Source organism: Helianthus annuus, chromosome 7 (assembly GCF_002127325.2).
Source record: "Helianthus annuus cultivar XRQ/B chromosome 7, HanXRQr2.0-SUNRISE, whole genome shotgun sequence".
Classification (NCBI taxonomy): Eukaryota; Viridiplantae; Streptophyta; class Magnoliopsida; order Asterales; family Asteraceae; genus Helianthus; species Helianthus annuus.
This window is the reverse complement of record NC_035439.2, coordinates 26,355,101-26,427,189: the sequence shown is the minus strand read 5'-3', so window position 1 is coordinate 26,427,189 and position 72,089 is coordinate 26,355,101.

The following is a 72,089-nucleotide window of genomic DNA, read 5'->3' as shown; positions in this document are numbered from 1 at the left end:
AAGTTCTGTTCTTTCTTTCAACAACCCCATTTTGCTCTGGTGTTCTAGGGATGCTGTACTGCCTTACAATCCCTTTCTTCACACAGAAGGCATCCAACTCCTTATTTTTAAATTCTGTGCCATTGTCACTCCTGAAGCTTTTCACTGGAAGGTCAAATTGCTTTTCAACCTGTATCACAAAGTCTTGCAAAATGCCTGCAGTTTCATCTTTAGAGTGCAAAAAGAAAGTCCATGTAAACCTAGAAAAGTCATCAACAATAACCAAACAATATCTTTTCTTTTTGAGGCTCATGACTTGAACTGGGCCAAACAAATCCATGTGTAGCATTTGCAAACACTGGGTTGTTTTGGACTCTTCAATGGACTTATAAGAACTTTTATGCTGTTTTCCTTTTAAACAGGAAATGCAATGTTCAGAACATGAAAACAATTTTTGTGGTAGGCCTCTCACCAAACCATTTTTTGAGATTTCACTCATTGTCTTAAGATTTGTATGCCCCAGCCTTCTGTGCCAAAGTTCTGTCTCTTTGTTAGAGGCAGCTGAGAACAGACAGGCATCAGCTCTGGGACACTCTTTTGACATATCAACAACATAAACATTGCCACTTCTTTGAGCAACAAGTTTAGTGTGACCAGTTTTGATTATTGCTTCAATCTTTTTGACCATTTCTGGTCCAACAATCCTACAACAATCTTTTGTGAAGAATGACCCAAACCCTTTGTCACTCATTTGTGATACACTCAGAAGGTTGAATTTCAGATTGTCTATTAGATTGACATTTTCAAATTTTACATTTCCAGATTGCACTGTCCCAGACCCTAGAACTTTCCCTTTACTATTATTCCCAAAGGATATATCACCCCCTCCATGGATTTTAAAGTCTTTGAGGAGGGCTTTACATCCTGTCATGTGCCTGGAGCCTCCACTATCTACATACCAAAGACTATCAAAGCATGAAGAAGCTCCCTGCACATGAAGTAAAAGGATTAGTTCATTAAGGGCTCCAAAGCCAACAGGGCTTTGGATGGGGATTCAGCAGTGTCTGGTATGGATGCAGAGTGATGGACAGTGGTTAGGTCAGGGGTTTGGACAGTTTTAGTACTGTTTCTTGCTAACCAATGTTGAGGGTCTTGACCAATCACCTGCTGATAGCCAAAAGGATGCCTATTCACTTTAGGTTTAGAAGGCCTTTTGTAGGTCTCATAAACGTGTGGAATCCTTTGGTAAGACTGTTTTTCCTTGCCTTTTCTGAACTGATTGGCAGGGGGTGCATCAGTAACCTGAACATCTCTTTTGACAGATGTTTGGTTCAGCTGTTTTGTGACAGCTGTTTGAACTGGTACAAACAGTGGTTGCTTTTTGGTGAATTTGACCGATGATGGTGCTGATGGACTCAAGGATGTTTTAGCAAGGTACTCACTCTTTTTGACATCAAAGTTTTTGAGATACACACATGCTTGAGTTTTGTGGTTTGTTTTACCACAAACAATGCAGCTTTCAGCTGGAACTATGACACTTGTTTTGTTTATATCATAAGCTTTTAAGTGGAAACAATCTTTTGTTAGATGGTTCCTTTTCTCACAGAATTCACAAAACAAGTTATCAATTTTTTCTTTCTTCTTTCTCTTTTCAGACTCCTTTGTAGCAGAGGTTTTAACCACTGCTGGGATGTCCTTGAGAGGTATGACTTTAGCTTTTGGAGCTTTAACACCATCAGTTGATGTAAAGTCCATTGGCTTGAAATTTTCAAGAATATCACACTCATCAGACCATTTTGGTTTAAACTGATGATTTTCAATCTCCTCAAAAGCCGAGGGGCCCATTGGTCTGTCAAGTGTGATTTTGTTACCAAGTTTGTCAGTGATCTTCACTTCTTGGCCATTCTTGTTTGTGGGAATGAACTCAGCAGTCCCATCAGTGGTTGAGACAGATTTTCCAAAAGCAATGTTTTCATCATCATGTTTTCTATAGCCAACCCCAAATTTCACATGGCTTTTTATCTGTTTCTCAAGCATAACCTCATACCCTTTGCATGATTCCACCCATCTCTCACATGTGATCTGGGTGGATTCTAACTCCTTTTTGCAGCCTTGGTATTTTTCTACCAAGGTTTGGAGTTGGGTTTTGGTTATGCTTTGCTCTTCTTTCATGCTGCTAATCTCTTTCTCTTTTTCAGCCAATTTGTTTTTAAGTTCTTTTAGAGATCTTTCAAATTTGACTTCATCAGATAAGATTTTATCACGAAGGTTTTCATTCACCTCTTTGATGTTAGCAAAAGCAATAATGCAATTGTCAGAACACAGTTTTTCAAGAACTTGAGGTGATACCTTGGCAGCAGCCATCATTGCACAATCACATTGAGGATTTTCCTCATCTTTGGCTCTCTCTTCTTTCTCACCTGCCTTTTCTTCTTCTGACCATGGATCTGTCAGTGGTTCAATCAGGGTGCCTGAATTTTCTCCCAACAGTACTTCATTAGCCACAGCAGTAACCACTGCTTCAATCACCACATCCACTGTTTCAGAAACCAACTGTTCCTCTTCAGATTCAACACCCTCCTGTATTGACTCTAATGCCATCAAACAAAATTCATCATGAGAAGAAACACTGGAAGCATAGAGTGCAAAATTTTCATCACTAAGGTCTTCAGGCATACTGCTCCAGTCAACAAACCCTTGAGTGAAAAAGCTTTGTTGATCTGGTTGTACTGCTGCTAGAGCAGTGGTTTGAGGTGCAGGTTGCACTTGTGCCTGAGGGACAGGGGTTTGAACATATTGGATCTGTGGAGCAGCTGTTTGGACATAATGTGCTGGCACAGGGGCAACAACATAGTGAGCAGTGTTCACTTGAGCTGCTGGGGCATATTGGGCATAGTGCACAGTGTTTTGATTTTGAGGTCTAGGGTTTGAACTAGGATGTGTGATTATGGGACCAGCAGTTTGACTCCTACATTCCCTAGCAAAGTGTCCTAACCTACTACACTTGTAGCACTTGATTTTCGATTTATCCAACCCAACCCTTAGATTCCCATGCAACCCTGGGAATTTTCGCCCTGTTCTTTTATAAAATTTGCTAGTTCTAACACTTAGCAAAGCCAGTTGATGCAGGATGTCCATTTCCTCTAAATCAGTGGGGTCAAAATGCTGTAGATCATTGAGTTCAAAGCTTAGATTGTCTGACATCTGGTTTTCGTTTGCAGTGAATGCATAACTTGTAGAGTGAGGATCAGGGTTGTTAAAATTTGTACCAGCAGTTATTTCAATGAAGTGATCATAACCCTGATCCTTACCACTATTCCCAGATTCTTCTTGACCCAAAAGAGCAGTGTTACCGAATGTATAATCATCAACGGTTTTTCCTGACTCTTGTAACTTCCTTTTCTAGTTCAACTCCCTTTCGTAGGTCAGGAGTCGACCATGGAGTTGGGTCAAGGTCAGATCCTTGAACTCAGGTGAATTTCGCGTGACAAAAGCTATGGTGTCCCATTTTTCTGGCAGTGACCTGAGGAACCTGCTATTTTGAGTTGAGTTTGTAAAAGTGGTTTTAACAAGCCTCAGTTCACTGATGAGACAACTGAAATGCTCAAATTGTTGCGTCAGTGATTCACCTTTAACATGACAAAATGTTTCATACTGTTGGTTCAGGATTTCCCTATTGTTTTCTATGACTTCTTCGGTACCCCCAAACTGTTCCTTAAGCGCGTCCCACAATTCTTTGGCACTGTTACAATGTAACAGTCCAGCATATATTTCATTGGGCAGCGCTGATGCTATGATGCTAAATGCTTTAGCATCTAGTTCAATCCTTTGAAAATCGGTTTCGGTATAATTTTCAATAGGTTTTGGAACGGATTCTTTAGCATCTACAGCGCTTGGCACTGTAGGAACATGGGGACCAAAGACGACAGACCTCCAACAACCTGTGCTTTGTTGAGCGAGGATGTGACCCATCCTCCTCTGCCAGATGTTGTACTCATTTCTTTTTAGCATAGGTGGTTTAAAAATGAGCCGATGTTGTTTTTATCGTCCTGTGATTGTGACGTCATTCTTGTTGTTTTACAGATACTAAGAAATCAACTTTAATGGTGATTAATCCTTACTCTGTTTTTCAACAACGAACAAACGATCAGTATCAACTATTATGAGCTGAACTATTTACGTCAAAATGATTGTTAAATCAAATTTGACTGTCCAAGCTCTGATACCAATTGTTGGATCTGAGTTTGATTTTGATTGTATTTTGTGTTTGAAAATAAGATGAAAGTGGATGAGTGTGCAGCGGAATTAAGATGAAAACAAACTTTGCATACAATCAAACGAGAGTAATACTTTGATCAAACATCTTTACACAATGAACCGAAAGATTGAATTTATTTCAACAACGATTACAATGATTGATGAATGAATGCAAACTCCCCCTCAGCCAGAGCTCAGTTGTTTGTTCGTGCAAAGAAGACGAATGATGCAAAAGAGCTAATAGAACAGTACAAAGTACTGAACTATTTATAGGCACTTGCAAACTACTGAGCATCTTAGCTAACGTCACCATGAAAGTGACATCTAACCTCCTAACAAACTCTAACCTCTGATCTATACAGACACTGCTTGTGTTAACTACTGCTAATACATTCTATTACAAAACATACTTTAGAACAGCTGCTGCAACCTTCTACTGCTGTGAACCCAGCAGCACTTGTCCGGATCAGCAGTGCTTGACTCAAGGCAGTAGATTGAATCAGCAGGACTTTAGTCTTCCATCAGATCTTTTACTTGAGCAGCAGTTGTAGGTCAGCACTTTGCAAGATCAGCAGATAGGAGGTCATCAGTTGTTGTAATCACTTTCAAGGGGAGAGACTTGTATGTAAACATCTGCTTATTCTGGATCCACTGCTCTGATCCAGTTTTGGCTTTAATTATCTGTTCCTCTGATAGGGTTCAATCCCAACAGCCGATTTTGTTCGTTAAAAAGAAGGACGGATCAATGCGTATGTGCATTGACTACCGTGAATTGAACAAAGTAACGATAAAAAATCGGTATCCATTACCGAGGATCGATGATCTGTTTGATCAACTTCAAGGAGCTCGATTTTTCTCTAAAATCGATTTAAGATCAGGATATCATCAATTAAAGGTACAGGAAGAGGATATTCCTAGAACCGCATTCAAAACAAGGTATGGTCATTATGAATTTACTGTCATGCCATTTGGTTTAACCAATGCCCCAGCCGCATTTATGGACATGATGAACCGAATATGTAAGCCATATTTGGATTTATTCATAATTGTCTTCATAGATGATATTCTAATTTACTCTAAGAGTAAAGAGGAACATGCAAAGCACTTGCACTTACTTTTAAGTTTATTAAGAAAGGAAAAGCTTTATGCTAAATTTTCAAAGTGCGAGTTTTGGTTAGAGCAGGTACAATTTCTTGGACATTTAGTTAACCATGAAGGAATTCATGTGAATCCAACAAAGATCGAGGCGATTACCAAATGGAAAACTCCTGAGTCACCAACCGAGGTTAGAAGTTTCTTAGGATTGGCCGGTTATTATAGAAGATTTATTCGAGATTTTTCTAGAATAGCCATTCCTTTAACCAAGTAAACCTGTAAATCTGTTAAGTTTGAATGGGGACCAACACAAGAAGAAGCCTTTAGAATCCTTAAGCGGAAATTGACCCATGCACCCATATTAGTGTTACCAGAAGGAACTCAAGACTTTGTAGTCTATTGTGACGCTTCTAAGTTAGGTTATGGATGTGTGTTGATGCAACGTCAAAAGGTTATAGCTTACGCCTCTAGACAGCTTAAGAATCATGAAGAGAATTATTCAACCCATGATTTGGAACTAGGAGCTATATTTTTTGCCCTTAAGATTTGGAGACATTATCTTTATGGTAGTAAGTTTACCATATTTCCAGATCATAAAAGTTTAAGGTATGTTTTCGGGCAAATAGAGTTGAATATGAGACAAAGATGTTGGATGGAATTGCTTAGTGATTACGATTGTGATATCCAATATCATGAAGGAAAGGGAAATGTAGTGGCAGATGCTTTATGTAGAAAGTATCACGAAAAGCCAAAAAGGGTACGTTCTCTTAAATTAAATCTACAAGTAGATTTAAATGATCAGATCAGAAAAGCACAAGAATCAGTAATCAAGGAAGATACTAAAAAATTAAAAGGAATGATTAAAGAATTAGAACAAGGAACAGATGGAATTTGGAGATTCCATAAGAAAAGAATGTGGATAACTAAATTAGGAAATTTACGTCACCGTATATTAGAAGAAGCTCATAAATCTAAATATACGATGCATCCAGGAAGTGATAAAATGTACTAGGATTTAAGGAAAAATTTCTGGTGGATAGGAATGAAAAAGGATATAGCAGCTTATGTTTCTAAATGTTTAACTTGCTTACAAGTTAAAGCTGAACATCAGAAACCCTCAGGTTTGTTACAACAGTTAGAAATGCCAGTTTGGAAGTGGGAATTGATAACAATGGATTTTGTTACCAAACTACCTAAAACAAGAAAAGGTAATGATACAATCTGGGTGATTGTAGATAGGCTAACTAAGTCAGCTCATTTCCTACCAATGAAGGAAACTTTTAGCATGGAACAATTAGCCAAAGTGTATGTAAATGAAATTGTTTCAATACATGGAATACCTTTATCAATTGTTTCTGATAAGGATAGCCGTTTTACCTCTCATTTTTGGGCGAGTTTCCAAAAAGCAATGGGAACCAAGTTAAATCTAAGCACAGCTTATCATCCTCAAACGGACGGACAAAGCGAAAGGACAATTCAGACAATGGAAGACATGCTTAGAGCTTGTGGAATTTATTTCAGAGGTAATTGGGACGATCACTTACCTTTAATAGGATTTTCTTATAATAACAGTTATCACACAAGTATCAATGCTATACCATTCGAAGCACTTTATGGACGAAAGTGCAGAACCCCAGTCTGTTGGGCAGAAATTGGGGAAAAGCAACAATCTGGACCTGAGATAGTACAGGAAACAACAGATAAAATCATTCAAGTCAAGGAACGACTGAAAGCAACACGTGATCGACAGAAGAGCTACGCTGATAACAGACGTAAGCCGTTAGAATTTCAGGTAGGTGACAAGGTATTGTTAAAAGTCTCTCCTTGGAAAGGAGTGGTAAGATTCATCAAAAGAGGAAAGCTAAGTCCCAGGTATATTAGACCTTTTGAAATTATTAGAAGAATAGGACCTGTAGCCTATCAGCTACAACTGCCAGAGGAAATGGCAGGAATACATGATGTATTTCATGTATCAAATCTTAAGAAATACTTAGCCTATGAATCACTCGTAGTGCCTCTTAAGGATATAGAGGTCAATGAACAACTTAAGTTTGTAGAGAGGCCTCTACACATTGAAGATAGGAAAATCAAGAATCTTAAGCATAAAAGATTAGTTCTGGTCAAAGTGAAGTGGGACTCCAAAAGAGGACCTGAGTACACATGGGAGCTTGAATCACAAATGCAAAGGAAATATCCACACTTGTTCCAGTAGACCTCGAGGACGAGCTCTAAAACAAGGTGGGGAGGATATAACAATCCTCAAGAAAACCGACACCCTTATAATTTTTCCGACACTCTAATATATTTTATAATATCCCAATATGTCCCTAAAAACACTCCATACGCGAAACCGGGCCTCAAATACATTAAATAGTATTAAAAATAGTTAAAAATTGAAATTTTAAGTTAAGGCGGGCCGCGTAAGACCCACCCTAACCTTCGCGCGGGCCGCGTGAACTTAAAATCATGGCGCAGCCCGGAGCAGCCACGTGGTCGACGCGTGTTGACCCTACCTGATGACCCAGCTAAGCTACGTTTTGACCGAGGGTTGACGCGGGCCGCGTAAGCCTAGGCTTACCTTTACGCGGGCCGCGAGAAAGACAGATTTCAGCCCTATATAAGGAGGCATCGAGCCTTCAGTCGAAATCGTTCAGTTTTCTTTTCTCAATCTAAATTTCTAAAGTGTGGGCATTATACTCGGGTATAATACCCCCTATATAGCGAGGTTCTGCTACGATGTAAGTATCATAACCCCTGGAGACGTATTAGATACTCTGCCCGATTGATCTAGGGTTCCGTAACGGCTGTCGTGGTTCTGCCCGACGTAGTCGTTGGAATGCCGTCTCGGGGAGGGTATTAGTAATGTTAAAATGGGTTATTATACTAACACACGTGCAATTGTGTTAATTTATAGATTATTCCTAGGAAATCCTTACTGAAAACCCTAACACAGCAATGTGAGTAATCCTCTTTTTGTTAACTGTTTTTACAAAACCTTACATACTTTTCCATGCGAATAACAGTTATTGAGTATTTGTAAGAATACAATTATAGTGGGTATGTTGGGGTTTTGTATACAAAATTTGTTACCACCTGGTCAAGGAGTAACATTTCCACAAGTTGAGTATGACAGTACCACTGATGTTAATTGTTATATCTTGGAAACAAATGTAATTGCGGATGCGCCCTCAATACTGTACACTGTGACTTTTTACTTAAACTTGATTAAACTGGGATTCACTCACCAGTATTTCCCACTGACAAAATGTTTTTAAAACGCGTTTCAGGTAACAAAATGTGAAAGCCAAATAGAAGCCAGCTGGACAGCACTGAAGGCTTCGAAAAGTGGCAATAAAGTTACCTAAGAATAAAATAGATGTTTTGTTAAATAAAATAGGATTAATTCCTATAAAAGTGTATATATTGAAAACTTGGGTTTTACCCATGTGTTTAATGTTATAAAATATGGTGGTTTACTCTGATAAAATATTTCCTAACTACGGTCCTGATGAAAAATTCCGCTGCCAAATTTGACAAGAACAAGATACCACCCAAACTGGCTCACGACCGCCTGTTCCCGGGGATTAGGGATCGGGGGTTGTGACAACATCCACCTAAAAATAAAAACTTAAACAACCCACAACCATCCCATTGTTCACCACCTAACGCCGACCACCCCTTCAACCAACAACTGGCAACAACCCTTACCCCCACTTTCGGCTTCACCTCTCCACTCAACCACTGAAAACCCTTACCAAAAACCGGCAACAACCCTTTCCCAGTAGAGAGTTATAGCAGTTCTATGTTTTGTTTGTCGATTAGGTTAGAGAGTGAAGATAAGAGTTGCGACTGAAAGAAAAAATGATTTAGGGTTTGTTGGGGTACAACGGTGGTGGTGGTGATAGAGAGAGGGATGCATGTGTGTGTGTGAGAGAGAGAGAGAGAAAGAGTTTTATTTTTTTCCTTCAAAAAGGCATTTATGCATCTGGATGGGAAAAGACTAAACTACCCTCACAATGGCATAGCATATGAATGGATCAATTTGCCCTTGGTTAAATTGAGTATAATTAACTTTACAAACTAGGTTTGTATTAAGGTAACTAGGGCTGTAAACGAACCGAACGAACATGAACATGACCTTGTTCGTGTTCGTTCGTTAAGGAAATAAAAATGTTCATGAACGGTTCATGAACACTTAACGAACGAGATTTTATGTCCGTGTTCGTTCATTAAGGAAATGAGCGTGTTCACGAATGGTTCACGAACACAAACAAACATAAATAAATTTCGCGAGAACGCGATGAAGGATAATGGTGGATGGCCCAAAGAGTAGCATTGGAACTTGAATCCCTTAGTGTGGAACAGAGGTTGATCGTATTCGTCGATGTAAATAATGAGAAAGGAAATGAGAATGGTGCATAAACAAGGTGGCATAGGGTTTCCTAGTTTAATTGTTAGGATAATAAATAAATAAAAATTTAAGAATATTAAAAGTATAGATAAAATATATGAAAGTATAAAAATCTTTAATTAAAACACAAACAAACGAACATAAACAAACGCAAATGAATGAATGTTCATGAACACCTACAAAGTTTCATTGAAAAATTCGGACTAGAACACTGAGAACGCTTCCTGGCCCAACATGTGTCACGCCGCTTAGAGAAGGGCGGAGGTGTTTTTTGTCCTTTCATATTTCTTTTTTTAAATGTGTGTCACTTCATCTTACCATTTTTTTGGCATTTAATAAATACGCGGCGTTTTTATTGTTTTTAGATCAGAATCATAGTAAATATTTTGGCGTTTTAAGCATTGTTTTGGCGTTTTTAATGTTTTTTTAGATCAGGATGCAGGTCTTTAATGTAAAAAACATCAGCAATTTGTTGGTGCACTACATCTGTTGATTTCGTCTTAGATCAAGTCTTACTTTGCATTGTATAGATTAGGGCTCAATATACGAGAAAATAGGCGATTGTATGTGTGTTAGGAAAAGGTTTCGCTTAAAGGGACATTAGGAAGGTTCCGCTTGAATGTCAAGTGAAGGTTCCGCTTGAATGTCAAAGTGAAAGGTTCTGCCTATGTGTCATGTACACATAAGCGAAACCATGTAACTATAAATAGGCTGCCCTTCAAGAGAAACTTAGTTAGTGATCTTGTATTCCATACCGAAGTGCTGCCGGTGTGAAGATTGAGCTGTAAACGTTGATAATTCAATACAAACAGTAGATGAAGTGAAGAACAAGCTATTTCTATCTCTGTTTCTTGTTATTCCGCACCTGAAACCGAGAAGAACACCTCTGAACGACTCATTCGGGTCAAGTCACGATCCTACAAGTGGTATCAGAGCTTGGGAGGAGGTTTTCTACAGAGAATAGCTGGAATTGATCATCATTTCTTACTTCTACACCTTCTATTTTCAGTTCAGAAAGATTTAACGGTCAAAAGTGTCTCAAAATTGAACAATTGTGGATTACTGGTTATTAACAAAACCTGGAAAGTTTCATGCCAAAATTCAGACTAAAAATGGGTCAAACTATCTTCGAACTAGGTTCCGCTTGGTTGAACATCTGATAGTTCCGCTTGAAAAGTCCCGCTTCAATTGACAATTTGGTGTTTCACTTGATTAGTTCCGCTTGAAACTGCATCAGTGTTTCGCTTGATTGTCACTTTCGTGAGGTTCCGCTTGAAGAGTTCCGCTTGAACACTTCCGCTTGAAAGGTTCCGCTTCAAGAGATTGTGTTGAAGTTTCGCTTATTAGGTTTCGCTTCATTGGTCATCTACAGTTTTGCTTCAAGTGCATTTAGTAGTTTCGCTTCTGTGATCATTATAGTTTCGTTTATTTGTCACTGTTATTGAAAAACGTGCAAAGTCATTATGGATTCCGAGTTCTACAACGCGTTCGCTACTTCGTCTACTCCAGCTGCGATTGCTCAGGCCATGAACTTAGAGAACGAAACGGGAACCACCCAAAAGCCCCCGAAGTTGATGAGTATCGAAGAATACTACGGGTGGAAAGATAGATTCGAGAACTGGGTTCAGGCGAATCATCTTAGATCATGGGAGTGTATATTAAAGAAGTATGTGTTGCCTAGAACGGAGTTGCAGGTTATTAAACAGTTATCTGAGTTTACGGATCAGGAACGAGTGATGTACAAAGCCGAGAAGATGATGATCAGTTTATTGCAGCAAGCAATTAAAGAAGATATATTCATTCTGCTACAGCATGACAAAACTGCAAAATCGATATGGGATGCTCTTAAAGTAAAATTTGAGGGAAGTGAGAATATGTTTAAAAGCAAGAAGGCGTTGCTTAAGAAAGAGTTTGATCTGTTCAGCAGCTTACCGGGAGAGGATACAAAGAAGCTGATTGAGAGATACTGTCACTTAGTGCGATCATTGTCGATGTTGGGTGTTGAAAAAGATCGTGAAGAGTGGGTAGACAAGCTAGCTGATGCTCTACCGCAGAAAGAGTGGGCAACTTATCTGATGATTCTGAAGAACACGGGTGTGTATGATGGGTTGACGATCTCACAGTTCATTGAAAAGATCGAGAGTCAAGATCTGGAACAACAGAAGATCGCCAGGATGAACAGTCCGAGTGGTCAACAGGATGTAAAGATGTACTACAAGGGTAGTATTCCAGTTCCAGAATCTGAAAGAAGTCCGAAAATCCAAACTGCATTCAGTTCTGGTGATTCAACGGAAAAAGCAGATCAAAGTTCAAGCAAAGACAGTTGTGGATTCTCATCATATCCGAGTGTCAATCCTAAAGAATCAACCACAAGCTTTCAGTCTAAAAGCACGAAAACTGGAAACGGCTACGTGATTCAATGCAATATAGCTCTAAACCTTCCAGAAGGTCAAAGCTTTTCAGAAGACATTGCTAATGACCACATGGCACTTCTTGGTTCTGTGTTGTTATCTTATGAGGGTCTTGTTGCTGGTCGGATCGGAAATCTCATGCTCACCAAAGAGGATTACGACCAAATAGACGCCGAAGAGATGGAATTAATGGATATCAAATGGTATCTTGCAAGTGTTCTTCGACGTGCTAAAAAGTTCAAAATGATTACCGGGAGAAATGACTTTCTTGATGCTCATGTATCTACTTTAGGTTTTGATAAATCTAAAGTTACTTGTTTTCGATGCAGGGAGAAAGGCCATTTCACACGGGAGTGCAAGGGTAGAGAAGCTAGTGGTGCTCAGAATCCGTTCGGAAAAGACGACTACTACCGGAAAGCCATTTATCAGCAGGTTGGTCAATCTCAAGATTCACAGACGGCTCATGGTAGGAAGATTGAGGATTCTAAAAGAGCATGTTTGGTGGATTTCAATTGGAGCAACTACATATCTTCTGATAGCAAAGCCTGTATAGTTGATCAAGATCATGAGAGACTACCTGATGGCTTTAGCTGGGATATGTTTGTTGATGAGAAGGGAGAGTTCAAAGCTTTCATCGCCAAGATTGTCAGAGAGCCAGACATGTTTGCTACTTGGATGAAATCTATTGGTGTGAATGTGACGAGTGAGGATGAAAAGTCTGCTACGTCAGATGAAAATTCAGATAGTGTTGATGAACTTTCGGAAAGATCTGAGGAAATTTCAGAGAGTTCAGATGAAAGTGTTAAAAATGTTGTAGGACCGGTTTTGACGCCGTTCGATTGCGTAACGAACGTTCGACGTGCGGAAACCGTGAACGTGTGTGACCGAACACACAATAACGTACTAGAAACGTGAATCCATTGCTAGATATGACAAATACGGTACAAGATTCACGTGTACAATGACTTTCTCTCTCTAGACTTGGATCACCAAAACACAAATGTGAGAGCTAAAGTCTTAAACATTAAATCTAAGGCTCCTATTTATAGGCCTTGGAATTAATGAGACTTCTCATTAATTACCAAAACGCCACCTTACTAATTCTAACTAAATATTACAGTATAAGCTCCATTTCTTTTGTTTCAGCTACGTAATAGATTGACGGAGGCGATAGACATAAAATGCACCAACAATTTTTGAAACTTTTCAGTCGATTGTAGAACAGTCTTCTGAAATTTTTCTTTCAATTTCAAAAACAATTTTTGTTTTTCTAATTTTTCATTTATATCATCAGATTTCTCATCGCAATCTTCAACTTTGACATTGTCAAAGTTTGTGACATCGTCACTTATTGTTGGACATGGAATATTCACATACTTTGAAGAAGTCACAAAACCTTTCAATTTTGTTTCAAGCTCACTGATTTTCATTTGAGGTTGCCCACTTTCCTTTTCAAGTCGAATAATCTTTTCAAGATGAGAATTGATCATTTTCACTTTTAATTGAGGTTGCTCACTTTCCTTTGAGGTTACTAAACACATCTCTCCCATCTTCAAGAATTTTTATTTGACTTTGAAATTCCTTCTCCACTTTTAATTTCTAATTTTCAAAATTTTTCATTTTATCTTCAAAAACTTTCGCATTTTCTTTAAATTTTTTGTTTTCAAGCTTTATCCAGAAATCTTCATCTTCTAAAGATTTCTGTTTGCTTTCAAAATCCTTTTCTTTCTCTTTCAAACTCTTGTTTTCTAATGTCAAACTGTTCAAATTACTTAACAGTTTGTCATTTTCTGATTTCAACCTCTCACAATTTGTCTTCAACACAAAAATTTGTTTCTCATCAGCCTTCTTTTCCTTTTTCAAAACAGAAATTTCTTCCGTTTGTTCCTCTCCCACTTGAACACTCTTGCTTTTCTTTAGTATTGATTTTACACTTTGACTTTTCTTCTTCTCAGCATTTCTCTCCATCTGTTCTTCAAGTCTCTCAATGAATTGACAAATTGTCAATCTAGAGTATTCTCCAGTCCTTTTTAAGTCCAAAAGATATGTACCCCATTCTTGTTGAGGTATGGAATTGGCTAATCTTTCAACCCATTCATTTGGACTTTTCTGAATACCCTTCTCAGACATTGAGCGAACAAGATGGCTATACCTCTTAATGATAGTCTTTGTGTTTTCTCCTGGATAACCTGAAAACAAATCAAATTCTTTCTTTAATACATTTATTCTATCAAATGTTTCTTTAGTCATATTAAAGAAATTTGTATCCATGATTCGGTAATGAAAAGATTCACAAAAACGGATTTTCAAATAATTCTGAAATTCACATAATCTAAAATCCGTTCAATCTCTTTTTCAAAACAAATGAATCAGATGAATATCTGATAAACTGATGACAACAGATCGAGTGAAGATTCGCTCAGGTGAGGATCCTATTCTTGACAAATCACCTGAAACACGGACAAATGAAACTGATTAGGATCGGGTGGCAACTTGTTTGGATTGCCACTCGATTTGATGCACATTAAACTCGAACAAAAAAACACAATCCTTTGAAACAAAATTATGACCCGATCAAGTGAAAAGGTCAACCACTTGATTAATAACACTACACAACAAAAATGATTTGATCACCTGTCAACAATTTAAATCAACAATTTTTATGATTGGGCCGATAAACCTATTCAATTAAAAATCTTTGATTGGGCCATTTTTTAAACCAATTACATGTGTTGGTCGGTTGTGTTGTCACATTATTCACACAACAAATCTCATTAAGCCACAACTATTAGTGGGTCGGTTATTTTTAAACTATAGGACCGATTTAATGGGCTGACAATGTGTATGATGATTGGGCCTTTTGTTCACTAAGCCGACATACAAACCACTTTTATATTTCAACTCACATGCACTCTATTAAGATCTCGTGACCAACAAAACAATTCACATGCTTTGGCATCAATTCAGAATTCACATGTAACATTAATGAGCTGACAAACAAAACAAAATGATTGGACCAAAACTTTAATCAGTCAACACATGGGTCTGTGATATAATGAGCCGACAAGTTTGATTTATTAAAATGTGATTGGGCCTCAAAGTTTAGTGGGTCGGTGACTCAAAGCATGGACGACACATGATTGGGCCACACATTAAATGATGCAGTATTTGTTCGGTGACTTTGAACTTCGATTATTCAGTATTTAATGTTCACTCACACATGGACGACAACAATGCATCTCCTATATCTGTTAATTGTTCAAACACAATGATTACAATGACAGTTCTAAACGATGACTAATAAGCGAACCTATTGGACGTATTTATGAGCGAACCATAAAAGCGATACTACCTGACAAATGAGCGAACCATACTAACTAATAAGCGGACCAAGAAATGACCTATAAGCGGAACTATTTATCTGACTAACGAGCGGAACCACTTAAATCAACTTATGAACGGACCTCAACAACGAACCACTAATTTTTACCCAATGAGCGAACCACAACAGTCACAATAAGCGAACCTAGCTTGTTCGTAAAAGCGAACCTGCAAATTTTGACGCAAAAACCGAACAGAAAAACCTCGATTACTCCTAAACGGTTAAGAATTTTGATCTGAAACTTGGTAGGGTTGTAAATCAAAGATTTTCGCACAACATATCAAAAATTCAGCTGAATCGGACCGTAAAAACCTGTTCGATTTGACGAATTTCAGAAAAAACGTGAAAAATGGGTAGAAGATGAAGAAATGATGAAATTCGGATCTGAATCGGCTGAAATCTGGTACGAATCAATGCGTTTGATCGTGCAATCGAGCTCCTAGCTCTGATACCACTTGTAGGACCGGTTTTGACGCCGTTCGATTGCGTAACGAACGTTCGACGTGCGGAAACCGTGAACGTGCGTGACCGAACACACAATAACGTACTAGAAACGTGAATCTATTGCTAGATATGACAAATACGGTACAAGATTCACGTGTACAATGACTTTCTCTCTCTAGACTTGGATCACCAAAACACAAATGTGAGAGCTAAAGTCTTAAACATTAAATCTAAGGCTCCTATTTATTGGCCTTGGAATTAATGAGACTTCTCATTAATTACCAAAACGCCACCTTACTAATTCTAACTAAATATTACAATATAAGCTCGATTTCTTCTGTTTCAGCTACGTAATAGATTGACGGAGGCGATAGACATAAAATGCACCAACAAATGCTGCTAGTTCTAAAAAGGAAGTTGTATTTGATCAAACACCATCTGATTCTGGTTCATCAGATGCTGATTCTGAAAAATCTGTAAAGTTTGATCAGTCACCTGTTGATAGTAGCAGTGATGATGAGGAAGAGAAACATATAAATGTTGCTAAAACTCATCTTTCTCCTGAAAGTTTTCATTTCTATTTTGCAGAACGAATGGAGAAACTGAAGGAGAAACGAGCTGCTAAAGAACAACAACAACTGAAGATTGGAGAAGTTGTTCAGAATCAAAATGTTGAAAGTATTGCTGAGAAGATTACTGAAGTTGAGAAAGTAATTGAAGCTGAGAAGGTGAAAGAAGAAGAAAAGGTGATTGAAGTTGTGAAAACAATCGAAGTTGAGAAGATTGTTGAAGTTGTCAAGCCTTGCACAAAGTGTTTGGAAGCTTGCAAGGATTGTGCAGAAAAAGACGACATCATTGCTAAGTATGAGAAGAAGAAGGAGCAGTTACTGTTTAACCTCAACTATGTGAAAGAATCGTATGATGTCTTGAACAAAACAATAACTGGCCTCCAAAAGACAAACTTAGAGAGAGAACAAGCACTGACAATGATGAATGTAGTCATGATGTCAAAGCAAAAAGCCATCAACTTCTACATCGAAGAAAGTGCTAAGTGGAAGCAAGAGTTGGAGACCGAGAAGATCGAAAATGAGAGGATTAGACGTTTACTGCTTAGCTATTCTAGTTCTGATTATTTCATTGATCGTATTTACCCAACTGTTGCAGGTATGGAAGCTTTTCAAGATGAGAAGTTGAAGGAAAAGAAAGACTGTGGTAAGAAACCGACTGTTAGTTATAATAAGGGTCCGCCTCCAATTTGGGAAGGATATTCTTCTAGAAAACCAAACGAGGAGCAACTTGAGAAAGCAGTCAATATAAAGCTAAAAACCGACACAACTGATGTTTTACCAGATAACATTGATGTCACGTTTACCTCCTCCGATACTGATCATGAGTCTGAGTTAATAAAAAAGGTGGTCGATCAAGTGTTGGATACTGATGAGGAATCTGAGTCAAAGTCTGAGTCTGGAAAGTCAAAGTCGTCAGTCAACAAGAAAAATTCGTTGGTCAAACAGTCTTACAGTAAAGAATTTTTGTTATCAAAAGCAAATTTGAATGATGAAGCATTTGAAGTAGTTTATACTTTGAATGGTTCTGACAAATTATATTACAACAAAGAGTTCCCAATAATGAGCATTAAAACAGAATTGATTAACAAAACTTTCAAACTAATAGAGATTAATATTCCTGAATTAAAAGTTTTGAAAAGTTTTGAAAAATCTAAAAAATATACTTCAAGAGTTCAACAACGGTTAAACAAGAAAAAAGGTTACAATTCTGGTTCTGGTTTTCAAAAGAAACCTAACCAAAATCGTCGCTACAAAAAGAAAGGTCTTGGTTTTGTTCCACCGGAAAATGATAAAAATGATAATAATTCTAAAACTAAAACAGAATTTGTGTCAGGTGGAAGCTCAGATGAGGAACAGAAAAACCATTCTGGAAACAATCGAACCAGGAGTTTCTTGCTGAGAAGAGAAGGAATGGAACTGGAGTGTTTCATCCAAGAGAGAATCGTACCTGTTACAAGTGCAATGAAGCTGGTCACATAGCATGGAATTGTACAAAAAATGCTAAAACAAAACAGGGAATTTCTCAGAAACTAAAAGAAAAAGTTGTTGATATTGAACCACCAACTGAAAAACTTAAAGTTTTTGAAAATTCAACTTATGAGGTTGGTGAGTGTTCAAAGAAAAATAGGTATGAAAAGAAAGGAAAAGATAACCAAGTGTGGGTTGCTAAAAAAGTTGATGTGAATGCCGGTGATGAATCTGGTTTCACAAAGCCAGAAGAGCCACAAAGTGAGGAGAAAATTTCAGTAAATGATGATGATTTTCCATCACTGAAATTTGAGTAGATTAAAAAGAAAGTTGGTAAAACAGAGATTTCAAATCAGTTTTACAATGAGAAAAAAGATTTTGATGTCGAGAAAACATTCAACGGGAATGTTAAAAAGATTTTTGGAAAAATGTTGAGTGGGAAAGCAAAGGGGGTTAAAGACTTCTATGCAACTAAAAAGGCTACATACAACCCCACTGAGCAAGAACTAAAAGTCATCAAGTCTGAAAAGACTTGGATGGAAGTCTGCTTTCCATAATAGTCAAAGGACTACGCCGGAGATCCCAAGCTTATATCGTGGATCAGGAATCGGCATCATTCATGTTTTTGATGGTTTTATATGAAAGTTTTTGATAACGTTTGTATGTTTACAGGTGAAAGGACTATGCCGGAGCTTCCAGGTTGGTAAGTGAGAAGCAGGAATCGGCACTTTGATGGGTAAAATGTAGATGATTCATTCCTACAATTGGTATTGATTGGTTATATCTACAAGTGTTAATTTTTACAAGTGGTACAGGTTGCTTTATTGCAAAACAGTGAATTAAGGACATTAAGTTGTACTTGATTTACTACGTTGGATAAAACTGACAAGATGATGAACCATGTCCCCGTACTTAAACAAGTGATAAACTTACAAGTGGTATAAACAAACTCATTTTCCGGAAAAATCATTTTGATTGAAACAAACTTAAGTGTTTTGAAATCTAAATGAGAAAATGGTTTGTGATAGGGGGAGTTCTGATTGTTTATGCCGAGTGAATGTCGATTTGATGTGATTCGATGTCAGTTGTCAAGTTTCTGTACAGTTTGTGTTGCTTTTTACTTTTCATGTTTCTAGTAGGTCAAGAGTCTAGTAATTTTCAAATTTCTTTAATGTGTTTGCATTTTAGGGGGAATAGTAAATTCCAGAAAATCCAAAAACATTTGAAAATTTTGAAAAAGATAAAAACATGATAAATTTCAAAAATGAGTTTTGTTGAGAAAAGAGGAAATGATAGTACATCAGTAGGCTGTCACAACATGCTAAAGAAATGTACAGATAAAATGTGATAAACAATTTCACTGAGGATGTGCCAGTAGGTTTTTACACACTTAGTAAATTGTGACGAGATATAAACTAAATTTCAAACTTGCTTGTTCTGTGGGTTAACACAAACTTGGATATATAGGTAACCCCTGAAATCTTGTTTGAAAGGTCCCTTATTCTGAGATACTAGGTCTTTATACTCAGTGATATCTGGGGTATTATCCCGGGACTTCTGCTCTATGGAAGTACTGACCTAGTCCCCGGATAATGCTTTCCGCAAAAAGCTTGAAACATAGCTTCGCCTTCAGCATGCTGATGAAACAATAAAATTGATAGTCGCTGCTGTTGAAATCAAAAGATCCTCTAAAGGGGACACACCAAAAGTCGAAGCCGTCATCTCTCTGCGTATACGGAAGTATCGACCTGAGCTCTCACGGCCCTCGCATTTAACCCCTGAACAGATATCAGCTGTGGTATACTCACCTGTAAGACTGAATATTGGGATCTGGATACGGGAGTATATTCAAGTAGTGAGACACACGAATAAGTTAGTATCTAAGACATTAACATCGTATCTCGGATCAATTGAACTTTGTGCGAAAATGTCAGTGGACCGATATACTGACAATCTAGGTGAATTGTTTAGAACTGAAAATGTAATCAAGCTTAACGGTGTTAGTGACACGTCTTATAAACTGATATGATCCTCTAGCATGAACTCACAAAAATATTGTCTGTAAATAGTTTATTTCTGCATTTACTTTATTTCAGAAAATCCAAAAAGATTTTGTGTGTGTTTTAGCATAAACTTTTGAAAAACTCAAAAAGATTTTCGACAATTGATGTTCGAGAGCTGATTTTCAAAGTTCCAAGTGCTAAACATGATGACATTATTGAGAGGGGGAGAGTGTCAAATTGTTATAATATAGTTTTCAAATTAACAAATGGTTCATCATAGAGAAAATAATCTGAGGAAGAGGTGTAGTTAATGCACTCACATATGAGAGGGAGTTAGTGTTTGTGCACGCAAAGTGATTAAATTTAGAAATCTTATTGCTGAGTTAAGAATGTGCAGGTTTTAGCCAGGTTTCGATTCCTGAAGACCTATGATTGAGTCAGGCTGATTGCTCCTGAGAACCTGTATAGGCCAGACAATGATCCTGAAGATGTTGCTGAAGAACAAAGGAATGCCAGCAAATCGAGAGGGGAAGTCTGAAGATACCTGAGTAAAATGAGAGCCAGATTTCGATCCTAGAACTGATAAACTTAAGGAATCAAGAGATCTGATCAAGAGAATTGATGAAGTTAGAAAAAGAAAAGCCAGAGACTGATCAAGATAGAAGATGTGAAGACATAGCTTAGTGATGAACGACTCCATCAACATCTGAGGGGGAGTCTGTTGGTGCACTACATCTATTGATTTCGTCTTAGATCAAGTCTTACTTTGCATTGTATAGATTAGGGCTCAATATACGAGAAAATAGGCGATTGTATGTGTGTTAGGAAAAGGTTTCGCTTAAAGGGACATTAGGAAGGTTCCGCTTGAATGTCAAGTGAAGGTTCCGCTTGAATGTCAAAGTGAAAGGTTCCGCCTATGTGTCATGTACACATAAGCGAAACCATGTAACTATAAATAGGCTGCCCTTCAAGCGAAACTTAGTTAGTGATCTTGTATTCCATACCGAAGTGCTGCCGATGTGAAGATTGAGCTGTAAACGTTGATAATTCAATACAAACAGTAGATTAAGTGAAGAACAAGCTATTTCTATCTCTGTTTCTTGTTATTCCGCACCTGAAACCGAGAAGAACACCTCTGAACGACTCATTCGGGTCAAGTCACGATCCTACACAATTTTCTTGATTTTATTATATCAAGTGTTATGCCATGTAGGATACAGGCCTATAATGTGACAGGCAATTATGGCGTTTTGAAAAGATAAATAAATTTCAATTTTCCATGTAGTGGCCTTAATATAACTATAATGTTTGGCAATAATGATACCGTCTCTTTATTTTACTGTTTCTTTCAATTTTCATATGTCAATTAGTGTTGATTTTTCCAGTAATACTTTGTTTGCGTTTTTTGGCGTTTTATATAGCAACATCGTGCTTTGCTAGCATTCGTTCTCACAGTTTTTCACACTATCAGGCGTTTTGGTGTTTGTAGTTTTTGGCGTTTTATTCTCAATTTTTTTTAAAATAGTAGAGAATTAGATGATAAACAACAGAGAATCAGATAACAAACAATAGAAAATGAAAAAAAATAAAAATTAAATCTTATTTCTCATCCAAATCTTCACTGTCATCAGCCTCTTCTACTTTAACCTTTTTGGCGTTTTGAACCTGTTTTTGAATACCTTATGTAGATTCTTATTTTCCTACACAACGGCCGTCTTTAGAAGATGCTTATTTTTTGTGGCATCCTTTATGGTGGGTGGATATATACTTATTTGATGACATGTTGAAGACCAACGCTTGCTCTAATATATTGATCCCTTCATGCCATCAATATATCCATCAAGAACAAAGTGACATGATATCATATCAGTGTCATCAGTCTCTTTATCTTGAATATTTGTTTATCTCATTCAGCAAAAGATTATAGAGATACCCAACTCAGAGAAGAATCCATTCAAAGAAACTTCATTCAGATCAATACTCAATATAGCAGAATCGAGGTTCTGCATCCGTGGTTTTTTTAACTATTATTTTTGGCGTTTTTAAAGTGAATGGTTTCTAGGAAATATGGCGTTTTGTTTCTGGGTTTGTGATCAGTTGATTGTGCAAAGACGTCTCTCTTATAGGATGTTTTTGCCGTGTGGTTTAGGCGAGATTTTATTTATAATTTATGATATTAATAAAGTAACCGTCTTTTTAGTTACAGTGTATTTTTACTGTTTTTTTTGTTTAGCTTTTTATGAGTTTATAGGGTCATAGACTTTCCATCTCCCAAGTTTAGCTTTTTGAATGGGTTTAAGTAGTTCTTGGCGGGTTTTTTTTTTCCATTTTTAGCTTTTATTAATTAATACTTCTGCAAATTACTTTCATATAGTTTGGGAGTTTTTGGCGTTTTTACTCCATTTATGGCGTTTCATATGCATTATGACTGTTTGGCGTTTTATTAATATAATGTATTTTTTATTCTAAGTTGAAAAATACATAGCAAACTATAGAAAAAGAAAATTAAAAAAATAAAAATAAAAATAATTCATCTTCCAAATCTTCACTGTCATCAGTCTCTTTCTTTTTTGAATCATGTTCGCTGGTGGTTTGGCTTAGCCATGCTTGTGTTTTTGTGGTCGTTTGGAAAGGCAAAATGACATGAGTTTTTTGTTTGAATATGTATCTTCAAACAACTCATTAGTGTCATTCGTCTTTTCAAGCCATTAAAATATTCATCAAAAACAAAACACAGAAAATGACATAAGTCTGACCCCAACATTTTTTTGTTTATGATTTGTCCATCTCATGCAGCAAAATGTTATTTGAGTCATAGCACCTCAGGGAAGAATGCATTATCCGAAAATTTGGCGTAGAACAATATTTAAATATACAAGAAACGATATTAGGCATTTTTGGCGTTTTACTGAGGAAATAGTGTATCTGAAAGAACCGTCGATTTTTTGGAATCTTTGATGTTTGAGTGTTTTGGCGTTTTCTAAGATGAATGGTATATAGTAGAAAATATGGCGTTTTTTGAGTAGTTGTATTTGATGTTTTGGGGATTTTGGCGTTTGTAAGATGAATAGTATATAGTAAAAAATATGGCGTTTCAGGTTCTGGGGGTGTGTTTTTATGTCTGGAATGTTTTTGTTTATATAGCGATGTGTTTTGGTCCGTAATGGCGTTTTATTCATCAGTATGGCGTTTTGGTATAGAGGTGTAAAGACGCTTTTACCCTTAATGAGGCGCGTCCAGGTAATAAAATTGATGTTATTTACGAAAAACGCCACTGCGCCAATCTAGTCCATAGATTGTTTTAATCGGACGATCCATAAGCGTTATCACCTTTCTCACACTTTCTACCGTTTTCTCTAAATCCTGACCCTGTATATATATATATATATATATATATATATATATATATATATATATATATATATAGGGGGAGGTTCATTTGAGAAGAATATTCTTAAAAGAAGAAAAATAAATTAATCTAGACCTTATATTTTTTTGATCAATGGTTGAGAATTAAGATATTATTTTTATCCACTTCGCATTAATGCTTTAATTACTAAGGGTAGTATAGACAATTTGATGTAAAATACTAATAAATATTTTATAGAGTTACAAAAGTCTCATTAATGTCACCATAATTATCTTCTTCACCACCATTCATGTGTTGGATCCTACACTAATTTTATTAGGAGTGACAAAATTATTCAAACGTAGTATGTCCTACACATATTTTATTATGAGTCGTAAAATTATTTAAAAGTGTTGGAGTCCTATATATTCTGTACCCTACACCAAAACATTGTTTTAATAGTGTAAGAAACGTTGAATATGTAAGATCATGTGCACGATTGTTTTATTGTGTAAGATGCACAACTATTTTATAAGATAGACTCATTAAATGATTAAAGTTCATTAATTTGAATAGTAAAAATAAATAATAGACTCATTAAATGATTTGTTGAAATTACCTTTGTATCCTTTATTCTTTTTATTCTTAATTTGTAATTTCTTCTCATTTGAACTCTCCACTATATATATATATATATATATATATAGTGAAGGGTTCAAATGATAAATTTTTTTATAAGAATAAAAAAAAAGAAATTTCAACCAATAAGAATCCTTCATTTTGCTTTATTTAATTTTTGTATTTAACATTAGTCTAAGGGGTATATTGATAAACTTAGATATATCATTGATTGGTAATCTTTATTTTTAATAGTTAAATACATTAAATTTGTAACATATTTTAAAAAAATATATATATTTTTTTAAAGAAGAAAAAAATTAATTTAAAGTTTAGGATAAATTTCAAAACGTGTAGGATGAATTTTGATGTGTGTATGCATAAATTTTAGTGTGGATGATGATAGTTTTTATAACTAATTAATTAGTCAAATTTAATATTAAAGGAGATGAGATAAAAACTATTTAATATTTTACAATTGTACCATTTGTTCTTTTTCTTATCAATTTTATTTTCTTCTCAAATAAATCCCCCTATATATATATATATATATATATATATATATATATATATATAGGGTTCCTAAGTGAACAATAATGTTTTTGTGAACAAAATGAACAAATCATGTCCATTGATTGTGTAGATCTAGATTTTTTATGAATGACAATATTGTAATTATTTTTTGTAACTTCTATTTAAATTAAAAGACACGATGGTATAATTGTAATTTGAACTATTCGTTAAAATTTTGCAATGCCCCAAATCTCGTTGGTGTCAGTTTCTACTAAATAATCACATTGTTCTTTGTTTCAAATATAAACAAAATCTATCTTTTGCTCTCTTTACACAAACCCAGCGAAGACCATTTTGTTTCTTTCGGCAATCGATTACAGAATCCATTTTTAGCAGCAGCTTTGTTCTTCCGGCGACTTATCAAGGTACATCGTAATGTGTTCTCTGATGCGTCCGATTATGTATAGTGATCTTTTTCCCCTTTTGTGTAATCTTAAATCTAGGTTATGAATTTCATATTTAAAAGCTTGAAATGTTCAATATGGTGTGTATAAGTTGTTGTATGTACGTTCGATGTGGTCATTTTTGTGTAGATTCATTTCCGTTTTTTTACATATTCTGGTAAATTGTTAGGCTTCAACCGATTAGATACATACCTATTCTTTCTTCTTTACATGTGTGTATGTGATGGTGTTATACATCTGTGTATATAATGATTTCGTTGTTATTCTACGCATGTGTGTCGACATGGGAATTGTTTAATTTGGTGTGAAGATTATTATGAAATTCTTGCTATGCTCTTGTTGTGATTTCGTTGTTATTAATATGTGTTGTACACCTATTTGTGGATACATGAAATAAGCATATATACATTTGTTATTATATAGTAGTGTATAACAAGTGTATTGGGTTTTTAATCCTTTTTTTTTGCTTAGGTATTGCAAAAGCTACAAATGAGGATCAGTAAGTTAAAGACATGTACATACGTGTATTATATGTGTGTATATGTTAGTACTATCACAATTGTTAAAAAAGAACACGTTTGTTAGTTTATACACATGTGTTAGGCTATTGAAAATGAAAACATAAACAACCCACAACCTTCCCATTGTTCACCACCTAACACCGACGACCCCTTCAACCAAAAGCTGGCAACAACCCTTACCCCCACTTTCTACTTCACCTCTCCACTCAACCACCGGAAACCCTTACCAAAAACTGGCAACAACCCTTTCCCACTAGAGAGTTATAGCAGTTCTATGTTTTGTTTGTCGATTAGGTTAGAGAGTGAAGATAAGAGTTGCGACTGAAAGAAAAAAATGATTTAGGGTGTGTTGGGGTACAACGGTGGTGGTGGTGGTGGTGGTGGTGGTGGTGGTGGTGATAGAGAGAGGGATGCATGTGTGAGAGAGAGAGAGAGAGAGAGTTTTATTTTTTCCTTCAAAAAAGCATTTATGCATTTGGATGGGAAAAGATTAAACTACCCTCACAATGGCATATGAATGGATCAATTTCCCTTGGTTAAATTGAGTATAATTAACTTTACTAACTAGGTTTGTATTAAAGTATACAACATATTAGTTAAACCAAGAACTTAGGACAAAATCTTTAATTATTATTTTTTAAAAACACGTTTCATAATTTTGGTAATACATAAAGAACACGAAGTGTAATTTATTCAATAAGAAAGTAGTTTAAGTTTAACCACGTTTAATTAACAGTTATTAATTGTTAACTAGAGGATAGTTAGATGTTATCCCACGTGAAAATTATTGACGAATATACGTTTACCTAATAATGTCTCTAATCAACATTAGCTAAATTCTTAAAATAATGATTTCAGAATATTTTTTTTTTAAAATAATGATTTCAGCCTTAATTAGTGACTAACTTTATCTTGTTCGTATAGTGAATGAAACTATAGTCTTAAATTGGAATATATTATTTTATATATAACCAGGGCCGACTCTTAGAGTGCGAGCTCAAAAAAATGTGTCCTAGTTGCCGCCCAAAGAAAACATCAGATGTTGTTTAATTATTATTATTATTATTATTATTATTATTATTATTATTATTATTATTATTATTATTATTATTATTATTATTTCTTTTTTTTTTTAATCCAATAGGTATTGAGCTAATTAAACCTAATGGGCTAAGTTCTAAAACTTAGAATTGTTTTGCAAATATGCCTATCAATAACTTGGTATTCGTATGGGTATACCATTTAAAAATAATCATAACATATATATATACACACACAATGGCGGAAGCTAAACCAGGACATTTTAAGCAGGGGGTCAAAAAATAAATTTAACTGAATAATAATTAACTAGTTTACAAAAGAGTCGGACACTTGAAATAACATCTAATAACTCAACTTTTTCTTTCTATTATCGATACTTAAAGAATATGATAAAACTAAGACTTAAAATTTCTTTCAAGAATTCTTGTTATATATAATTTTAGAAGCTAATACAAAGATATATTAAAAATAATAAACAATGAATCAAATAAACAAATTAATAAAATGTTATAATCAATAGAAAAAAACGAATGACCTTAGTTTTAACTAATAGAAAATAAAGGTTATAATATATAAAGTAACTAAAGAAAAACCGTCTTTTCTTGTCAAATAAAGGTTATAATATATAAAGTAATTAAAGAAAAACGGTCTTTTCTTGTGCTATCTAGTACATGCACAACTCTCTTTTTGATTAAGAGAAAAAGGTAAAAATCATTTTAAATTAAGGAGTTAATTGCCAAAATCGTCCTTGAGGTTTGGGTACGTTTGACAGTTTCGTACAAAATGACATTTTTGTACCAAATTGTCCCCAACATTTGTAACTTTTTGCCATTTTCATCCAAACCACTAACTTATTTTATTTTTTCTGTTAAGTTGAGGATATTTGAATGAAACTGGCAAATATAAAACTACAAGGACGATTTTGGCAATTTACTCAAACCCTTTTTAATTTCTTTTATTTAATTATTTTTGTTACATATATAATAAAAAAGAATATATATGGAGTTTTTAGAAAAAAAAATTAATAGTTTTGTCACATAATTTTTATAAATTTTCATCCAAATCACTAACTCAGTTTATTTTTTCTGTTAAGGAGAAGGATGTTTTAAATTTTACAAATTAAGACAAAAATTAATTTACTTCTTCTTTATATAAATCAGTTCTATAAAGAGAAAACGTTATTGATGTGCAACACATAACAATCAATTACAACTTTTAGTATTTATCAGTTGTAGAGAGAAAAAAATTGTAAGACGTTACATATTTTTTAAATGTGTTGAGCACCTCGGAAATATGTTGGTAGAATAAAATATTTATTTAATTAAGATTATGAGGATAACTAACTAATATTTATTCTGAGTGGCTTGAGTAAAGAAACTTTTGGTTCATAGCATTATAATTACAATTTGGTGGGTAATTATAAGGTTTTGTAACGATACGTTGTTTGATAGAGGGGGGGGGGCACCGACTTCTATTTTTCCTTAGAAGCGAATTTAAAAGAGTAGAAGATGAATTACAAACTTGGTAATGATAAGATTTTTTTTATTTGACCTTTTTCAATAAGGTCACCAGCATTTTAGTGTTATAAAATTTAGAGGTTTAACTAGATTGTATTTTTATAAAACTGATCTATATAAAAAATTAGAAATTAATTTATGTCTTAGTTTATAAACATTTTTTCGCCTTAATAGAAAAATTAACTTAGTTAGTGGTTGGATGAAAATTTATAAAAATTATGTGACAAAGATATTATTTTTTTTATATAAATTTTGCATGTATATTCTTTTTTATTATATATGTAACAAAATTAATTAAATAAAAGAAATTTAAAAGAGTTGGAGTAAATTACCAAAATTGTCCCTGTGGTTTTATGTTAGGCCACGGACTGGATCTGTTCTTGACGTAAAACGTAGACGAATCGATCAGTATCGAGGTGCGGAATCCCTCGATACCATCAGAGAATCACTAACAACAGTCTCAATGATTAACGCGTCTGATTTCATTGAATGATGGTGAAAGTACAGAAGAACCAGATGAAAGTCAGACAGACAGAGCTTCGCTACAATGATTAGCCAAAAGTTCTAAACTACTACCACTAGCCTACTATTTATAGGCAATCAGGGAAGGAACAAGTGTCATCCGGTCGATTAGCTATCCGATTGGATAGCCATCCGATCGGTTGGCTATCCATTCGGATGACATGTGTCGTTCGACGGATTTCACTTTAACAAACAAGCACTGTTCCCTGATTTGTTTAGACATACAAATACATACATGTTCATACATATACAAAACTACATACACAGCACAAAATAAGACTCGATGCAGACGGAAGCTACAGACATATGTACTAACAGACTCCCCCTCGGATGTAGCTGTAGTTCCTTCCTGCATAGTCTTCAAGTCGTCTTCCTGCTGCGTCTTCTTTCCTTAGCTTTCTGTCTTCTTTTCTCATCTCTTTCTGCTATCATCTTTCGCCTAAGAGGCCTTCCAACTTCATTCCACATACATGCAAATAAGTCAAACTCTTTTTTCAGCAGACGTTTCTTGTTTTTCACAATCTTCTCTCCTCTAATACACTTCTTTTCTAGCTTAGCCCACAAATCTTTTGAATTTTTGTAGCTAATCAAAGAAATAATATCATCTCTAACAGATTGATGTAACAGGGCTACACATTTTTGTTCAGCAATAAACAACTCTTGTTCATTTTCAGCCAAGTTTTCGTAATCTTTTCTTCCAATATCATAACCGTTTTTCAAACACCTCTAACTCAGGTATGTCACACCCCTTTCTGCGGCGGAAGCACGAGGTGTGATCATGAAAGGTTCTCATTGCATACGAAAGGCAAACATACTACATGCTCTAAAAAAATAACTTCAAATACCCAAACATTTCATAATTTGAAAACATGACTTAGCGTTTACAACACGAGATAGCATAAAAAATTGTCTAAAAGTTTACAACTTTATTTAAACATAAACATAGACGACATCCACCAGCATGAGTAAGACCACGCGCACATCCACTTCTAGTTACCTGAAATACAAGTGAGTTTTGGAAAAACGTCAACATAATGTTGGTGTGAATTCATGCAGTGATTGTTTTGAATGTTTAATATACTCGAATGAAAACATAGTATGCATGTTTGAATGTAACTTGTAAAACGTATTTGTAATCTGGGTACTAGGACTGTTTGAATGTGTGAGGCTGCTAGTGGTTTGCAAGGCCACTAACATATGTCACGACATAGGAAGTCACCAAACCTAGGCATTTTTGTCAACTTTGACTGAGACACAGAAGCACTCATTGGTAGAAGTAGGCCAAGAGTGGGGTTGCCTAAAACCCATTAGATCTAACCTTTTGTTCCGCGGTCTGAATGTATACGTTGATTAATGGTGCTTATGGTACCCTATTCGAGACATGGTCTAGAATGTTTCACTTGAATGTTTTTGTACCCATCATAACACATGTAAACATTGTAAAATTTGTAACATGTATTTCACCCCCGAAGTGTAAAACAAAAACAGTTAAAGAAAAGGGGGAGCATGAACTCACAACTTTGCGTTCCTTTGCGTCGTAAACTTCACCGGATTTGCTTAGTTAACGTCGTGACCTATACGTGTTTTCTTATCATTAGTCACTAGACTTGTATCGCACAAGTACAAGTCACTATCTTTTGTATATGTTTTCTTGTGTTAAAAATAATTTGTATCTTTAACTAAGTGTCTCACTTATATTATTTTCTCGAAAATAAATATAAGTCTCTTGTATTTTGCACTTTACACCCGAATTATGTATTTTGTCTAAATAGGTTGTATGTGTATTTTTGTGTTTTTACTCCTCAAGAGTATTTAGTGTATTTTCAAGTCCTAATACACTAGCACGTATATTACATACTACATACACTTAGCACAAAATTTGGTGATAAAATAATATATATATTTTTCTCAAAAATATACATACTTAACGTCAATTTTTAACCTTGACGAAATCATCGTTTCTTAACTCAAAAATTAGGGAAGCCTTGGTAAATACCTTGGTATGCATTTTTAGGGAATAAGTTTCTCAAACTTATATATTTTTATAAGTGTCAAAATTTATAAAAATTTTGACAGAGTTTCCCCTAAAAATGGAGGTTTCCCATGTTTTCAAAACATGTGTTTATTTTCTTTTAGACCATCAACAACATCAACAACAATCATTAACAATATACACTCATTTTTCTATCTCACGAACTTGAAAATTTATAAAAATGTGTAGTAACTTACTAGGGTATTTAGTAAGTCTTGTTACTCTTTAAAGTGTGTTTGTTTCTTTAAAAGCTTTAGTTTTAAAGAGTTTAGTTCTTTACAACTTGTGACAATATTTTCTAAAAATACTACTTCTTGTATTTTTCTTGTTACACATGTGTATCTTTACTTTATTAATCACCAAAAATAAGGTTTATTTGTTTAAGAACCAAGATTAAGTAAAACTTGTATTTTTAACTTGGTTCTTTTGAAAAACCACTTGTAGATCTTTAGATCTACATGTTTAGAGTCTTATTTTACAAGAAAAATTATGTTTACACAAGTTCCAAGTTCATGGTGGATGATTTCATCATCTTTTATATCTCTAACACTTAACCTACTACTAGTTCATGTTCTTGAACATGAACTAGTATGTGTAGATGATGATCTATCCCACTTTTAATGACAAACAACATCAAATAATCACAACCATACAAGATTCAAAAGATTTACACACATATCTACTCTTTATCCATCATTAATCACTTATATTCAAGACTTAAATGGAATATTTTGATGTTGTTTTGTGTGTTACTAATTATATAGTGTGTTAGGGTGTTTGGGGACCCTAACTAGCTCACAAAAATAAAAGTAATGCTTCTTATAATATTTTGATGTTTCGGGTAATGCCCGATTGTTCGGTTAAATACTGGTTCGTTAAAGTGCTGAATTGCACCGTTTAGTGTCTTTGAAGTATCTTTTTGTACCCCTTTCAATTCCCAACACTTGGGGAAGTATTTTGGATAATAAAACGAAATTTCTGCATGATATTTATATATTTAAAAGCTGATTTGAGCTGAATTTAATAAATTTCTGCACTTAAAGTGCGTTTCGGGTGCTTTTTAGTGCGTATTTTAGCTTCCGGACTTTCTATATGTTAACCCCTGTATATACTCTTGGGTTTTAATGTATTCTTGTCGTTGGACCTACACCTAGGCCCTAATTCTAATGTCCGACTGCTTTCTTCAGTTCTGTTGACACATTGTGCCTTTACCGGTGAGTTTACTAGTATTTCTGATGCAACGCTCGTTCATTAATGCATAAAGTAATTCTTGTAGTATACAACGTGCATGAATTCACTTGTATTGTATGTAATCAGATAATGTTGACATTAAAGCACATAACTGTAATCATTAAATAATAATTAAAGTGTACGGAAATTACTGGTTTGGTGCCAGTTGTCACAATCTCCCCCCATTAAAAGAATTTCGTCCCGAAATTCAGGCCGTACTAGCTCTGGCAGGAGTCTTCTTGAACAGGTGGGGATACTTTTCTTTGAACTGGTCTTCACGTTCCCATGTGTACTCGGGTCCGTGTTTAGAGTTCCAACGTACTTTGACAAGTTTGACACTGCTCCTTCTTGTCTTGTTGACTTTCCAGTCGGTAACCTCAACGGGTTGTTCTGTAAATCAGAGGGTGTCGTCAATATGCACTTCATCCACAGGGATGATTACGTTTTCTTGTGTTGGACTCTTCTTGAGGTTGGATACGTGGAATGTGTCATGTACTCCATTCAGTTCTTCCGGTAATTCCAACTTGTATGCTACGGTACCAATTCTCTCTAAGATCTTGAATGGTCCGATGTATCGTGGATTCAGCTTTCCACGTTTTCCAAATCTGACTACGCCCTTCCAAGGTGAGACTTTCAACAACACTTTGTCCCCTACCTCGAATTCTAATGGTTTACGTCTTCGATCAGTGTAGCTCTTTTGTCGATCTCGAGCCGCCTTAATGCGCTCTTGGATCTGCGTAATCTTGTCGGTTGTCTCTTGTACAAGTTCAGGACCAACCATTCGCTTGTCTCCAGCATCTGCCCAACATAAGGGCGATCGGCATTTGCGGCCATACAGAGCTTCGAATGGTGCGGCTTTTATGCTTGTATGATAACTGTTGTTGTAGGAAAACTCAACCAAGGGTAGGTGAGTATCCCAGCTGCCGGCTAAGTCCATGACGCATGCGCGAAGCATATCTTCTAATGTTTGTATGGTTCGTTCGCTCTGGCCGTCTGTTTGTGGATGGAACGCTGTGCTCAGATCTAGTTGAGATCTAAAGGCTTCCTGAAAGGATCGCCAGATTCTTGAGACAAAGCGTCCATCTCTGTCTGATATGATCGAGATAGGTACTCCATGACGTGTCACAGTTTCCTTCAAGTATATCTCAGCAAGCTTTCCAGTGCTGTCTTTTTCTCGGATCGGTAGGAAATGTGCAGACTTCGTTAGACGATCGACTATCACCCATATCATGTCGTGCCCTCTAGGAGTCCTGGGTAATTTCGTTATGAAGTCCATCGAGATTTGCTCCCACTTCCACATGGGAATCTCTGGTTGTTGTAGTAGTCCGGACGGTTTTTGATATTCAGCCTTAACCTTAGCACAGGTTAGGCGTTTACTAACATGAACAGCAACATCGCTTTTAAGTCTCGGCCACCAATAGTATTCTTTTAAGTCTTGATACATCTTGTCCGATCCTGGATGGATCGAGTATCTCGATTTATGCGCTTCATCAAGGATGACTTCCCGTAGGCCACCATAGAGCGGAACCTATATACGTTTCTTAAAGTATAAGGCTCCCTCTTCATTCGGCACCATATATTTCAATGCACCCCGGAGGTATTCAGCTTTACGGTTTTCCATTTTAAGGGCTTCTTGTTGTGCATCACGAATGCGTGTAGTGAGGTTCGTTCGAATAGTCATTTCCAGTGCTCGAACCCTTAGGGTCTTAACCCTTTCTTTTCGACTTAATGCGTCCGCTACAACGTTTGCCTTTCCAGGGTGGTACTTAATCTCACAGTCATAATCATTTAGCAGCTCGACCCATCGCCGCTGTCGCATGTTCAGTTCCTTCTGATCAAGTATGTGTTGCAGGCTTTTGTGATCTGTGAAGATTGTACATCGAGTACCATATAGATAATGTCGCTAGATCTTCAAGGCGAATACCACCGCTCCTAGTTCCAAGTCGTGCGTGGTATAATTCTTTTCATGTACCTTCAATTGTCTTGAAGCGTAAGCGATGAATTTTTGGCGTTGCATGAGCACGCAACCCAAACCTTGTCGTGAAGCGTCCCAGTATACCACGAAGTCTTCTGTGCCTTCGTAGTGACAGTATTGGTGCATCGCATAGCTTGTTTTTGAGTAGCTGAAAAGCTTCTTCTTGATTAACACCCCAGTCGTACTTCTTTTCTTTCTGCGTAAGGGTCGTTAGCGGTTGAGCTATCTTGGAGAAATTCTCGATGAATCGCCGGTAATAGCCCGCTAAGCCCAAAAATTGCCGAACTTCAGTTGGGGTTTTGGGAGCTTCCCAATTCTTTATTGCTTCTATCTTGGATGGGTCTACATGAATGCCCTTCTCATTCACAATGTGACCAAGAAATTGTACTTCGCGAATCCAGAATTCGCACTTTGAGAACTTTGCATACAGTTTCTCTTTCTTCAGTAGCTCTAAAATGGTTCTGAGGTGTTGCTCGTGCTCTTCTTTCGTCCGTGCGTAGATCAAGATATTATCGATAAATACAATCACGAATTTATCGAGATATGGTTTGCATACGCGGTTCATCAGATCCATAAATACCGCTGGCGCGTTCGTCAGTCCAAATGGCATCACAAGGAACTCGTAATGGCCATAGCGTGTTCTGAATGCAGTCTTTGGTACACTTTCCTCTTGTATCCTTAACTGATGGTATCCAGATCGAAGGTCGATCTTGGAATAGTAGCTTGATCCTTGCAATTGATCAAATAAGTCATCAATCCTCGGTAATGGGTACCGATTCTTGATAGTGAGCTTGTTCAGTTCTCTGTAATCTATACACATCCACAGTGTTCCATCCTTCTTCTTCATGAACAGTACTGGAGCTCCCCAAGGCGAGAAGCTTGGCCTTATGAATCCTTTATCCAACAACTCCTGGAGTTGTGTAGATAACTCTTGCATTTCGGATGGTGCAAGCCGATAGGGCGCCTTGGCTACAGGAGCGGCTCCTGGAACCAAGTCGATACGGAATTCGACTTGTCGTTGCGGAGGCAGTCCTGGCAGATCTTCGGGAAAAACATCAGGGAATTCTCTTACCACGGGAATGTCTTCGATTTTTGGCTCCACAGCCTTCTTATCTACAACGTGTGCTAGGAAAGCGAGACATCCTTTCCTTAAGCACTTCTGTGCCTTCATACAACTGATGATTCGCAGAGGCGCGTCTCGTCTTTCTCCATGTACGATGAGAGTTTCATCATTCGCCAAAGGGATGCGAATGGTCTTCTCATGACAAACAACTTCAGCTTTGTTCTTGGACAACCAGTCCATTCCGACCACTACGTCAAAGCTACCCAATTGAATAGGTAGGAGATCGATGTTAAATCTTCGTTCACCAAGTTCTAGTGTGCAACCTCTAACAACTTCGCCCGATTCGAAAAGTTTACCATTGGCTAGCTCTATAGAATAAGGAATATCTAGTCTACTAGATTCTATTCTAAGCATGCGTTTAAATTCCACAGACATGAAGCTATAGTCGGCGCCAGTGTCAAATAGTATGGATGCAAAGTGATTGTTAATGAGAAACGTACCGGTGACCACGTTAGGGTCCTCGCGTGCGTCCCTTGCTCCAATCACAAATGCTCGAGCCTGAGCATTGTTTTTCTTCGGGCAGTCTCTCATGAAATGTTCATTGCTTCCACAACTGAAGCATCCTTGGTTTCGCCCAGCTTCATTTCCAACCCGGTTATTGTTGCCATTTCCATTTCCGCCATCGTTCCAATTTCCAGCACCGTTACGGTTTCCATTCCCGTTCCTATTACCATTACCATTGCAGCCTCTAATACCTTTACCCCAACAATCTTCGGTACGATGGCCTGACTTTCCGCAGTTCTCGCACTTCCCAACGCGACAATTTCCCACATGGTGAAAGCCACAGCGGTTACACTTGGGCAGAGTGCCCTGATATTTCTTAGCTCTAGACTCATTCACGGCTGCGAAGGTTTTTGCCTCCCTAGGTGGGTTAGTGTCGCGCTTCTTGTTGTTTAAACCCTTGTTGTTATGGGTTGCTTGATTCAGGTTTGCATGTTTCCTTTTCTTGTCACCGGATGACTCAGCATGCGTCTCGGTATTTTCTGTTGGGTTCAGTGATAGCTTCTTCATACGAACACAGTCTTCAGTAAGGCTAACAGCCAGAGTTACAGCCTCAGTGATTGTTTGGGGTTTGGCTGAAGTTACCATGCCGCGAAACTCTGGGGCCAGTCCCCAAATGTAGCGTTCAACGCGCTTGAATTCTGGAGTCACCATGTAGGGAATCACCCTAGACAAATCATGGAACCTTCGAGTATACCAAGTGATGTCAGCACCTACCATAGTCAAGTGCCAGAACTCCGTCTCCAACCTTTGGAGTTCGGCACGAGAGAAGTACTTCTCTCTCATCTTCTCTTTCAGTTCATCCCAAGTCATGCCATACGCGGCATCATCACCCAAAGTTTGAACTTGCAAATTCCACCATGTCAGTGCTTCATCGACAAACAACCCAGTAGCAAAAGTGACTTCTTGATCCACGGTACACTTGCTCATGCGGATAGTGGCTTCAGTCTTTTCCGTCCAGCGTACAAACGCCACTGCTCCTCCAGTGCTGTCGTAGTTCAGTGGTTTGCAATCGAGGAACTGCTTGAAAGTGCAGCCTGTAATTGATCAAACCAATTCACTTGTGAGCAATCGTAGAAATAATGAAACAATGACCATTCATAAATTTCTCCATACTTAGCAAATTGTCTTAAGGTTACCTTGAGCTGCGTTTCCTCCAGACGAATCTCCATGTCCGTTACGTCTAGCATTGCTTGATCCTCCACTGTCTTGAGTACGGTTCACCTCGTACTGGGCGATAGCAGCAGAGATCCTTTCTTCCAGTAGAGCGTTCAGCTCTTCAGCAGTCTTTGACAGTGGGGGAGGGGGAGGTTGATCACGTGCGTTCACAGCTCTTCTTGGTGCCATGTTCTGACAGAACATAACACAATAGGGTTAGACATTTGTTTGATTTCATCATACGAGATAGTATATATATATATATATACGCAGGTATATACCACACAAATGACATCAAACAATCCGCGCAATGCAAAAATCAATTTATACAGCAACAAGCATGTATAGTTAGGTAAACACCTTGCTTCACATTGGCGGTCCTCGTCTCTATACCCTAAGTCATTACTCCAAAGAGTGTACGTTTGACCTTCTCTTTTACTGGGGGAATTTATACGCGACAAGACTTGCTGTGGTTTCTGTGCACCGAATTCCATAATTATGTATGCATCTATAATTACGTAACGCCTTGCACAGTCTGCACAGTTCGTTTCGTCCTCGTATTTTTTCCTTCAGATAGGTCACTGTTTTCAGGCAAAGTCACATATATGTGTGACATTCTACTTCTAGCATATGCATATATTAATTATCACACATAATTGCAAATAATTCTTAATCACAGACAAGTGCTATTCCAGTGCACCCTAAGTCTCGTAGTGCCTCTTCTTGACTCATGTAAACAGTTTCAGTTAGTGGATGTCGCGGGAAGTTTTATGCAATGAATACTTTTTGAAAATTGTTTTCGTGATAGGATACTAGAGATTGTAGACTAGACTCGAGAAAGAATCCTGGTTCACTACAATCGCAGCTCTGATACCAATCTGTCACACCCCTTTCTACGGTGGAAGCACGAGGTGTGATCATGAAAGGTTCTCATTGCATACGAAAGGCAAACATACTACATGCTCTAAAAAAATAACTTCAAATACCCAAACATTTCATAATTTGAAAACATGACTTAGCGTTTACAACACGAGATAGCATAAAACATTGTCTAAAAGTTTACAACTTTATTTAAACATAAACATAGACGACATCCACCAGCATGAGTAAGACCACGCGCACAATCACTTCTAGTTACCTGAAATACATGTGAGTTTTGGAAAAACGTCAACATAATGTTGGTGTGAATTCATTTAGTGATTGTTTTGAATGTTTAATATACTCGAATGAAAACATAGTATGAATGTTTGAATGTAACTTGTAAAACGTATCTGTAATCTGGGTACTATGACTGTTTGAATGTGTGAGGCTGCTAGTGGTTTGCAAGGCCACTAACGTATGTCATGACATAGGAAGTCACCAAACCTAGGCGTTTTTTTCAACTTTGACTGAGACACAGAAGCACTCATTGGTAGAAGTAGGCCAAGAGTGGGTTGCCTGAAACCCATTAGATCTAACTTTTTGTTCCGCGGTCTGAATGTATACGTTGATTAATGGTGCTTATGGCACCCTATTCGAGACATGGTCTAGAATGTTTCACTTGAATGTTTTTGTACCCATCATAACACATGTAAACATTGTAAAATTTGTAACATGTACTTCACCCCCGAAGTGTAGAACAAAAACAGTTAAAGAAAAGGGGGAGCATGAACTCACAACTTTGCGTTCCTTTGCGTTGTAAACTTCATCGGATTTACTTAGTTAACGTCGTGACCTATACGTGTTTTCTTATCATTAGTCACTAGACTTGTATCGCACAAGTACAAGTCACTATCTTTTGTATATGTTTTCTTGTGTTAAAAATAATTTGTATCTTTAACTAAGTGTCTCACTTATATTATTTTCTCGAAAATAAATATAAGTCTCTTGTATTTTGCACTATGCAACCGAATTATGTATTTTGTCTAAATAGGTTGTATGTGTATTTTTGTGTTTTTACTCCTCAAGAGTGTTTAGTGTATTTTCAAGTCCTAATACACTAGCACGTATATTACATATTACATACACTCAGCACAAAATTTGGTGATAAAATAATATATATATTTTTCTCAAAAATATACATACTTAACGACAATTTTTAACCTTGACGAAATCATAGTTTCTTAACTCAAAAATTAGGGAAGCCTTGGTAAATACCTAGGTATGCATTTTTAGGGAATAAGTTTCTCAAACTTATATATTTTTCTAAGTGTCAAAATTTATAAATTCCCCTAAAAATGGAGGTTTCCCATGTTTTCAAAACATGTGTTTATTTTCTTTTAGATCATCAACAACATCAACAACAATCATTAACAATATACACTCAATTTTCTATCTCATGAACTTGAAAATTTATAAAAATGTGTAGTAACTTACTAGGGTATTTAGTAAGTCTTGTTACTCTTTAAAGTGTGTTTGTTTCTTTAAAAGCTTTATTTTTAAAGAGTTTATTTCTTTACAACTTGTGACAATATTTTCTAAAAATACTACTTCTTGTATTTTTCTTGTTACACATGTGTATCTTTACTTTATTAATCACCAAAAATAAGGTTTATTGGTTTAAGAACCAATATTAAGTAAAACTTGTATTTTTAACTTGGTTCTTTTGAAAAACCACTTGTAGATCTTTAGATCTACATGTTTAGAGTCTTATTTTACAAGAAAAATTATGTTTACACAAGTTCCAAGTTCATGGTGGATGATTGTTGATACATATTTGTGGACACGACTCACGGAACGAGAACTCGAAGACCAAAGACCATCGAAGTTCGAGACGAGTCTACACCTATAGAGAATAAAGACAAAGCTACAGCCAAGGGGGAGTTTGTTGATGCACTTATGTCTGTACTTTGTCTGTATTCGATCACGATGTAAACGATGTCCTTGTCAGTCCTGTAAGTTGACCAAGTCAACCGTCCTCCTGGTTTGACTTGGCCCAACAGTTAGAAATATATTATGTGAAGTGTCTGAGTCGAAGGATGAGCAATCGAAGGATTATGTCTATCCTTCGATTGGCTCGAAAGATTAACCACGAAGGATACTGATGGACTTCGAAGGATATGCTATCCTTCGAAGTATATATGGATCCTTCGATGGCAACAGTGGTCGACAGATAGTCCTTCGGACAGTCTGTCTAATCCTTTGACCAGACCTGCTGTGTGTGGGTATAAATACCCATGTAGTGTGTTGTGTTAAGTTAGACAAGACAAGGGACTTGAGAGGCTTGTGAGATAGATGCACACATAGAGAGAGCTTGAGAGCATCTATCCAAACACACACACACACACTAGAGAGTTTGCAAGTTAGATTTGTAAACATTGTGCTTGTAACCGGAACCTTCATTCGTATTAATACAGTGGTGTTAATCGGTGAATCCTTGTGTGTTTGTGTTTGTGCTTGTCTCAACCCGGTTTGCTTGCTAGCTTGGATTCCGCACTCGCTAGTGGGTTTGTATAACAAGGTTTAGGTTCGTCATCCTCCGAAGAGGGACCTACAAGTGGTATCAGAGCTAAGGCTCTTTTCCTTGTTTAAAACCGGGTTTTTGTTCAAATTTTGGGTTGTTTTTCGTCAGATCTGGAAAACTTTCAGTTGCCATGTTCTTGCTGTGTTCTTGAAGTTCTTGATATCTTCATACTTCGAAAGATATCTTCATAGTTCGAAAGATCAACTGTTTCGAAGGGTCAACCACCTTTTGTCTCGAAAGATCAAGCTAAAATCTCGAAGGATATTCACAGTGTCGAAGGGTCAACCCAAACAATTCGAAGGGTCAATCTTTGTTTTTTCGAAGGATCAAGCTAAACTTCGAAGGGTCAAATTTATTTGTTTTTAGTGGTGCACCTCCCAAGGTTCACTGACCATTGTTCTGCCCAAGAAAACAAATACCTTTGTTTGACTTTTGTTGGATACAAGATAAGACACCGCCCAAAAGAACTGTTTTAGTGTTCCAAGGCACTGCCCAACTGAACTGCCTTTTTTTTTTTTTTTTTTTTGATTTGAGAGGCACCGCCCAAGTGACCAATGGGCTTTAGATCACCTCACATGCCAACCGTCCAAATAGGCCACTAATAGGCTTTTGTTGACTTTTGACCACCGCCAAGTGATTAATTATTTTCTGTTGGTTCTTGTTTTCAACCGCCACCGCCCATCAAGAAATTAAATGATGCTTTGTTGATTTGTGGTGACCGCCCATTGGACCACTAACTGTTGTTATTTGTTGTGTGTGTTCAAGGCCAAAGGAACCGCCCAAATACACCACATAGAATTGTGTGTTTGCTGTTAGTGGGGCACCATCTAAGTCACAAACAAAGTTGTGTTTTGTTGTCTGGATTCTCGGCCCAAGTCACCTCCTCTATATAAAAAAAAAATAAATAATAAATAAAATAAAAAAAAATAATAAGTTTTGAAGTTTTGTTTGTGCACGACCCACGTTTAGAAAATCACCAAAGCCCAAGATCTGCTAATCCGTTTGTATCAACTTACGAAATATCATCTTTCGAGACCGGTTTGGTGTTTATCTTTCGTGTGATCTTTCGGTTGATCCTTCGACAGTGAAAATACACGTGTACGAATTTTATCTTCATCAAGGGCCGAATCTCCCACACCATCTCGAATTACTGCAGAAATGGGAACAAACGGTCAATGGGATTCATCCGCATGGTCTTTGAATACGAAATCATCTGATACGCAATCATCTGCTTTTCGATCTGCAACAAATTGGTTTGACAATCCAATACAAGCTCTTGTAAAGTCAGCTCCAACCACAGACTTGTATGGAAATCCATTACCCCCAGTTGGTTTACAACACCATCGTTCTACTGTAGAACCATCACCTCTTGATCCAAAGAACAGTAGTCAGAAAAAATTGGCGTTGTATGCTGAAATTGTCAAAGATGCAAGCAATGGTGAATCCTCGGGAAATGATGACAGTTCTGAACATGACAGAAGTTCAGATGAAGATGTTTCAACTTCAGTTGAGGGTGATACAACTTCAAGTTCAAGCGAGAATGGATCTGAATGTGAATCATCAAGGGAAGTTATTAATTCTGATGCAGAAAAGCCAACACCTGAGAGTGATTCCAGTCAGGTATGTGATTCTAAACCTGATTCTATTTCTGCTGTTGTTGAATGTGCTAAATGTCTAGAATATGCAGAAAAGGAAAGTCTTTTTGACATCACACACAAACACAATCAAGAATTGATTGTTGATCTTGCTAAAGCATCTGAAGCTAACTTCTTTTTAACCAAAAATGAAAAAGAGTTTAAAGAAACAATTAAGTCACTTAAGCATGATGTTTCTGAACTTCAAAAGGCTGTTTTAAGAAAACAATATGCTAATAACAACTTAATTGACACAATTGAGAAACAGATGGTTGAGCTGGCCACAGCAAAGTGTGAATGTGAAACAATCAAGCAGAAATTGGAAAGTTATTCCAATTCCCGCTATGTTTTAGATCACATTATTGATGTGCAAAAGAAGAAGAAGGATGAGAAATTCACTGGGGTAGGATTCAAATCATGTCCTCCTCCAATGAATCACAACTATTCCAAGATGCCTGATCACGAGGAGATGCCTCGGTTTAAACCTAAAGTGCAACTCAATCTCGATGAGTTTGCAGTAGGCCTTGGGTTCAAAGCAGGTGCATCATCCTCGGGGCAGTCTGAGTCTGAAAAGGTGGAAACTTCATCGTTTGTTAAGGAACAGAGTCCTCCGATCATTGAGGATGCTGATTCTTCAGACGATGAATCTGGAGAAAATGAGAAACCACAGTCTAACTTGGTTGCACCTGAAATTCCAATTGAGAATCACATCTTGTGTGATCCCCCGGTGAAACCAAGTAAGATTGAAACACCAAAGGCAATGAAGCCAAATGTACCTAGCATTGAAAAGAATAACTTGTTGTATACGCTCAAGGGAGACAGTAAAATTTATTCCGACAAGGATTTTCCAATCAAAAACGTAAATCAAGAGTTAATTGAGAAAATTTTTGAAGGAAGAACTGACAAGTTTTTGGGAAACAAGGGTAACAAAATTACAGTTACTCAATGTGAACCCGTTCCGTGTGAAGTAATTAGAAAACAATATGGAAATCAAAAACTGTCAACTGAGCGAAAACAACAAGTGAATTCTGGAAAAGGTAAAGGGCAGGTACAAGAAAAGAGAGCTCAAAGCAAGAATGCTCAAGCACCAAAGGTTCAGCAGCTTAAAACTGAACAACCAAGGGTTCAGCAACCTAAGGTTGAACAGCCTAAAGCTCCTCAACCTAAGGCTGCACAACCCAAAATTATACAATCTAGGGTTGAGCAACCTAAGGTTCCTAGGGTGCAAAACAAAAGAGCTCCGGTCAAGAAAACAGAACAGAAAATGAACTTTGTTGAATCAAAGGGTACGGACAAACTGGAAACATTTCAAAATAAATCTAACATTGAATTCATAAAACAAGTTAGAATTTTAAAGCGAAATGATGAGAACAATTATACCCAGCACACAAATGGATGTGACTTAGGTCCTAGCACATCTAAATCACAAAGTTCAGTTTCTGGTTCTCAGTCGGGTCATCAACACGTTTCTCCGAGGTTTGTAGAGCGGAGAATGTGTTTTGAATGTGGTACAATTGGACATATAATTCGAAATTGTCCATATCTTCATAAGTTGAAAGCAAAGGTTGATGATCCCCGTGAACAAAATCATGCCGCCCAAGAGAATAGAAAAGGCAAACAGGGCGAAAGCAAGAAAAAGGATCGGAAGATAAACTTCGTGAAATCAAGAGGGACTGATAAAATTGATACTTTCAAAAGCAAATCCAATAAGGATTTTGTTAAACAAAGTAAAATTTTGAAAAGAAACAGTCAAAACAACTACACACAACACACAAACGGTTGTGATGTAGGACCAAGTACCTCAAGATCGCGAAGTTCATCATCCAGCTATTACAATTATGATACTCCGAGGTTTGTTGAGCGGAGATCATGCTTTGAATGCTGTGAGTATGGACACATCATTAAGAATTGTCCATATCTCACCAAGAGAAAGTCAAAAATTGATGCATCCCATGGTAACACTTACCATAAAAGATCTGTTTCACCAAAACAGGACCCTCGTCTTGTTAAACAACGAGAAAAGAAACAGAAAAAGAAACAAAGAAAAGAAGTTGAAAAGGCTTTGAAACCGAGGGTTATCCAAACAAAATCTTTTAAATCAGATGTTAAACATGAAAAACAGAAAGAGATTTGGATACCAAAACCGGTAACTGTTTCAGGGGGAGCTACATCAATTCCGAATCATCGGGAAATGGATGTTACAATCCTCGATGATGACGGACGACCCAAGTCTGTGAGGGCTTGGGTCCCCCTCTCCAACTAATCTCTGAATGAGTGTGCAGGATGTTCCAGGAGGAACTATTGATAGTTTTAGGATTGTTGATAGTGGAGCGTCCATGCACAAGATTGGCGACATATTACTCCGAAATATTGTTATATCTAGGAGAATGTTGTTGTCATTGATGGAGAGAGAGAGGAAAGAAAAAGAGAAAGAAGAAGAACGTGGTTGAATGAAGTTGCAAAACTCGACCAGATGAAGAACGCGCCAAAATTTGGTTGCTATGGTTTTTAATCAGGTTCTCAGGAAAGAATACAAGGAACGATGTGCGGATGCCGTGGTGTAGATTGAACATCCACACACCGCTTCTCAAGAGGAAGACAACGACCTTCGCTGGTGTAATGTGGAAGACCAGCCGGAACAAAAGGTTTTTGATCATGTTGCTGTGGAGAGATTTCTTAGTAGCTGCAAAATCGACTTTGAAATCCACACCGGGTGGATATCCAGTTGGGAGAGCGCTCAGATTCCGTGCAATGCATGAAACAGTTGCAGGATACGGTTTTAAATTTCTAACCTCTCCTTTGCTTGTCGATACTTAAGCTGCTTTATGAATTATATCGTCTCGTACAGCACTCTTTGGCCTGACACGTTGATCTCGCATATCACCTCACACGTGATTGTTTCTCTATGAAACTCGTCAATGTTGTTATGGTCCGCACCGCTTACCGACGTGCCAACTGATTTTCCCAAAATTCGATAAATCTTTTCTGATAAAAAACTTAATTTGGGTAACCGGCATTAAGGTCAAGCAAGAGTAAAACCAACATCGGAAAATCATTTTTGTAAATACCTTTGTGTTTTTCAATTTGTCTTAGTTTATTGATTTTAGGGGGAGTAAATCCAAAAATATGAAAATCCAAAAACATCGAAAAATTTCAAAAACACAAAAACAATAGAAAATCAAAAATGAGTTTCCTGGCGAGAAAAAGAGAAAATGATAGTACATCAGTGGTCTATCCAAACCTTTTTAAACCCTAAATGAAAAACGATAAGCAGCTCTATATAAGATGTATCGGTAGGCTCACAATCATTTCAAAGTGTGCAGGGTGATATAAATCTTAAACCGACTGAAGACCGGGTGGGAACCATTCATTGGCATATGGTCTTGGTACCGAAATTTCGTTTGACAGATTGCCGAGGTTTTGAGATATTCGGTCTTTATGCTGCTTATCATCTGGGTATCATGGTTGCTTCTATAAATAGACTAAGTCTAAGATCTTCCATGATACTATACATACATGTACATAATACATACTGCATTCGACCTCAATAAGTGATAAACAATCACATGTCCAAATCAAATAAGTGATAAAATATCACATTTATCCGGGAGTCAAGTTCGTCTCTCTGCTGTACGGAAGTACTGACCTGTTCACGGACTTGCTCCTGTGCCCTCATGCATCGAAAATCAAGTTCCTCATCAATAAGTGATTATATCACATAGGGCTTGTTTTCAAACCAAAAATAAGTGAGAATCTCACATCATATACGGTCAAACAGATGATAATCGGTATACTCACCGGTAAGATGAACCCTCGTGCATACCTTGATACGGGAATGTGCCGTGATGTGGATGAACACCGGTCGGTAAGTATAAATCATACATTAACGTATCTCCTAATCATGATTACATCTGATAAGTTGAGCTTAAGTGGACGACAATACCGATAATTGTTATAGGATGCTTATCTTAATGTTAACTAACTGAACAACAAGAGTGTTTTGGCATGACCGTACACTGATATGATTCTCTTACCCTCGAAACTCGCAAAAAGAATGTATGTATATATTTATTTACTGCTTTCAGTATTTACTTTTAGAAAAGTCAAAAATACCAAAAAGATTTTAGGTGTGTTTTAATTTAACCTTTTTAAAAAGCCAAAAATATTTTATTTCTATTTTATTTTCGATCGTACGATGTTGGAACTCGAGTCTTTGTTTCCTGAAACCTGAACGAAAACCGAATTGACTAAATCTTCATAAACGGTCGAAATTTGCATGTTTTGAAAGTTGAAATCTGAAATTGATAAATTTGAAAAACTTTCAAACTGTCGGACGGTGTTTGATTGTGACATGGTCATCCGTGTGTCACTTGTTTATGATTAACTATATTCCAAGCAGTTGTTCTCATTACGCGTTTAGATTTCTTGCATGTGCAGATTCTAAAGGCTAGGAGAACATGGTCGATGACAAAGCTTTGGAATGAAGACACGACATGAAGGCACTCAAATGATGAAGATAATCGAGTTGCCGCTGGCCATCGTCAACACCACAAGGATCTCACTTCATAAAGATAAAGTATTTCACGAGCATAACTCAAGGGGGAGCTTATGTTAAGGGGGAGTTTGTCAACACACTTCCTACATGATACGGGTAGTTTGTTGATACACTCTCTGCTCTCAAGATGTGAAGACTTTCAAGATCCTCCGACATTGAAGACATCAAAGGCTAATCTTGTGAGTAGTGTCCAAGGGGGAGTTTGTTGATACATATTTGTGGACACGACTCACGGAACGAGAACTCGAAGACCAAAGACCATCGAAGTTCGAGACGAGTCTACACCTATAGAGAATAAAGACAAAGCTACAGCCAAGGGGGAGTTTGTTGATGCACTTATGTCTGTACTTTGTCTGTATTCGGTCTATATGTAAACGATGTCCTAGTCAGTCCTGTAAGTTGACCAAGTCAACCGTCCTCCTGGTTTGACCTGGCGCAACAGTTAGAAATATATTATGTGAAGTGTCTGAGTCGAAGGATGAGCAATCGAAGGATTATGTCTATCCTTCGATTGGCTCGAAAGATAAACCACGAAGGATACTGATGGACTTCGAAGGATATGCTATCCTTCGAAGTATATATGGATCCTTCGATGGAAATTGTGGTCGACAGATAGTCCTTCGGACAGTCTGTCTAATCCTTTGACCAGACCTGCTGTGTGTGGGTATAAATACCCATGTAGTGTGTTGTGTTAGCTAGAGACAAGACAAGGGACTTGAGAGGCTTGTGAGATAGATGCACACATAGAGAGAGCTTGAGAGCATCTATCCAAACACACACACACACACTAGAGAGTTTGCAAGTTAGATTTGTAAACATTGTGCTTGTAACCGGAACCTTCATTCGTATTAATACAGTGGTGTTAATCGGTGAATCCTTGTGTGTTTGTGTTTGTGCTTGTCTCAACCCGGTTTGCTTGCTAGCTTGGATTCCGCACTCGCTAGTGGGTTTGTATAACAAGGTTTAGGTTCGTCATCCTCCGAAGAGGGACCTACAATGATTTCATCATCTTTTATATCTCTAACACTTAACCTACTACTAGTTCATTTTCTTAAACATGAACTAGTATGTGTAGATGATGATCTATCCCACTTTTAATGACAAACAACATCAAATAATCACAACCATATAAGATTCACAAGATTTACACACATATCTACTCTTTATCCATCATTAATCACTTATATTCAAGACTTAAATGGAAGTTCTTTAGTGTTCTTAATAATTATCATTCTTTCATCTATTAACCATCAAGAACATGAAGAAGATGATGATTTAAGAAACTTACCACTAGCTTAAAGCTAGGGATGTTCAAGAGAAGAAAACGAGTGGATAAAAGCAAACGGTTGAGGTTCTTCAACTTCTGAAAGCTCCTAGCTTCACTATGCACCTTCTATCACCCTTGAGTATGCTTGAAGTTAGATGATGATGGGTGAATGATGGTGGTGGTGGGGTTGTTGTTTGCGGCCGAGAGCAAGCAAGGAGGGAAGAAGAGTGTGTTTTTCTAGTGTGTGTATGAATGAGGTTTAATCCTCCATGTTTATTTATGAACCAAGCTCAAGTGTTAACTTTTGGGTAAAATGCTTAATATAGGGAAACAAGATCTATTAGTTTAATCAAATAAAATCATGGTGTGGGATTCCTTATCTACAACCGGTTTGGGGGGGGGGGGTAGTCTAGTTTGGTTCCAAGTCTTGGTTAGTCCTTCTAGTTAGGATTAAATGTTATAGTTAGTGTCTTTTGTGTGTTACTAATTATATAGTGTGTTAGGGTGTTTGGGGACCCTAACTAGCTCAGAAAAATAAAAGTAATGCTTCTTATAATATTTTGATGTTTCGGGTAATGCCCAGTTGTTTGGTTAAATACTGGTTCGTTAAAGTGCTAAATTGCACCGTTTAGTGTCTTTGAAGTATCCTTTTGTACCCCTTTCAATTCCCAACACTTGGGGAAGTATTTTGGATAATAAAACGAAATTTCTGCATGATATTTATATATTTAAAAGCTGATTTGAGCTGAATTTAATAATTTCTGCACTTAAAGTGCGTTTCGGGTGCTTTTTAGTGCGTTTTTTAGCTTCCGGACTGTCTATATGTTAACCCCTGTATATACTCTTGCGTTTTAATGTATTCTTGTCGTTGGACCTACACCTAGGCCCTAATTCTAATGTCTGACTGCTTTCTGCAGTTCTGTTGACACGTTGTGCCTTTACCGGCGAGTTTACTAGTATTTCTGACGCAACGCTCGTTCATTAATGCATAAAGTAATTCTTGTAGTATACAACTTGCATGAATTCACTTGTATTGTATGTAATCAGATAATGTTGACATTAAAGCACATAACTGTAATCATTAAATAATAATTAAAGTGTATGGAAATTACCGGTTTGGTGCCAGTTGTCACAAGGTAAGCAAACGCTTTCAACTAACCATCAAATCTACCTGCCCATCGGTTGTAGTCTTCAATCGCCATCAGCTTCGGTGGCTTGTTATACGTTCCATAGGCGTTGTCGACACTAAGAGAATCTGCGATCACCTTTTTCGGGGTTTGATTGGTATTGGTGGTTGTATTTGTTGATGCATCTCCGGTGTTGTATGCAAAGACATCACTAAACGGGTTCAAGAATTCATCTGCCATCTTGAAAACACCTGAAAAATTCAAACACGTAGAAAAATTTTCACAACTTTCAAAAATCTCAAACTACTGAACTTGGGTCGAATGGTGATCCGATCGAGTGGTGATTCGATCAAATGACATAATAAGATAATGAACCAAGTAACAATCGTCGGATAGCAAGTGTCGAATGGCTATCCGATCGGATGGTGATCCGTTCGGATGGTCGTTCGATCGAGTGACACTTGAGACTTTAAAAACTTTAAACTTCAACACCACTCCAATCGGATGGTGATCCAATCGAGTGAGATGATGACGTCAGCAAAGAGATAAGAACAGAATCTATGCCAATCCGATCGGGTGAATGACGTCATCTTATGCGAAGAACTCAACATAGTTTTTGCTTGATTTGATTCAGTTTTAGTCCGATTTTTTCAATGAAACCTTGTAGGATTGTTCTATGTTCAATTTTGATTCGACTGATATGAAATTTGGTCAAATTTGTCCGTGAAATCCTGCTTAATTTTGAGTTTTTCCGGTTTTAAGGTGTGAAAATGTAAAAAACTGTAAGAATAGTAGGAGAAGATGAAGAATTTATCAAAATCTCCGGTGAGATTTGACAAAAATCCGTAGAATATGATTGAAATTCTGGTGAAATGTTGTTGCTATCTTCAATTCGGCTTACGGTAGCTCTGATACCACTTGTTAGGCCACGGACTGGATCTGTTCTTGACGTAGAACGTAGACGAATCGATCAGTATCGAGGTGCGGAATCCCTCGATACCCTCAGAGAATCACTAACAATCGTCTCAACGATTAACGCGTCTGATTTCATTGAATGATGGTGAAAGTACATAAGAACCAGATGAAAGTCAGACAGACAGAGCATCGCTACAATGATCAGCCAAAAGTTCTAAACTACTACCACTAGCCTACTATTTATAGGCAATCAGGGAAGGAACAAGTGTCATTCGGTCGATTAGCTATCCGATCGGATGACATGTGTCGTTCGACGGATTTCACTTTAACAAACAAGCACCGTTCTCTGATTTGTTTAGACATACAAATACATACATGTTCATACATATACAAAACTACATACACAGCACAAAATAAGACTCGATGCAGACGGAAGCTACAGACATATGTACTAACATTTTATATTTTCCAGCTTCATCCAAATATCCTCAACTTAACAGAAAAAATAAACTAAGTTAGTGGTATGGATGAAAATGGCAAAAAGATACAAACATTGGGGGCAATTTGGTACAAAAGTGTCATTTTGGACGAAAATGGCAAAACTGCCCAAACCTCATGGAGGATTTTAGCAATTAACTCTAAATTAAGTTTTTTTACCGATCTTTTTAACTTATTTTCCCATATAAGCCCTAGAGGTGCCAATCATCTTCAAGTTTTGTTTCCTATCTTCATCTTTTTCTCTCCTGTAAAGACCAGAGGTGAGTCGCCGACAAGAAAAATGCACGAAGGTGCTTTGAATCTTCACTATTTCTTTCTTATTTTTCACTTTAGTTATATATATATATATATATATATATATATATATATATATATATATATATATATATATATATATATATATATATATATATATATATATATATATATATATATATATATATATATATATATATATATATATATATATATATATATATATATATATATATATATATATATATATATATATATACATATGGGACCGCTAAAATGAAAACCACCTCCGGTTGTAAGAACCGCGAGAACCAGTTCCTAACCATTGGATCAAAAAGATGGATGGATAAGATTAAAAGTAACTAAAATGAATATTAAATACATTTTGTCTTATTATTTCTTTAATATTTTAATCCAAAAGGGTAGTTTAGTAAAATTACTCTATTTTGTCTATTAGTCTTTATTATTTTTTTATTACTTTTTTGTTTTATTATATTACTTTTTTTTTAAAAAAAAATTCTTTTTATTAAAATAATTTTTAAATTCAATTTTTTTACATGACAAATTTTTTTACGCGCCGGTTTTTGCACGCCGGGCTTTTTCAAGCGTCGTTTTTTTTAATGCGCCGTTTTTACGCCGGGCTTTTTCAAGTGTCATTTTTTTAACGCGCCGTTTTTCAAGCGTCGTTTTTTTACACGTTTTTTAACGCGCCGTTTTTACACTTTTTTTTACACGCCGTTTTTTACACGTCGTTTTAACGCGCCGTTTTTTTACACTTTTTACGTTTTACGTTTTACGTTAAAAAGTTTACGGTTTATGTTAAAAAGTTTACGGTTTAACTTTTTTTTATACAAAAACTTTTTAACGCAAAAACGAACGCACCCAGAAATCGCAAACTCGGGAGGTGTCTCATATATATTGTTATCATCATCGACTAGGGGGAAAAAATAAAAAACCAACAACATCAAAACAAAGTGTATCTCGAAAAAAACGGGGTTTGGCTCAGATTATCAGATAATTAAAAGGCGGCAAAAGTGGGGTTGCAGGTTCAAAAAACCTACCCTCCGCCGTCCTTGCCGCGCCATAGTCATCAAAATCTGCGTTTCTTTCTCATCATCGCCACCTTATCGATCGTATCAAAACCCATAGATTCAAACCCACCGCCACACCACCAAACCCACAGATTCAAACCCACCGCAAAACTCATCTCCCCCACTGCCAATAAATCGACCACCCCCTTCACCCACCCACTCACCATCGTTCACCGCCACCACCGCTCACACAGCCACCACCTCCAACACCACCACCGCCAACACCGTCGGGCCACCCCCGCCACCGGGAAAAACCTTATAAAACAACAATTTCTACACCTCAACAACATCAATATGTAACAATTAGTTGAAACTTTCTATGGACTCAGGATAACTCGTTTCAAAAAGGTAGGTCCAAAGTGTCTTGGAATTCTGTTTGCATTCCGAAATATGAAGGGGGCCTTGGAATTAGACGAATAGGTGATGTCAATAAAGCGCTCATGGCAAATCATGTGTGGAGTATCATTACGAATCGTAAATCTCTTTGGGTTGATTGGGTTCAGGATTAAAAGTTAAAAGGAAAGAGCTTCTGGATGGTAAAGGCTCCTACGAATTGTTGTTGGAGCTGGCGAAAGCTCCTCCAACTTAGACCGCTTATAAGGAGTTATATCTGGACTAGTCTTGGAGATGGGAGGACAACGTCAGCATGGTATGATACTTGGTGTCCTATCGGGCCGCTAGGTAATGTTTTAACTCCAAGAACTATCACGAATGCAGGATTCAGATTGGATGACTCAGTTGCTGATATTCAAGTTAATGGTGTTTGGCAATGGCCCACGGCTTGGAGGGACCTATTTCCAGTGCTTATTCAATTAGACCATATCCATACGACTGCAGGTAAACCGGATCGGGTTCAGTGGCGGGTTGGTAATGACATTACTGAGGTCTCGGCTTCATGCATATGGGATACAATTCGGTATAGTGACCAGGAGGTAGAGTGGAGCAAAATAATCTGGTTTGGCCATTGTATTCCGTGACATTCTTTCCTGATGTGGTTGATTATGAGGAAGAAACTTCTTACACAAGATATTATTCTTAAATGGGATTTCTCGAGAAGGAAAAATATGAATATGATGTGCTGCCTCTTATGTTATGAGAATCATGACTCTCATAAACATTTGTTCTTCGAGTGTAATTTCTCATCGCAGGTTTGGGCTATGGTGCGGTATAAGGCGGGTATGGATACTGTTGACCCGAAATGGGATGATATTGTGGACTGGTTACTGGTCAGAAGTCGTTCTAAATCAGCGACTAATTACATAAGCAGGCTTTTGGTGGCGGCTAGTGCGTATTTTATCTGGCAGGAATGTAATGCTAGACTTTTCAAGAATCAGGTAAGGCCCCCGGAGCAAGTTTTTCAATTGATAGTCAAGACTGTGCGATACAAGCTTATGGGAGTGAAGATGAAGCGGACGGATAGAGTGAAAACGCTTCTAGGTCAATGGGAGATTACTGATGCTGATAGCAATGGCGATGGAGGATGATTAGTTTTTGGTTTGTATGTCTAGATCATAGTCTAGTTGTTTTTTCCGTTTTGGATTGTTTGTTTGGTTTTTTTGATTACTTTCGTGGGGCATGTCTCATGATTGAACTAGTGTAGACACACTACACTACTTGTTTTGTTTGGTTGTGAATATATAGAATCACCGGAGTAACCCTTTACCCAAAAAAAAGTTGAAAGTTATCTGTTTAAAGTCAAAATCGACATTCAAATCCTATTAGTTTGAAGTCATTAACATTCAAATCCTATTCGTTCAAAGTCAAACATCAACCTTCAATAAAATCAACTAAAACAGCAATTCCTCAACCTCAAGCTTTCATTAACTCAGCTGATCAAGTTTTCAACAGATAGCATATCTTTCAAACACCACCTACTTCTCTGTTTATAATACTCTCACTTATAATCCACCCAACCTCCTGCTTCTATATAAGCAATCTCCAAATCGAAATTCTAAAAATTATATTCAATACCCATTTATCATAACAATTTCCAATAAAAAAACTCACAATCATCTTCAATAATCAATAAATTTTTAATCGTCCATAACTGGTTTTACTTGTAACTGAAAGATAACAAAAAGCCTTTGAAACTTTATGTTTAATCTGAGATGGTGGATGGTCTCTCGGAGGTCCAATTTGACGGCGTTGGTGGTAAATGAGGGTGGTCGGTCGTCGCCGGCGGTACCGGTGGTTATAATGTTCGGTCAGAGGGGAGAGTAGTCGCCGATGGTAACTGTCGTCGTTGATGGTGCTCGACGTTGGTGGTTGTTGGTAATCGGTGGAGGGGGACGCTTCTGCTGGAGAAACAACGAGGGTCGGAGACAAATAGAGTTTGTGGGTGTGGTGCAGGTGGTGAGAAATGAAGAGAGAGAGCTTCATAAGCTGAAGATTTATGAAGATGAAGATCTCAGAGATGAAGAGAGAGAGTTTCAAAAATTGAAGATGAAGAGAGAGAGAGAGAGTGAGAAATGACCATATTAATGAGACAGAAGACAACTGACAATTGAAAGTGATATATAAAGTAAATTACCTAAATACCCTTTTGGTTGGCTAAATCTGATTGGTGGAGAGTGGTTCTCATAGTTCTTACAACTGGGGGTGGTTTTCATTTTAACGGCTCCCTATATATATATAGGGTAAGGTTCATGCGAGAACCACCTTTATTGCGAGAATCACGATAACCAATGTGAACACAACCAAAAAAACCCAACCCCCACACCCCCACCAAAAAAACCTAACCCACCCCCCCAAAAAAAAAAAAACTAAAACCCCCTCCCCCACCCCCCAAAAACCTAATCCCCCCCACCCCCACTCAAGCTAAAATGCTAAAAACTAAACCTCCAAAAAACCTAAAAAAATCTAAAAAAAACACACAATTTTTTTAAATATTTTTTACATTAAAATCGCTACTTTTCGTAACCAAATTTAAAAAAATTAAATTGTTTTTTAGTCTTTTGGTAACGAAATCCAACGATTTTTTTATAAAAAATATTAAAAAAAATCTATGTGTTTTTATCTATTTTTAGGTATTTTTGGTTGTGTTCACATTGGTTCTCGAGGTTCTCGCAATAAAGGGTGGTTCCTAACTGTCACACCCCCAAAATCCACCATGCGGAGTACCACCGCTTGGAGGCGTGACGTGACCAGGATCGAGCCACCAATCATATTGAACAACGTATTTAAGTAAATAAAACCAACCACAATACAATTGGTGACCAAAAGCCAGTTAACCAAGTTTTAAATTAAACAGCGGAAGCGTAATACGTGATATCAAAATATAAGTTCATAGTCCATAAGTTTAAAGTCCAAAACGCAAGTTTAATAAGTTCATAAGGATTTAAATATTAAGCACGGAACATAGCAGTCCGTACACCACAACGACTCCTTCCTCGTGCAAGCTCCAAGCATCTAGCGACCTGTAAGGCATGTAACAACGAGTCAACAACAAAGTTGAGTGAATTCACAGCTGGTTGTTTAGTTATAGCATTCGTTTCGTAAATCATTTGTTCGTTTTGTAAATCATGTATCGTATAAATTCGTATCGCGGTCTTTCTGACATGTTTGCGAAGATTGGTGGGGGCTTCCCATGTGTTACTAGACCACGCGTATCGACTGCTACGAAAATGTAAGAGGTGCCCTAAGTCAATGTCTATCAGCATTGACCCTTTGCCCATAGTCCATTAGTACACGCCCGTCCGACTGGCACGGTGTGAGGTTTGTTAAACCTAATAGCGCTATTAACTAATGACCCGCTCGCCATAGGCCTCGACGATTAAGTCGATAAATGAGGGACTTCAATTGATAGAGTTGATGGTCTTATGGTCGTGTACGTAGGCTTTACGTACGTGCCCTTCAATCCGAGGACAGTAGTAAGTAGTTTAATAGAAATGATAGTTCGAGTAGCCATTCAATCCCATTCCCAACCCACCGGGAATCCCATGCCTTGGAAAGAGTGTGAACTCACCTTGGTTGCTCGGTTTGATTCTCAAATATAGCTAATAGTCAAGGTCGGTCAATCACGCCCTAGTATAATTATCACTTAGTTTATTAGTGATTTCAAATAGAACACAAAGTCCCTACACGTATCTATCACATAACATGCATCACTTTAACGGTTTATGCCCATATAAGGTTCCCATCTATTCCCCACTCATAGACAAACATACAACATTGCACATAACACTTTTATTGACATATAACATGTTATATCATTATCGGATAACCTACTCGACATTTGGACACGCAAATCACTACTTATGTCGTTTCAGCTTTATTAATCAAAACTGGACTGTTTTCGATCATTTTAATAAAAAAGTTAAACGTTTCCATAAATTCTCAAATTTTTACAGAAGGTTCTATATGTTCCAAAATTTATTATGTAAAAATATCAAAGTCCAGTTCATTACCCATATTTTATAGAAAATCATTTTCTCGACTGCAATCTGATTTGTTACTTTCTGATTGCAGTTTACGGAAATATTCACTAAAAATTAACCGTAAGTCCGTTTGACGAAATTCCAGTTGGAGGGTCGTCCTGAAAACGGTTACCAACTACTGTAAAAATTCCATGAGTCGATTTACTCAGGTTTCAAGTTATGACTCCAAATATGACACACTTTTTCTGCAGTAAAAATGCAGCTTGAGCTGCTGTCCAAAAACAGTCTTTTAAAAATAGTAAACGGTTTCGAAAAATTACGATTCCAGTGCCATTTGTTTAGTTATTCCAAAATACACATTTTAGGCTTCAGAAAATCCGTTTTTCAATTTAAAGTGATCCCATTACAGCCTATTGTAGTTGGCTGAAAATTCAACTCAGCAAGCTGTTTACATTGTAGAAGTGACTAAAAGTGCATAAACAATGACCCTAACCATGGTTTATTGATGAACAAGTGTTAAAACTTCAATCATGCTTTAACCAACCCTAAACCATCCAGATTTAAACTTCACACAACGTTTTTATATATGGTTTTTATGCAGAATTTTAAGTTCAACATTTTAGTGTTTTAGCTTTTGTGTGTCATGAACATTAAACAAAACATAACAAAGAACAAGATGGAACAATGGTGTGAAGGAACTTACTACTAGCACAAGGCTAGGGTGAAAATCTTAGGGAAGATGATGGTGAGAAAAAGTATGGTGAAATGACTAGAACAAGCTCTCTTGAAGTTCCTTCAACCTTGCAACTTCCTTGGATCCTCTTGAAGCTTGAATGGACTTGTATAATGGAGAAGATGAAGATGGTTGAAGTGGGGAAGGGGGGGGGTGTTCGGTTATGTGAACCGAATGGGAGGGAGAGAGAGTGGGTTTGTGTGTGAGTTTAGTTAAAATGATGAAGTTTATTGGAGTTTTAAAGATTACAATCTCATATTCATCATTATAGTAGAGTTTGGCCCAATCAACACACACTAGGATCATGATCAAATATCTAGGTAAAATATTTAGGAGATTTTATAGATATGGTGGGCCCAAGGGGGCTGGAAATCGGTTGGGGGGGGGGTAAAATGAAAATTTTGTTGACTAATAGGTATTAAATTAGAAGGTTAAGGGTATTATCAAGAATAGTGGGTGTATGCCATGTTTACATGGTATATGGGGATTTTTGTGACCGTAATTATTTAAGAATAATAAAGTAATATTTCTGACAAAATTTCGGTGTCCCGGGTAATGTCCGGTTGTTCGGTCGGATACTGTTTCGTTAATTTGTTTAATTGTTCCGTAAGATGTCTTATAGGTATATTTTTGTAACATAATTAATTCCTAACACTTAGGAAAATATACCGGACTATTTAGTAACTTTTCTGTATACTACTAGTATGCTAACACGCACATGTAACTATAACACAGTAATCGGAGAGCAGTTAAATGATTCAGCACAGTCATCAAGTACTTTTATTATCATTAATAAACTGTACGGTTACATGTAAATTTGAGGGTTGTCACATTCTCCCCCTGTTAAGAAAATTTCGTCCCGAAATTTAGCACGTGGTTACTGAGGATGCTAGTTAAGTTGCGTTGTTTACTGGTTTTTCCTGGGGTGTCACACTAACGGATCCTTCCCCTATATATATATATATATATATATATATATATATAGTTACCTATCTTCATCTTTTTCTTTCCTGTAAAGACCAGAGGTGAGTCGCCGACAAGAAAAATGCACGAAGGTGCTTTGAATCTTCACTATTTCTTTCTTATTTTTCACTTTAGTTAACAAAAGGTCCGAACGTCCGAGGACGAAAGAGAAAATGCTCCGCGGGGAAGTCGTTTTCATCTAGGATAGCGTATTCGTGTCGGTTAGACGTCATATATATATATAGTGAAGAGTTCAAATGAGAAATTTTTTTATAAGAATAAAAAAAATTCAACCAATAAGAATCCTTCATTTTACATTATTTAATTTTTGTATTTAATATTAGTCTAAGTGTATATTGATAAACTTAAATATATCATTGTTTGGTAACCTTTATTTTTAATAGTTAAATACATTAAATTTGTAACATATTTTCAAACAAATATATTTTTTAAAGAAGAGAAAAATTAATTTAAAGTGTAAGATAAATTTCAAAATGTGTAGGATGAATTTTGATGTGCGTATGCATAAATTTTAGTGTGGAGGATGATAGTTTTTATAACTAATTAATTAGTCAAATATAATAATAAAGGAGATGAGAGAAAAACTATTTAATGTTTTAAAATTGTACCATTCGTTCTTTTTCTTATCAATTTAATTTTCTTCTCAAATGAACCCACCTATAAATATATATGAGTAAACTACCATTTTGGTCCCTGTGGTTTGGTTACTTTTGCCACTTTAGTCCAAAACTCAAACCTTTTGCATCTGGGTCCCTGTGGTTTCAGTTTTATTGCCATTTTGGTCCAAAAATGAAATCAGGTCATACTTGTCTTATAAAATCCTGCAATTTTGTCATTTTCCTCATGGGCAAATCAGGTCATATTTGTCTTATAAAATATGGTATTTATTTATAAAAAAGAAATGATCATTTTGCCCCTGCAAAAAATGACAAAATAACAAGATTTTATAAGACAAATATAACCTGATTTCATTTTTGGACCAAAATGGCAACAAAACTGAAACCACAGGGACCCAGATGCAAAAAGTTTGAGTTTTGGACTAAAGTGGCAAAATTGACCAAACCACAGGGACCAAAATGGCAGTTTACTTAATATATATATATATATATATACATATATAGGATAAGGATCATGTGAGAAGTGATAGGCTAGTTGAGAAACTTGAGAAGCATTCTGGACCACACATTTTTCTAAGCCTTTCGTAATATACACATATGTATAGTTTAAAATTGACTATATACATATGTGTATAACGTATATAGTCAATTTTAAACTATACATATGTGTATATTACGAAAGGCTTAGAAAAATGTGTGGTCCAGAATGCTTCTCAAGTTTCTCAAATAGGGTGGACTTCTCTTAGGATCCCTACCCTATATATATATATATATATATATATATATATATATATATATATATATATATATATATATAGGGAGAGGATCATGAGAAAACTAGATATAAATGAGAAAACTAGAAAACTAACTAAAATCCACTAAAAGGGAGAGGGAGGGAGACTTTTAATGAAGGAGGGGGGACTTTTAATGAAGGAGGGGTAAAATTGGAACAAAAAATATATAAATTTTCAAACATTTCCCATTTCTCCATACGTTATCATTTTAAAACAAAAATGGCACCATAAGATCACAAATTTTCTTATCTTTCATTCAAGTATATTCGAGCATATTTTTTATGACATAAAAAAAGATTTATGGTGTCGTCTTGTTTTCTACACTATTATTATAGTAGTGCACATGTGCAATGTAACATGTACTACAATTGCATTACATGCTTAAAATTAGCTTTTTGAGTCTAGTTTAGCTTTTAGGGTTAGTTTTTTTGGAGGTTTAGGATTAGGATTAGGTTTTTTGGGTGTGGGGGGAGGGGGGGTTTAGGTTTTTTTGGGGGTGGGGGGGGGGGGTGGGGGGTTTAGGTTTTTTTTCGGGTTTATGTTTAGGGTTTAGTTTTAGGTTTTTGGGGGGTGGGGGGTTTAGGTTTTTGGGGGGTGGGGGGTGGGGGGGTTTAGGTTTTTGGGGGGTGGGGGAGGGGGGTTTAGGTTTTTTTTTTGGGGGGGGGGGTTAGGTTTTTTTCGGGTTTATGTTTAGGGTTTAGTTTTAGGTTTTTGGGGGGTGGGGGTGGGGGGGGGGGTTTAGGTTTTTGGGGGGTGGGGGGTGGGGGGGTTAGGCTTTTGGTGGGAGGGTGAATTTAGGTTTTGGGGGGTGGGGGTGGGGGGGGGGGGTTTAGGTTTTTGGGGGTGTCGGTGGGTGGTGGGTTAAGTGGTTTAGGCTTTCCGTATTAGTGCACATGTGCAGTACAACAAAATTTTTTTTTTTTTTTTTTTTTTTGAAAATTTTTTTCCATACATATAAAGTAGCGATTTTTTATTAAAAAATTGTAAAAAAAAAAAAAATTTTTTGGTATTTTTTTTGGTTTTTTTTAGGTTTTTTTAGTTAGTTTTTTGGTTTTCTCATTTAAACTAGTTTTCTCATGATCCATCCCCTATATATATATATATTGTGACAACTCGTATTTAGAACCTATCGTTGTGTAACATATGTGAACTTGATTGACTAAGCGAATGATTATTGAATGTTATGTGATATGTGTTTTAATGATTGTGTACATGATACGTTATGTGTATGTATATAAGTTACATGAAACTCGAACCGCACAACACCTGCACACTCGATCGCACAAGCCCTTTGGGCTGTATCACTTGTATCCGGACCATAAGACAGCCCATGATTGAGTTCGGCCCACTCTCCTTATACGCATAACACCTAGGGTGTTGTAACCACCCTACACTTTTCACCAAAACACCCTACACACGCAAACCCTAGTTCGGTTCCTCTCTCTCAACTTGACGGCAAGCACCTTCCCTATCGGAGATCTTTTGTTATTCGGATCAAACCTTGTCATCCCTAATCGGTTAGTATACAACTATTTGCCTCCGTAAATTCTATGATGATATGTTATATACACTTACATGGTGATGTATTGTTATGATTCGGTTGAATGATAAGTGTTAATGCATGAATTATTGGCCATATATGTGTTCGGTTTGGATTAGTTATTATGTTCATGAAAACGGTTAGCAATTGAGCATTAGATATATGTTTGGGTTAATCGGGATTCATACTATGTTCGGATTCGGATGCTTGAATCAATCGGCTGTGATATAGTTGAACTCGGGTAATAGGGTTAGATTATAAAGTTTAATCCGATTATATGTTTTATGATATATTGGTGTTCATGTTTAATCATGTTAGGGTTCATGAGGTTTAATGTAAAAATCCCTGTTTGATCGATTTTAGAGTAACTGAATGTTTGGAATTTTGTTAATTGGTAATCCTGATAAACTTGGAAACTGATAAATGTTGTAACCAATTAAGCATGTAATTCGGGTAACTTAAAACTAATCGCACATCATGGCTGGTCGCACAAGACCTTCTGAGCGCACAAGACTAGCCACTCGCACAAGGAGTCTAGTCGCACAAGGGGGCCCAAATCACTAACACGCAAACTGTTGGGCCGGACAGCCCAAGTGTCCGGTCGCACAAGCCCAAACCTGATCGCACAACCCGATCAGATGCAAGTTGGGCCGTGTGTATTTCCTGATCGCACAAGCTGACTGTTTTGTTTGCTTGGGCCGAAATTGTTGTATGAACTTCTTAACTGTTGGGCCGTATATGTTAATTGCTAGGTTGGGCTCGTCCGATCGCACAACACAAACTGGATCGCACAAGGCACGCATGCACTATTTATTTGGGCCGTGTATGTTAGACTGTTTGCTTGTATGTTGGGCCGGGATTAGTTGGGCTTAGACATTGAATCGCACAAGATGGTTGGGCTCTCACAAGCTCAATGGCCCAACCATCCGAGACGCACAGGTGGTGAATATTATGCTTTGACTGTTTACGTGTTATACGTGTTTGCTATGATTCATACGTGCATTACTTGAACCGAACCTGACTTGTATGGTAACCCTGTTAGGACGTGGTTGACCACCTTTAGTTCAAGAAACCCTTTTTGTGTGTATCTGCCGAGCAACCCAAGGTGAGTTCACACTCTTACCAAGGCATGGGATTCCCGGGGTGTTGGGAATGGGATTGATAAGGATAAAGTTGAATAGATTCATACTGACACTATGACTAGACTACCATATTACTATCCTCTGATGTGAAGGATACTTATACATGTTACCATCCTCGGTTGTGAAGGATACTTATACTCATTACTATCCTCGGTTGTGAAGGATACTCAGACTGATCACTATCCTCGGTTGTGAAGGATACTTATACTGATCACTATCCTCGGTTGTGAAGGATACTTATACTCATTACTATCCTCGGATGTGAAGGATACTCACGTAAGACCTGCGTGAACTTATACCTACTACTGTTCTCGGATTGTGAAGAACACTTATGGTTATGAATAGTCTAGTCAATAGAACGTACTAACGGCCCAGTAGAGCCACTTGATACTGATGAACTTACTGTTACGCATTTACTTTCTGTGAACTCGCTCAACTAGTTGTTGACTCTCTGCTGCATGCCTTGCAGGACCTTAGGTACTAATGGAGCTTGCACAAGGAGGAGCAGGTCGTTGTGGGCAGATGGATCGTGTTTACTTATTAAACACTTATGACGTTTCAAACATTAATACTTATGTTGGGTTTTACATAAATGCTTCCGCTACATTTACTTATGTTGGTTTTGATAAACACCTTTCGTATTGATGGATAACTTTTACTATTTAATTACATGTTCAATATGATTGGTGGCTTGATCCTGGTCAGTCACGCTCCCAAGCGGTGATACTCCGCACGTGGATTTTGGGGGTGTGACAGATTGGTATCAGAGCCATTGGTTATAGAGAACTTGGTTTTAATATGGGAAAACGTTTTTATTAAAACCAGACTATAACCAGAACAAGGCTCTCAACGAACCACAACGACGCTTCGCTCCATGTGCAAGACTCGACATCCTAGGTAATAAGGTTTATGTTTATTACCGCTTGCTAGAAACGTATAGAACTTTACTTGTAGTACACTTAGATACACATGATACTATTGCCTGAGAATACCTACGTGCTTACACTTTCTGTCATCGCCTTACTCGCGAACCATTCTCACTTACGCTACTTTTACTATGAAGATCATGTCCGGACGTGTGAACATGACTCAAGCCCAGCTAGAGGCTCTCGTTCAAGCTCAAGTTGCTACGGCACATGCAGCCGCACAAGCAGGTAGTATACCCTGCAGTATAGACTCACACTAGGATCTTTAGATCCCACATTAACTCTCGTATTTAAACTTCGTCCTATTCGTACACAATAGGTCAACCAGCGCAGCAGCCTGTCTGCACTTTCAAGAACTTCATGGACTGTCGTCCAAGTACTTTCAGCGGCACAGAGGGGGCAGTGGGACTCCTCCACTGGTTCGAGAAGCTAGAGTCAGTTTTCGAAATGTGTGAATGCCCTGAGGCTCGCAGGGTGAAATACGCCACTGGCACGCTAGAGGGAATAGCACTAACTTGGTGGAACGCCCAAGTTCAGATTTTAGGGTTGGCAGCTGCTAACGCCACACCCTGGAATGATTTCAAGGAACTGATCAAGAGGGAGTATTGTACTCGGGAAGACATTCATAAGTTGGAAGATGAGTTGTACCAACTGAAGATGACTGGATCGGAAATCGATGCTTACACCAAAAGGTCAAACGAACTGGCCGTGCTGTGTCCAACTATGGTGGACCCTCCAATTAAGCGCATTGAGTTGTATCTCAAAGGGTTGGCGCCAGAGATCCAGAGCCACGTTACTTCGGCTAATCTTGATAACATCCAGGATATTCAACGCCTCGCTCACCGCATCACAGACCAGGCAGTGGATCAGAACAAACTGCCTAAACGTATCAGCGCTACTGCTACCGCTACTACTTCAGCTACTCCTACTACTCCCAGTGACAACAAGAGAAAATGGGATGGGGATTCCAGCAAGGGATCAACTTCAGTTCAGTCTCAGGCCCAGCAGCGGAAGACTGACAGTTATCAGAGTCCCAGCCAGCACTCTTCAGGTAGCCACAGGCAGGGCGGATATCGAGGGAACCTCCCAAAGTGCAACAACTGCGGTAGACACCACGATGGCCAGTGTAACAAGGGTCGCTGCCAAAGATGCCTCAAGATGGGTCATGAGGCTAAGGATTGTAGAAGCCCTCGTCCTGCGAACCAGAACCAACAGCAGCCACAGGCACAGCAGAATCAGCAACAGGGCAACAAAGGATGTTTTCATTGCGGCGCAGAAGGGCACTTCAAAAGGCACTGTCCTCAGCTGAACAGGAACAATAACAACAACAACAATAACAACAATCAGGGCAATGGCAACAACAACAACGGGGGAAACAACAACGGCAACGAGGCAAGGGGTCGTGCATTTGTGTTAGGGCAGGGTGATGCCAGGAATGATCCCAACGTCGTCATGGGTAAGTTTCTTCTCGACAACATTTACGTTACTGCTTTGTTTGATTCGGGTGCGGATACAAGTTACATGTCTTTGAAAATGAGTAAATTGTTAAAACGTACATCAACTCCCCTAAACACTAAACACGTCGTAGAACTAGCTAATGGTAAGAGTTTAGAAGCCACACAGATAGTCAGGGGTTGTAGTATCGTCTTAGCCGGTCAAGTTTTCTCCATCGACCTTATTCCCATAGTCTTGGGAAGTTTTGATATCGTCATAGGGATGGATTGGTTATCCCAACATCAGGCAGAGATCTTATGCAGCGAGAAGATTATTCGCATTCCTCGTTCTGGTCAAGAACCTCTCGAAGTCCAGGGCGACAAGAGTGGTGCTGTGGTTGGCATCATCTCTTTCTTGAAGGCTCAGAAGTGTCTGCGGAAGGGTCACACCGCAATCTTGGCACTCGTTTCAGATGCATCAGTGAAGGAAAAGAAACTGGAGGATATTCCAGTTGTACGCGACTACCCTCAGGTGTTTCCTGAAGACTTACCTGGCTTACCGCCTCATCGTCAGGTCGAATTTCAAATCGAGCTCGCCCCAGGAGCAGCACCCATAGCTCGCGCGCCATATCGCCTAGCTCCATCAGAATTGGAGGAACTGTCAAAGCAGCTACAAGAGCTCTTGAAAAAGGGCTTCATTCGTCCAAGCTCTTCGCCTTGGGGAGCTCCAGTGTTATTCGTGAGAAAAAAAGACGGTACGTTTAGAATGTGCATCGACTACCGTGAACTGAACAAGGTGACGGTGAAGAACCGTTATCCTCTTCCACGCATAGACGACTTATTCGACCAGTTGCAAGGGCCGTGTTACTATTCGAAGATAGACTTGAGGTCTGGTTATCATCAGTTGAGAGTCCGGGAGGAGGACGTCTCCAAAACAGCATTCAGAACACGCTACGGCCACTACGAGTTTCTTGTCATGCCGTTCGGGTTAACGAACGCGCCTGCTGTATTTATGGATCTTATGAACAGGGTGTGCAAACCCTATCTTGACAAGTTCGTCATAGTATTCATCGACGACATTCTGATTTACTCCAAGAGTCAGGAGGAACACGAGCAGCATCTACGCCTTATTTTGGAACTCCTACGGAAGGAACAGCTGTACGCTAAGTTTTCCAAATGCGACTTCTGGCTTCGTGAAGTCCACTTCTTAGGCCATGTGGTGAACAGGGATGGGATTCATGTCGATCCATCCAAGGTAGATTCGATCAGGAACTGGCCTGCACCGCGTACACCAACAGAAATACGCCAATTCTTAGGTTTGGCGGGTTACTACAGACGATTTATAAAAGACTTCTCCAAAATCGCACAGCCACTTACGCTACTGACACAGAAGGGTGTCACATATCGCTGGGGAGAACCCCAGGAGACTGCTTTTCAGCACCTAAAGGATAGGCTTTGCAGCGCACCTATTCTCTCATTTCCAGAGGGCACGGACGATTTCGTAGTATATTGTGATGCATCCATCCAGGGTCTTGGATGTGTATTGATGCAGCGGGAAAAGGTTATTGCTTACGCTTCACGTCAACTCAAGGTTCATGAACGGAACTACACGACGCATGATTTAGAGCTGGGAGCTGTTGTTTTCGCGCTTAAGATATGGCGACACTACCTGTACGGTACCAGGTGCACGATTTACACCGATCACAGGAGTCTCGAGCATATTCTTAAGCAGAAGGATTTGAATATGCGTCAACGGCGATGGGTCGAGTTACTGAACGATTACGAATGCGCTATCAAGTACCATCCAGGCAAGGCCAATGTTGTGGCTGACGCCCTCAGTCGGAAAGACACTTTACCTCGGCGCGTGCGAGCGCTACAGCTTACGATTCAGTCTAGCCTTCCAGCACGGATACGAAATGCTCAGGTAGAAGCATTGAAACCCGAAAACGTCAAAGCTGAAGCCTTACGCGGCTCACGACAACGATTAGAACAGAAGGCAGACGGCGCCTACTATGTAACGGGGCGTATTTGGGTCCCACTTTACGGCGGTCTACGCGAACTTGTGATGGACGAAGCACACAAGTCTCGCTACTCGGTACATCCAGGGTCAGACAAGATGTACCACGACATCAGAACAACATACTGGTGGCCTAGCATGAAGGCCCACATCGCTACGTACGTTGGAAAGTGCTTGACCTGTGCGAGAGTCAAGGTCGAATACCAGAAGCCAGCGGGTCTACTTCAACAACCTACGATACCGCAATGGAAATGGGAGGAAATTTCCAGGGATTTCGTTACAGGCCTACCTAGATCCCAGCGGGGGAATGATACCATATGGGTGATCGTGGATCGACTCACCAAGTCTGCACACTTCTTAGCTATAAAGGAAACGGATAAGTTCTCCACCCTCGTAGACATCTATCTCAAAGAAGTTGTTTCGAGGCACGGGGTGCCCACCTCCATCATTTCGGATCGGGATGCACGATTCACGTCAGAGCTATGGCAAGCGATGCACAAATCTTTTGGCTCACGATTAGACATGAGCACAGCATATCATCCTCAGACGGATGGGCAGTCTGAGCGAACAATCCAAACTCTTGAAGACATGCTTAGGGCATGCGTTATTGATTTCGGCAACGGCTGGGAAAAGCATCTCCCTTTGGTGGAGTTCTCATACAATAACAGTTATCACACCAGCATACAAGCCGCTCCATTCGAGGCATTATACGGACGTAAATGCCGGTCACCTCTCTGTTGGGCAGAGGTGGGGGAGAGTCAGATTACGGGTCCAGAGATTGTAGTGGATGCCACCGAAAAGATTGCACAAATACGACAACGCATGGCGGCAGCACGCGACCGTCAGAAAGCCTACGCGGACAAGCGTAGAAAGCCATTGGAATTTCAGGTCGGGGACCGGGTTTTACTTAAAGTCTCACCCTGGAAGGGTGTGGTTCGTTTTGGCAAACGGGGCAAACTCAATCCGCGGTATGTCGGACCATTCGAGATCATAGAGAAAATAGGCAAAGTAGCCTACAAGCTAGATCTACCAGCTGAACTCGGTGCAGTTCACAATGTCTTTCACGTGTCGAATCTGAAGAAATGCCTATCAGATGAGACCCTTATCATTCCTTTCAAAGAACTCACTATCGACGAGCGGTTGCAGTTTGTCGAGGAACCAGTTGAAATCACGGACCGGGATGTAAAGGTCCTCAAAAACAAGAGAATCCCTCTTGTTCGAGTTCGTTGGAACTCCAAACGTGGCCCAGAGTACACCTGGGAACGCGAAGACAGGATGACAGAAAAGTACCCCCAGTTATTCGGAACCAATGCAGCCACTACTGAGGCTGAAGCTACTACTTCGGAATTTCGGGACGAAATTCCAGATCAACGGGGGGAGGATGTGACACCCCAGGAAAATCAGTGAACGAACGATTGAACTTACCTAGCTTCCTCAGTGAGTGCATACCAAATTTCGGGACGAAATTTCTTTTTAGTTGGGGATAATGTGACAACTCGTATTTAGAACCTATCGTTGTGTAACATATGTGAACTTGATTGACTAAGCGAATGATTATTGAATGTTATGTGATATGTGTTTTAATGATTGTGTACATGATACGTTATGTGTATGTATATAAGTTACATGAAACTCGAACCGCACAACACCTGCACACTCAATCGCAAAAGCCCTTTGGGCTGTATCACTTGTATCCGGACCATAAGGCAGCCCATGATTGAGTTCGGCCCACTCTCCTTATACGCATAACACCTAGGGTGTTGTAACCACCCTACACTTTTCACCAAAACACCCTACACACGCAAACCCTAGTTCGGTTCCTCTCTCTCAACTTGACGGCAAGCACCTTCCCTATCGGAGATCTTTTGTTATTCGGATCAAACCTTGTCATCCCTAATCGGTTAGTATACAACTATTTGCCTCCGTAAATTCTATGATGATATGTTATATACACTTACATGGTGATGTATTGTTATGGTTCAGTTGAATGATAAGTGTTAATGCATGAATTATTGGCCATATATGTGTTCGGTTTGGATTAGTTATTGTGTTCATGAAAACGGTTAGCAATTGAGCATTAGATATACGTTTGGGTTAATCGGGATTCATACTATGTTCGGATTCGGATGCTTGAATCAATCGGCTGTGATATAGTTGAACTCGGGTAATAGGGTTAGATTATAAAGTTTAATCCGATTATATGTTTTATGATATATTGGTGTTCATGTTTAATCATGTTAGGGTTCATGAGGTTTAATGTAAAAATCCCTGTTTGATCGATTTTAGGGTAACTGAATGTTTGGAATTTTGTTAATTGGTAATCATGATAAACTTGGAAACTGATAAATGTTGTAACCAATTAAGCATGTAATTCGGGTAACTTAAAACTAATCGCACATCATGGCTGGTCGCACAAGACCTTCTGAGCGCACAAGACTAGCCACTCGCACAAGGAGTCTAGTCGCACAAGGGGGCCCAAATCACTAACACGCAAACTGTTGGGCCGGACAGCCCAAGTGTCCGGTCGCACAAGCCCAAACCTGATCGCACAACCCGATCAGATGCAAGTTGGGCCGTGTGTATTTCCTGATCACACAAGCTGACTGTTTTGTTTGCTTAGGCCGAAATTGTTGTATGAACTTCTTAACTGTTGGGCCGTATGTTAATTGTTGGGTTGGGCTCGTCCGATCGCACAACACAAACTCGATCGCACAAGGCACGCATGAACTATTTATTTGTGCCGTGTATGTTAGACTGTTTGCTTGTATGTTGGGCCGGGAGTAGTTGGGCTTAGACATTGAATCGCACAAGATGGTTGGGCTCGCACAAGCTCAATGGCCCAACCATCCGAGACGCACAGGTGGTGAATATTATGCTTTGACTGTTTACGTGCTATACGTGTTTGCTATGATTCATACGTGCATTACTTGAACCGAACCTGACTTGTATGGTAACCCTGTTAGGACGTGGTTGACCACCTTTAGTTCAAGAAACCCTTTTTGTGTGTATCTGCCGAGCAACCCAAGGTGAGTTCACACTCTTACCAAGGCATGGGATTCCCGGGGTGTTGGGAATGGGATTGATAAGGATAAAGTTGAATAGATTCATACTGACACTATGACTAGACTACCATATTACTATCCTCGGATGTGAAGGATACTTATACATGTTACCATCCTCGGTTGTGAAGGATACTTATACTCATTACTATCCTCGGTTGTGAAGGATACTCAGACTGATCACTATCTTCGGTTGTGAAGGATACTTATACTGATCACTATCCTCGGTTGTGAAGGATACTTATACTCATTAGTATCCTCGGATGTGAAGGATACTCACGTAAGACCTGCGTGAACTTATACCTACTACTGTTCTCGGATTGTGAAGAACACTTATGGTTATGAATAGTCTAGTCAATAGAACGTACTAACGGCCTAGTAGAGCCACTTGATACTCATGAACTTACTGTTACGCATTTACTTTCTGTGAACTCGCTCAACTAGTTGTTGACTCTCTGCTGCAGGCCTTGCAGGACCTTAGGTACTAATGGAGCTTGCACAAGGAGGAGCAGGTCGTTGTGGGCAGATGGATCGTGTTTACGTATTAAACACTTATGACGTTTCAAACATTAATACTTATGTTGGGTTTTACATAAATGTTTCCGCTACATTTACTTATGTTGGTTTTGATAAACACCTTTCGTATTGATGGATAACTTTTACTATTTAATTACATGTTCAATATGATTGGTGGCTTGATCCTGGTCAGTCACGCTCCCAAGCGGTGATACTCCGCACGTGGATTTTGGGGGTGTGACATATATATATATATATATATATATATATATATATATATATATATATATATATATATATATATATAGGGTTCCTAAGTGAACAATAATGTTTTTGTGAACAAAATGAACAAATCATGTCCATTGATTGTGTAGATCTAGATTTTTTATGAATGACAATATTGTAATCATTTTTTGTAACTTCAATTTAAATTAAAAGACACGAGGGTATAATTGTAATTTGAACTATTCTTTAAAAATTTTGCAATGCCCCAAATCTCGTTAGTGTCAGTTTCTACTAAATAATCACATTGTTCTTTGTTTCAAATATATTAAAAATCCATCTTTCTCTCTCTTTACACAAACCCAGCGAAGACCATTTTGTTTCTTTCGGCATTCCATTACAGAATCCATTTTTGGCAGCAGCTTTGTTCTTCCGGCGACTTATCAAGGTACATCGTAATGTGTTCTCTGATGTGTCCGATTGTGTATAGTGATCTTTTTCCCCTTTTGGGTCATCTTAAATCTAGGTTTTGAAGTTTATATTTCATAAAGCTTGAAATGTTCAATATGGTGTGTATAAGTTGTTGTATGTACGTTCGATGTGGTCATTTTTGTGTAGATTCATTTCCGTTTTTTTACATATTCTGGTAAATTGTTAGGCTTCAACCGATTAGATACATACCTATTCTTTATTCTTTACACGTGTGTATGTGATGGTGTTATACATCTGTGTATATAATGATTTCGTTGTTATTATACGCATGTGTGTCGAGATAGGAATTGTTTAATTTGGTGTGAAGATTATTTTGAAATTTTTGCTATGCTCTTGTTGTGATTTCGTTGTTATTAATATGTGTTGTACACCTGTTTATAGATACATGAAATAAGCATATATACATTTGTTATTATATAGTTGTGTATAACAAGTGTATTGGGTTTTTAATCCTTTTTTTTTTTGCTTAGGTTTTGCAAAAGCTACAAATGAGGATCAGTAAGTTAAAGACATGTACATACGTGAATTATATGTGTGTATATGTTAGTACTATCACAGTTGTTAAAAAAAGAACACGGTTGTTAGTTTATACACATGTGTTAGGCTGTTGTACATCTGTGTAAAGGATGTAGTACATCTGTGTAAAGGATGTTCTACATCTATGTATGCGCAGGAAAATGATGTCTGAAACTGAGTTAGAATCGGGCTGTTGCATTTTCATTTGAAAGATCTACAACCTAGTGTGCTTATTGGTTCTGCGATTGTCAATTGCTTTGCTTCCATGCTAAATTATGAGGAGGTTAAGAAAACGTCGTGAACACAACCCCGCCTTTTCTACCATACGAATTGCTTTGGAGTATATGGTTAAATATATTTCGTTATACAAGTAAATGAATATTACGTACACATATGCCGGTTTTGGGTTACATGTTATGCAGGCAGAATATGTGTTATGTAACACTGGCTATGACGAAGCAAAGCAAAGCGACGTTGACGCTACTACGGAAAAAATATGTTATTCGGCTAGTGACATCAAATGCAAACAAGCACCGTGATAGAATAATCGCATAAGCGCGAGAATATGATAAGGCTAAGAAGTCTTTTGTTGCCTATATTTATTTTTCTATTTTGGTACATGAAATAGGTTAAGAAAATGTTGGTTTTTTGGTTTAGAAGTTGTCAGACTTTTGTTTATCTTGCTGGTACTTTGTTTTAGACGATGTTATACTTTTGATTATTTGGTTGTGTATTTATTTAACTAAATGTTTTGTTTTAGATAAGTATCTTTTTGTTTATGTATTGTTTGTGTACTTTGTTGTTGGAGATTTTAGCTTGTATAAGACACAGTATGTTAGAACCCTCATTATACATATGGCTATCACTCAATCCTACGTTTATGTATTGGTACAAAAGTCAGTGTTTTGGACAAAGTGCAATACTACATAAGTGGCTATATAGTATAAACATGATTAATCAATTGTCTAACTATTATTTAATGAAAAGAGTAACAACATTTCTATTTGTGTTATAAAAAAGTTGGAGCATCTGCATGTATTTCGGTCGTGAAATAATATATCGATTCACCAGTTAATGAAGTTGTAATCAGTTTAAGTTTGCTTGTATTGCGTGGGGTAACATAAATTTAATACGTGTTATACATATATATATATATATATATATATTACTAAAGTATACATCTGTGTATTGATATAGATTTCATGTTGCTTATGTTAGTTAAACAATAAATTACATAAGAGTATAAATTGTATAAAAGTGTTATAACATAAATTATTAAATGAAATTTTTTTAAAAATAATGAAAATAGTAGTAGATGCAGTATATAACACAAAGTGTAGAATTAGAAAAACACGT